Below are 72,089 nucleotides of genomic sequence, written 5' to 3'. Positions count from 1 at the left end.
TTGATAGGGATTGCATTAAATGTGTAAATTATCCACGTTGCATTGACATTTTCACAGTATTAATTCTTCCAATCTATGAGCATGGAATATTTTTCCATCTCATTGTGTCTTCCGCAATTTCTTTCAGAAGTGTTCTGTAGTTTTTAGGGTATAGATCCTTTACCTCTTTGGTAAGGTTTATTTCTAGGTATCTGATGCTTTGGGGTGCAATAGTAAATGGGATTGACTCCTTAATTTCTCTTTATTCAGTCTCATTGTCAGTGTATAGAAATGCCACTGATTTCTGGGCATTGATTTTGTAGCCTGCCATGCTGCCAAATTGCTGTATGAGTTATAGCAATCTTGGCATGGAGTTTTTTGGATTTTCTATATACAGTATTATGTCATCTGCAAAAAGGGAGAGTTTGACTTCTTCTTTGCCAATTTGAATGCCTTTTATTTCATTTTGTTGTCTGATTGCTGAGGCTGAGGACTTCTAGTCCTATGTTGAATAGCAGTAGTGAGAGTGGACATCCCTGTCTTGTTCCTCATCTTAGGGGAAAGGCTCTCAGTATTCCCCCATTGTATGATATTTGCTGTGGGCTTATAATAGATGGCTTTTAGGATGCTGAGGAATGTTCCCTCTATCCCAACAGTCTGAAGAGTCTTGATCAGGAATACATGCTGTATTTTGTCAAATGCTTTCTCTGCATCTATTGAGAGAATATGGTTCTTGTTTTTTCTCTTACTGATATGATCACTCACATTGATTGCTTTACAAGTGTTGAAGCAGCCTTGCATTCTGGGGATAAATGACACTTGGTCATGGTGAAGAGTCTTCTTAATGTACTGTTGGATCTTATTGGCTAGTGCCTTGTTGAAAACTTTTGTATCTGTGTTATCAGGGATATTGGTTTATAATTCTCTTTTCCGGTGGGGTCTTTGGTTTTGGAATGGGGTCTTCATCTGGTTTTGGAATGAAAGTGATGCTGGCCTCATAGAATAAGTTTGGAAGTATCCCATCCCTTTCTATCCTTCAGGACAGCTTTAGTAGAATAGCTATTGTTTCTTCTTTAGACGTTTGATAGAATTTCCCTGGGAAGCCATCTGGCCCTGGACTTTTGTGTCTTGGGAGGTTTTTGATGACTGCTTCAATTTCCTCCCTGGTTATAGGCCTCTTCAGGTTTTCTATTTCTTCTTGTTCCAGTTTTGGTATTTTGTGATTTTCCAGAAATGTGTCCATTTCTTTAGATTGCCTAATTGATTGGTGTATAGTTGCCCATATTATGTTTTTAAAATCATTTGTATTTCCTTGGTATTGGTTGTGATCACTCCTGTTTCGTTCATGATTTTATTAATTAGAGTCTTTTCTCTTTTGTTTTTAATAAGGCTGGCTAATGGTTTATCTGTCTTCTTAATTCTTTCAAAGAACCAACTCCTGGTTGTGTTGATCTGGTCCACAGTTCTGGTCTCTATCTCACTGAGTTCTGCTAGAATCTTTATTAACTCTCTTCTTCTGCTGGGTGTAGTTTTTATTTGCTGTTCTTTCTCCAGTTCCTTTAGGTGCAAGGTTAGCTTGTGTATTTGAGCTTTCTCCAATTTTTTAAGGGATGCTTGTATTACGATGTATTTCCCTCTCAGTACTGCTTTTGCCATATCCCAAAGATTTTGAACGGTTGTATCTTCATTCTCATTAGTTTCCATGAATCTTTTTAATTCTTCTCTAATTTCCTGGTTGATCCTTCCATCTTTTAGCAGGATGCTCTTTCACCTCCACGTGTTTGAGTTTCTTCCAAATTTCTTCTTGCGATTGAGTTCTAGTTTCAAAGCATTATGGCCTGAAGATATGCAGGGGACAATCCCAATCTTTTGGTATTAGTTAAGACCTGATTTGTGACCCAGTATGTGATCTATTCTGGAGAAAGTTCCATGTGCACTTGAGAAGAATGTGTATTTGGTTGTGTTTGGATGTAAAGTTCCATCTGGTCCAGTGTATCATTTAAAGCTCTTGCTTGTTAGAGATGTTGTGCTTAGAAGATCTATCATTTACAGAAAGTGCCATGTTGAAGTCTCCCAGTATTAGTGTATTATCTAAGGATGACGTTTCTTTGGTTATTAATTAATGAATATACTGGCAGCTCCCACATTAGGGGCATAAAATTCATGACTGTTAGTTCCTCTTGTTGGATAGATCCTTTCAGTATGATATACTGCCCCTCTTCATCTCTTACTACAGTCTTTGGGATAAATTTAATTTATCTGATATGAGGATGGCTACCCCTGCTTTCTTATGAGGACCATTTGAATAGTAAATGGTTCTCCAACCTTTTATTTTCATGCTGTAGGTGTCCTTATGTCTAAAATGAGTCATTTGTAGACAGCAAATAGGTGGGTCTTGCTTTTTTATCCAGTCTGAAACCCTATGCCTTTTGATAGGATCAGGAAGCCCATTCACTTTCAGAGTTACTATTGAAAGATATGAATTTAGTGTCATCATAATACGTATTCAGTCCCTGTTTTTGTGGATTGTTTGTTTTGATTTCCTCTTTCTTTTACAGGGTCCCCCTTAATATTTCTTGCAGGGTTGGTTTGGTGGTCACATATTCTTTCAGGTTCTGCCTATCTTGGAAGCCCTTTCTCTCTCCTTCTACCCTGAATGAAAGCCTTGCTGGAAAGAGTATTCTTGGCTGCATGTTCTTCTCATTTAGGACCCTGAATATATCCTGCAGCCCCTTCTGGCCTGCTAGATCTCTGTGGAGAGGTCTGCTCTTAATCTGTTATTTCTCTCTATATAAGTAAAGACTCTCTTGTCTCTCCTTGCTTTAAGGATTTTCTCTTTATCTCTGGAATTTGCAAGTTTCACTATTAAATATCAAGGTGATGAATGGTTTTTATTGGCTTTAGGGGGGACTTCTCAATCTCCTGGATCTGAAAGCCTGTTTCCCTCCCCAAATTAGGGAAGCTCTCAGCTATTATGTTTTCAAATATGCTTTCTGGTCCTCTGTCCATCTCCGCATCCTCTGGAACCCAATTAAATGTAGATTTTTTTTCCTTCTGAAGCTGTCATTTATTTCCCTTAACCTAACCTCATGGTCTGTTAATGGTTTTTCTCTTTTTTCCTCAGCTTCCTTCCTTGCCATCTACTTGTCTTATATGTCACTCACTTGTTCTTCTACCTCATTAACCCTGTCATTAGGACCTCAAGTTTGGATTGCATCTCATTTAATTGAATTTTAATTTCAGTCTGATTAGGTCTAAATGCTGCAGTTTGAAGTCTCTCAAATCCTTTATGCTTTTTTCCAGAGCCACCAGTAGCTTTATGATTGTGCTTCTGAATTGGCTTTCTGCATTGAATTGTAATCTCAATTCTGTAACTCTGTGTCAGAGAGGACTGTTTCTGATTCTTTCTTTTGTAGTGAGTTCTTCTTTCTAGTCATTTTGCTCAGTGCAGAGTGGCTGTATGAGCAGGCTGAGTCAAGAATATCAACCGCGACCTAGTATATTTTACCTTAGATGATTCTGATGAAGTCAGAGACCAGAAATTGGAAACAAAGATCAGAACAAAATAAAACAAAAGGACCACTAAAGTGAAAAACAAATTTTAAAGCAAAGTCGTAAGAAATAAAAGGCCAGGAATCCTAAAGAAGATGAGAAAAACTAGAACGGAAAGAAAAAGAAAAAAGAAAAAAAAGAAGAAGTAGAAAAAAACGGGGACTGGGAGAAGGTGGTGAAGAAGTTGTAATGGAGGGAGAATGTAGTCTACCTGAGGGGTTCTAGAGGGTGATCCTCTTGTTTCTGAGTATATTAACTTCTGTATGTTAGAAGATGCTCTGTCCCAAATTTATACAAACCAGAAATACTTGTAGGGGGCCCAGCCATTGACCACCAAAACATAAGTGAGATAAAAGAGAGGAGCAGAATGGCCATGAGGAATCTCACAGAATGAACCAGCACGGTGTTCCACTTGGTTCTGCGTGCATACTGGTCATGATTTAGAAGGTATTAACTTTTGCCATTGTAGAACAACATGAGGCAGAGAAAACGAAACACACAAAACAAAACAAAAAAATATCTTGTATATCTCCCCAAATTAAGTTGAGTATGTTGAAGGGAATCTGGAAGGGGAAAATATATCTAGGACCTATAATTGTAGAAATATGAAAGTCAAAAAGGAAGAGTCTTAAAAATGAAGAGGTGGTAAAATATTGTAACTAAGAGGGAAAAAAGGGAAAAAAATCGGAAATTTACAGCCTGATATAAAAACGAGTTGTACTGGAAAAGGGAAGGGGAAAAAAAAAAAAAGGAGGGGTACCCTCTGGTTCTTTATACTGTAAATCCCTCGACTTTCCCTGGCGTTTCTCAGCGTTTTTGGGTCAAGGACTTGCTCTTCCCCTGTCCTTCCAGCTGGTCTGCTCCGGGAGGGGCTACTGTGCTGATTCTGAGGTGTGTGCACCTGGGGAGATGCCCCACCTCCTGCCACGTGCACGGCTCAGTGGGAGCTCTTTACCCCATGAGGCCCCTGCTCCCTGGCAGCCACGCTCTGTCCCAGGCACAAGGCGACACCAGGAGGGACAACACCACCGGCGGCGGCCAGCTCTCCAGCCCTGGAGTCACTCCCCCAGTATCACCCACAGCTCCCAGTCCGCACTGGCCTAGGTGCTCCCGGGGCAGGGCGCTGAGCTACACAGCTCGGGGTCCCCCGGGGCAGGAGAATCTCCACCGTCCTGTCCTCTCCCATCCCTCTGGGGTCCCCCGGGTGCGGCTCCCCAAGGAGCAGGGCGCAGTCCCCACGGATCCCCTGGCTCCCCGAGACCCCCGGGCGCTGCAGCCCTTTCCCGAGCTCCCCGGTGGGTGCGCTCTCCCCGGGCCCCTCTGGGCCCGTGACCCCGCGACCCTGGAGGCCCTGCTGCCCACCCCCCCCCAGTCCTGCGGTCCCGGGAGGGCCTTCCCTCTGGGAGGGTCCGGGTGGATTTCTACAGTCCCCGCCCCTCTGGGCCTTCTCCTGTGCCCGCCCCCAGCCCGACCCCTGGGCCCCTCCCCGTGTGGGTCTGTTTCATTTTTCCACCTTCCTACCTGCTGGAAGCGCAAACCCTTGTCCCTTGGCACTCCCGCTGCTCTCCCTGGAGATCTCAGGTCGACTTCATAGGTTTCAGGATGATTTGACAGTTATCTAGGTAAGTTGGGGGGCGGGTGCCCGGGGACCCTACTCCTCTGCCACCTTGCCGGCCTCCCTGTCTGAACTGTTGTTGCACCTCAGGTGCTCCATCGTTCGTTCATTATATTTTACAGCGATGCAGACAGCCAAACTGGCCTGCTTCCAATGGAGCTGGATGGATGGGACTTTACCAACTTTGTTACCCAAAAACTCTAATCCTGGGGTGCCTGGGTGCCTCGGTGGCTGAGCACCTGCCTTTGGGCCATGGTGTGATCCTAGAGACCCGGGGTCGAGTCCCACATCGGGCTCCCTGCAGGGAGCTGTTTCTCCCTCTGCCTGGGCCTCTGCCTCTCTCTCTGTCTGTTATTCTCATGAACAAATAAAATCTTAAAAAAAAAAAAAAAAACGAACAACTCCAATCCCTGGGGAAAAATATATTGCCAGTAATGTCTTTGTACTTATGTATTCATATATTTTTATTTTTAAATGAACATATATTGTTTTAGTAATTTAAAAACAGAAGAACTTTATTTTTGTTTGGATAATGAAGATTTTTTTTTAACCAAATGTAACAGCATAGTCCATCTTGTTAATATTGAGATACTGTTAACATCTTCATTACACTGCCATGTTCTTATTCCTAGCATCAATGTTTTCAACAAATATATAGTCACAGTATAATGCCTTGGAGAGCATCCTGAGGCAGTAGTCTTTTCCCTAAAAAAACATTAATCCTAGCTAAATGAAGGATAAGTGACAAAACGAGTAGAAGTCTGCCTGGCTAAGATGCAGAGACAGAACAATAAGGAAACTTAAAATCTAGAAACATAACTCATTTTTATTATGTGTATATATAAGCCTTTTGTATGTTAGATGATTATTTTCATGCTCTCTTATAAAATATTAGAGAAGTCTACCATTTTGTTCATTTCCAAATGAAAATGAAAAAAGTCAACTCAAAATTTAGGAATCATAATTTCAATCAGAATATTTGAGTTCTTAGAAGAGAAGTCATTGTAGCTTTGAAGATGAAAGAGGGTCACCAGAGAGAAAAATTACCAAAGAAAAGAATAAAATTTTTTCACCATCAGGCCATCCTGTTTACCTGAAGTTTTCATCATTGTTTTCCTAATTCATTTATGCGTATTAATTTCTGATGCTGATAGAAATCTATTCCCCTCAAAGTCTAATTACAATATGTTATCAAAGAAAACATAAGACTAAAGCTCTGAGCATACGAAATGCTCTAGCTCTTTAATGGATAGAATCCTAGTTTTGAAATTGAAAAGCTAATTTAAGTAAATAAATTTATGAACTCAAATATTCTACTCTAACTTTTATATTCTGAATCACAGTCAGTAATAGAGTTCTTAATGTCAGGGAATAGTCAGTGGATATCTAATAAATAATTCACCAAAGGATCATGACAGCCAATATATCCAGCTCTTCTTTATGTGTACTAAAAAAAATGGTGTAATGGAAAAGAACTCTGAATTATACGACTAACAAAAGCAGCATCCTACTAACATAATTTTAACATAAGCAGAATTAGCAAATACAGAAAACACACAAAAATGGCAAAGGAGATAATAATCTTTTTAAAATCACACAACTAGATGTCTATTGATTCCATCAACCTAGAATCCCTTTCCTCCAAGTCTGCTTTCACACTGGAGGATATAAGTTAGAGACGGGCTATGAAAACCGCTATTCGGCTGGAAACTTCCTCTGGAATGAGAGGAGGTCTCATTTAGTAACCAAACTCTGCTGTGAATTCATAAAAATTGCTCCTAAGATGTGACAAAACCTGGGGCTCTGTCACCAATATTTATTTCCATCTTAATTTCTTTGTGTTTTCACCAAATAGGGGGAGAGTGTGGTGAGAATTTAAAAACTCAAATGAGAGAAGTAATGAAGGCATTATTACTGCTGGAAATGCTTCCTACTTTAGGACAATGACCTCAGAAAGGTTGTAGAGTATGTCACTTATCTTTCACTTCTCTACATAAAATATATCTGTTGACCAACTTCCTCATGGCCGTCTTTACTTCTTTATTTCTCAAGGTGTAGATAATGGGATTAAGTAAAGGGAATATCACAGTATGGAACACAGACACAACCTTATCGAGGGAAAACGAGTCAAATGGTCGAGCATAAATGTAGATAGATGGTCCAAACATGAACACCACAATCGTGATGTGGGAATAGCAGGTGGACATGGCCCGACTGGTACTCTCACCTGAGCCTGAGTGTTTCCTCAACATGGCCAGGAGGAAGGCATAGGACATTAGGAGAGCAATGAAGCATACTACAGAGATCAGACCACTGCTAAAAATCATCACTAACTCCTCGGGGAAGGTATTGGCACAGGCAATGCGGACGACCTGCGTGATATCACAGAAGTAACTGTCTAACTCATTGGGCCCGCAGAAGGGAAGTCGGACGATGAGGACCACTTGTATTATAGAATGAATGAAGCCCCCCAACCAGGAGAGAGCCACCAGGATACAGCAGAGACGTCGATTCATGATAGTAGCATAGTGGAGAGGGCGGCAGATAGCAGCATAGCGGTCAAAGGCCATTACTGTGAGCAGGAACATCTCGGAGGCCCCAACGAAGTGCAAAAAGAAGAGCTGTGCAATGCACCCACCGAAAGAAATCCTCTTTCTTTCCACAAAGAAGTCTACGAGCATTTTAGGGGCCGTGATGGAGGAGTACCAAATGTCAAGGAAGGCCAGGTTAGCCAGCAGGAAATACATGGGTGAGGTCAGGTGAGGGTCCAGCCTGATGGTGCAAATAATAAGAACATTTCCTGGGAGGATGAACAGATAGAAGGACAGAAATATAACAAATAGGACTAGTTGTACCTCTCGAGTCTGGGATAAGCCAGTGAGAACAAATTCCGTCACCCTAGTGTAATTTGCAGGTTCCATTTCTTCGCTTGTGTAAAAGAATATGGCTATAAAAAAATAAAGAAATTACAATTATTCCAAATAGCACTTATCTAGATTTATTTTACTGCTGCTGAAATCAGCAGATTGGTCTGTATTATCATTAAGACACTGTATTAGGATACCTTTGAGCGTCCCATTTGAGGTCTGATAAGCCAAGATAGGGAAAGAGTAAGTGGTGACCCGACAATTAGAAACACTGAAACCATATGCAGCGTGGCACGTGTCTGAAACCAAAATCCCGATGTATTAATGTTATTAATTTCTACTTTTTATGAAACTCAGCAGTGCGTTAATCCTGTCCCTGTATATCTACCTTAGCAAGCAATGTGTGCAGCTACTTAGGAGAGAAACCAAATTGTACACGGGGAATGGGAGGAAAAGCAGCCTGTTCTTTCTAGATTTGTTGTTGTTGTTGAGAAATCTAGCCAACTTGGAAACACGTGATTGTGGTCTAATGGCAGTATTTTCATTTTAATCTTTAAAAAAGATGCCGGGGCTTCGAATGGAGTGAGGGGACATTTCCTCCTTCACCGAAGCCTGCACAGCAGACTCCTTGGCAGCACGCAAGCCTCCACACACGAGATGCAACAGTGCAAGGCTGTACGTGAGAACTTTTCAGGCCGTGACCAAATATCATTACCCCCCCCTGGCCTTGCATCTTAGCCACTGTTCCAGGAAGGTGGGGACGAGATACAGTGATTTGACGAGCGGGTGTGCTTGCCGTCCAAGCTGACCCCTCCTGCCACTTCAAGGGGACAGTGGGAATAAGGTTTTTGCGAAACTTTTACTCAAGTCCTATTAATTGAACCTACCCCAGTATTAAATAGAATAAAGCCCATCCAATAAAAATAAGATAATCACCCATTTACCACATGTTTCCTCTGTTAATAGTATAAAACCTGCCCATGAAAATAAGCAGTTCTTACAATCAACAGCCAATATTGAAGAGTTGTTTCAATTCTCCTGATGTGCTATTTTATAATACTGCCTCTCCTGAGAAGGTCAGCATAGAGAAAAACAAAGTTACCATTCTGTAAAGCCAAACAGATGGAACAGCATCCAGGCACTAAAGCTTAGATATACTATTAACTGACGAAAGGAAATCTCTTGTTTCTTCCTGGCAACCTATGACTCAATTTGTGAATAATTTTAACAAATGTAGGCTACTTCCTGATCTAATATGTTATGAATCATTCATAAAGAAGAGATGGTTCCCTACAAACAGACACACTAAGAAAAAAACGGTCCTTGCCAGCAACCTGACACAAAAGGCAAAATATAAAAACACTCAGAAAGCTCAGCATTATGGGACTATTTAGCAAAAGGGTAAATATTCCTATGTCCATGAATAGCCCAGGGTAGGTCTCAGTGATTTAATCAATCATGTTTAGTAAGATAAAGAAATTTAAAATTCTGTTTAAAATTTTAGTCAATAGTCTTTCAAAAAAAAAAAAAGAAAAAAAATTTTAGTCAAGAGAAAGATAATGCTGCCAGTTTTCAATCCTCAACTTTCTTAAAAGCACACTTATCCAGATTGACATATTTCCTAGAAATCCAGAAAGCAATGGTTTTACCTTATTTACCCGAAGAAGGTTCCTAATAGCCTCCATAAAACTTTACACATGACATTGAAAGCTTTATCCCAAAGTATATAGCTTCTGCATCACTTCTATAATATTCATTTATTCAACAACTATTTAGGGAACAGCTACTCTGTGCTAACTGCTAAGAACACAACAATGGACAAAGAAGACAGTTTCTGCCTCACTGAACTTTCATTTTAAAAATATAGACAGACAACAAATTAGTAAACAAACAATAAACAAATGAACTGTAAATAAGCAAAATAAATAATTACCGCTATTAACAAGAGAAAGAGAGGGAAGTAAAGAGGGAATGAAGATAGGTAATACATAGTAGAGGCATGGGGGTAGTGATGAGAAGCATCTTTGAACTGATGACATGTCAATTAACTTTGAAAGCAGGAGAAAAGCATTTTAGGAACAGAGAAGAGCAAATACAAAAGTCCCGTGATAGGGAAAAGTTTCTAGGAACTATAGAAGACCTGCAATTTCCTGAAGCACAAGAACAGAGTAGAGAGAGCTGAGGACCAAGTAATGTGATCTATAAAAACAAAATTAGGTTTTAACAGCTTCTAATATATTTTGGAACATATTGTTATATGGCTTATAATATAGCTTAACAAGACTTGTGACTGAGAAATATCACTGGCCACTTTGCAAATAAATTGAAGTAGGATTACACATAAAGCAACATTTATTAAGAGAAATGTTTTCTTTAGAAAATATTTAGGAGATGCAATTGGCATCTGCTAGATTTACTGCTGAATTGTAGTCATTGCTGTAATTGTACCAAAGCCACTTGGAATTTGAGCACCATAATGGAAAACTATTTAAAAAATGTAACTTATATCTTATGTATCTAAAATGAGGTTCAGGACACCTGGTTAGCTTAGCAGTTGAACCTCTGCCTTTGGCTCAAGTCATGATTCTGGGATCCTGGGATTGAGTCCCACATCAGGCTCCCCACAGGGAGTCTGCTTCTCCCTCTGCCTGTGTCTCTTCCTCTCTCTCTCTTTCTCTCTCTCTGTGTCTCTCATGAATAAATAAATATAATCTTTTAAAAAATAAAGAGTATACAATGGAATATTACTCAGCCATTAGAAATGACAAATACCCACCATTTGCTTCAACGTGGATGGAACTGGAGGGTATTATGCTGAGTGAAGTAAGTCAATCGGCAAAGGACAAACTTTGTATGTTCTCATTCATTTGGGGAATATAAATAATAGTGAAAAGGAATATAAGGGAAGGGAGTAGAAGTGTGTGGGAAATATCAGAAAGGGAGACAGAACATAAAGACTGCTAACTCTGGGAAACGAACTAGGGGTGGTGTAAGGGGAGGAGGGCAGGGGGTGGGGATGAATGGGTGATGGGCACTGAGGGGGGCACTTGACAGGATGAGCACTGGGTGTTATTCTGTATGTTGGTAAATTGAACACCAATAAAAAATAATTTTATTATTAAAAAAAGAAAAATAAATAAAGAGTAAAATTATTTGCAAATGACATATCAGATAAAGGGCTAGTTTCCAAGATCTATAAAGAACTTATTAAACTCAACACCAAAGAAACAAACAATCCAATCATGAAATGGGCAAAAGACATGAACAGAAATCTCACAGAGAAAAAAAAATAAAAAAAAAATAAAAAAAAAAGAAATCTCACAGAGAAAGACATAGAAAAAAATAAAAATAAAAATAAAAATACTTAAAATGAGGTTCATCCAGCACATTCAAACTATTAATAAAATTTGAATGAATCTGCCCTGAATATTTAGAAATGTTTTGTCCATGCTCTAAGAAAAGTTTGGAATTGTGCCAATATAATCTGGAGCAAGGAATTATGTTTGTGGGAAATCTGGGAAACCCTCCATGGATGCTGAGTTAGGGCATTTCCTTCCTAGGCTGCCATCTAGAAGGCATTTGCTATTCCAAGCCAGCACTTACTCTTAGAGCAGCTAGTTGGTCAGGAGGGTTTTACTTTATCCTGCCTATACTACACCTCCCATCTCTTGATACAAGCCTGTTCCTCTTTTTATTCTCTTTAAATAAAAATTGTGTATATTTAAGGTGTACAACACAATAATCTGATACATAAATACATAGTGAAATGAATACTATCACCAAGTTAATTAACAGAATCTCTTCACACAATTACCATTTTTTTTTCAGTGATAACTCCTGAAACCTAGACTCTTAGCAAATTTTTGGTCCTCAATACAGTATAATTAATAATAGTCATTATTCTGTACATTAGATCTCCAGACTTACTCATTCATCCTACATAACTGCAATGTAGTTTTTGATCAACATCTTCTATATCCCCCTTGTCCCTGATAATAAGCATTCTACTTCTCCATGGAAAAAGGAAATATGATATAATAATATAACAATAGTAATATACATATAATTCTGTCTTTAGAAAAAGGGACCCTATCATTTGCAACAACATGGATGAACCTGGAGGATGTTATGCTAAGTGTGAAATAAGCCAGACAAAGATCTCATGTATATGTGAAATCTAAAAAAGCCTGTTCCTCTTTTAACATCTAGTGAATTCCCATTCTGTGCTTAATCTGCAGGGATGTAGTATCTAGAGAATGACTACAGAGATACCCAGAAGGATCAAGGCTCTCCCTACAGGTGAGTGAACTGTGAACTCACCTCAAGGGAACAAGTGCTTTAGGGAAAAGCGAGAATCTGTGCAAAACTTCTTCCTTACCAACAATGCAGTGTTCATCCATGTATCTAGCCAAGCTCTTAGTAATCACATGGAGAACAGTTATCTTGCCAATTTGAGGAATTAGGGAGGCTACCACAGATTCTAAAATAGTAAAAGATTTAAATGACTCAAAAGATACTGAGTTACCCTCATGCAAGAGGCATTTAAAAAATATTAGCTATCATCCATGACCACTACTGATTCTCTTTCCTTAGATGTGAATGAAGAAGCCAGTGTTTCCCAGAGTAAAAGTCATTCATCGTAGCCCCTCCTGGAAACCAAAAACTCACAATGGAAAGAACTTCTTTCAGACCCTGTTTCAATAACATGAGGTAGAAGGAGCAAGCTAAAACTGAGAGGCTGGGAAGATGGAAGAAAAGGAAATGTTGTGCTGATAAGGGGAAGAAAGCTGTAAAAGAAAGAGGCAGTTATTACTCTTGCATTTCTTCTGAGGATGAAAACTGCCCATCTTTATGAGTCTGCCAGTGAAGTATTCATTTACATGAACAGGCAAAATAATTTTATAAGATAAATAAATAAAATATGCATAATTAGATTCAAATGAAGGTTTATTGAAAATTCTTCCCCAGAAAAGAAAAGTACTTCAGCCTTTCAAACCTGCTGATCATGGGACTATGTTAAAGGCTATGTACGTGGTAGAGCTTTAGCCTCCCTGAGCCAGGGGACAGAGCAAAGGAGACCCTAAGAAATTGAGACTACGATCAAGTGAGGAAGGGAACCTAGAGGCAAGCATAGTAGGGAGGTACTAGATTTTTAGAAACCAGAGATATGTGGAGTTTATTTTTAAAGAATACTCTACCTCAATAAGAGACCCATGTTAGAGCAAACCATTCAAAAAAGATATTTTTAGAGCAGTAGGAAAGTTATTTGAAACCTTTTGTTTTATATTTATGACTTTTATATATGTTGCACACAGGAGTGCACATGTAATATCACATATTTCTTTAATTTCTCCAATATTTTTATAAAGAATTGAATTTTAGAAAGTGTAGGGTATTTATGTGACATATACATCTGTTTGAAAGGCAGCTATAAAGAACATTGAACAAGAATTAAGACACTTAGATTCCCATGATAGCTTAGCCACCAAAATCTACGTGTCCTTAGGAAGATCATTCATCTTCCCTCTACAAGTTTCTTCCTGACAGCATAAGGAATTTCAACTAGAATTTTAACGAATAACCTAGCTGTATAATTCTAGAATTCTATGAAGATGAAAGTGGATTGAGAGTGAAGGCCCCAGAAAGGTAGATTAAGAACAATGTGAGTGACAACGCGGAGGGATGGTGACTTAATCATCACTGTGGATATACATAACATGTAAAATAAATATCTTAAATTCACTTTTCCTCTTCCTAAGATATCAAGCTTACCTCTCTTATTCGATAAGATAGTGATGAGGTAGTTTACGAAAGCATCTCACCATATAGAGGGATATGTGCAGACCAGGGATCTTGAGCCTCACAAATAAACCAGCAGTAGAGAATACCAAAATGTAGCAAGTATCTTGATTTCCTATATGCTTTGTGGCTCACAGTAAACTAGGCAAGAAGAAAGCATTAGGATTGGAGAAGGGCTGATTTCAATATGAGAGAATCATTTGCTGCTTGTGCATTTCTCTTAAAATAGACATGGAGTGTGGGTGCTTTGTTTCTAGTCACAGCTGACTAGTTACTAGCTATGTGACCTCGAGAAACTCACCCACTTCTCTCTCTTACTGTGTCCATTAGTGCGGATAGTGGAGATGGTCATAGTACCTACCTCATAGGTACTATTGTAGGGATTAATGAGCTAATACATGTAAAGCTCAGAAAAATACCTCATAGTTCATACTTAAGTTATTATTACTGTTGTCATTAAGATGATAATGATACTTATATTCCCTTTACAAAGAAGCAAGCTCAATAGAGAAACTATTACTCTTATATATGATGTCCAAAATATTTCCCTTTAATGTCTGTTTAGACTTCTCTTATGCCCACTCTATCTCCAGCTACTCATCTTGGATCCAGAAAACTAAATCTAAGAAATTACTTAGAGAAGAGGACCAGAGCATTTGACTTCTAAGTACTACTATCTCCTCCTGCCTTCCCAGACTACAATCCTATGTGACTGTTGATAAATCACTATTGGTGGACCACTAAGAGTCCAACTCTTGGTTCAGCTCAAGTCATGATCTCATAGCTCATGATCTCATGGGTCATGAGATCAAGCCTGGCTTTGGGCTCCCCACTCAGCGAGGAGTCTGCTTTTCTCTCTCCTGCTGCCCCTTCCCCTACTGTGAACACTCTGTCTCTGTCTACAAATAAACAAATATTTTTTAAAATCACTATTGTTAAATCATCCAGCTAGTCTGAGAAGGCCTTTTTTTCCCAAAATGTCTGAAATTTTGTATGAATAATTTCTAACAAACACCAGAGAAATCTGGGCTCTCATAGTAATACTCTGTTCACAACTCAAAAAAACAAACAAAACAAAACAAAAAAAAACTTGACGCATTGCCTTGTAGCTTTTCAGTTTATCTTTTAGCCAAAATATAACTGAAACTCTGAGCCCCGTGAAGACATGAAGCATGTCTCACTTAGATATCTATCTAGTGCCTAAGATAACTTCTGGCACATTATGGTCTTTAATATGTGTTTGTTGGATGGATGGATTTGTAAGTGAACAAACTAGTTGATGACATTATAGGAAAAAATTATCAAATACTTCTAAGATTGTTTTATTATTACATTTAGTGTTTCCTGAGCCTGCTTCATGATTCCTGATTTGTTTCCTGCAGTCGTCTTTTTAAGATGACTATTTTATCTATATTAATTTCAAATAAGAGTCTCTGCTTTTAAGTTTTTTCCTTATTCACTTCCAGAGCTGTTGCTGCTATGAACTCCAGTCCGTTCAAAATGAAACATGACAAGTCCTATCTCCCCCTTCTTCTTCACAGTGGTCATCTTGAGGAACCATATGCACTCCTGACTGACTTCACTTCAGGAGTGACAGGATTCAGGGGGGCCCGGGTGGCTCAGCAGTTGGTGCCACCTTCAGCCCAGGGCCTGATCCCTGGAGACCCAGAATGGAGTCCCGATTGGGCTCCCTGCTTGGAGCCTGCTTCTCCCTCTGCCTCTCTCTCTCTGTGTCTCTCTTATAAATAAATAAATAAATAAATAAATAAATAAATAAATAAATAAATAAAATCTTTTAAAAAAAAAAGGAGTGACAAGATTCAAAATTTTGAAAGATTATTTTAATGATTTGGCACTCTCTGAAGACCCATAAATTAGAAGAACCTTCTCTGATTGAAACTGTTTAAGAATGGTTCATTCTGTAAATATGAGATGACCCAGTTATCTTCTCAATGCCCTGTTCAGCCTTGGGCTCAAAAATGCCTTACCTATTTGTACACTATGGCTAAGGTCTGCTCTATATGATTATGATCATCATGTTTCCCTTATACCTTTCCTTACCAGAAGCCTCTACTTCTTAACACTATTCTTTGAGTATTTTACAGAGTTATTCCCATTTTTACGTCTACCACATTGTCTCAAAAAATAGTTTATGTAAATAATAGAATGCCATTCTTCCACCTACCAGTTGCTGGTGAGAGTTCTGGTATAGTCAGGAACTATAGAGGGGATAGAGGTGCCTCTTTCCCCATCTACAACAGAAAGCTTTGTCTTCTAATTCTGGTATATATCAGTTCCTTCCTTGATGTAACAATGAGCTAACTAGCATCATGGGTTATGACTAAGAATTCCAATTCTCTGGAGTCCATGGCCAGCCAGCTAGGAATCAAAACACTGAGGGAATAATTTAAAAGTTGATGTGTGCATCACCCAAAGAAATGCACCTGAATTTCCCATAACAAATAAGGAAAATGGCTCATTTACCTAGATTAGAAGTAGAAAATGTTATGGTGTATGGTATGCTCTCTAGACTATGATGAGTATTTCCAATTGTGCTGTCTCAAAGGACTATGTCATTTAGAGATGTTGCATCCTTGGAAAAATGGAGATCTATCAAAATCTAATATTACATGAATTGCTTAAACTCTACTGATGTTTGCAATAAAGACCTTAAGTAATAACTCCTTAATATTTCTGACTTTTTTCAGTGTCCTCTACATGTGCTTAATGATTACCTACTATATGTCACACACCCTACACACTGTAGTAGGCACCAGGCATATAATGATGAATAAGAGAGAAACTATCCTTATTTTCCTAAATCAACTGTCCCATCTATGAATCACAAATACTTGTCAATACCTTTCACTTAGAAATGTTCTCTGACAAAGAACCTAAGAGTCTATCTCAATGGTATTTCATCAGCCTGGTCTTCATTTCACATATTTTTGACATTTTTCCTCCTAAAGTTATCTTTATATTATACACTCTGTGAAGAGCAGATAACAGAATTACCTTTAGTAAAGTTGCAGATACAAAATTAATACACAGGGGATGTATGTGTGGCTCAGTGAGTGGTTGAGTGTCTGCCTTTGGTTCAGGGTGCAATCCTCAGGTCCGGGATGGAGTCCTGCATCAGGTTCCTGTGGAGAGCCTACTCTCTCTGCCTATGTTTCTGCCTCTCTCTCTCTCTTTCTCTTTTTCTCTTTCTCTGTCTTTCATGAATAAATAAATAAAATCTTTTAAAAATTAATACACAGAAATTGGTTGCACTTATATACACTAATAACAAATAGAAAGAGAAATTAAGAAAATATCCCATTTGCAATTACATCAAAAAGAATAAAACACCTAGAAATGAACTTAACCAAAGGGGTGAAAGAACTATACTCTGAAAACTATAAAATACTGATGAAAGAAATTTATGACAATGGAAAACAAATGGAAAACTATTCTATACCCATGGGTTGGAAGAACTAATGTGGAAAAGGCCATACTACCCAAAAGACATCTGCAGATGCAATGCTATCAAAATGCCAACAGCATTTTTCACAGAACTAGAACAAAAAAATCCTAAAATGTGTATGGAACCAAAAAAAGGACCCAAAATAGCCAAAGCAATATTAAGAAAAAAGAATAAAGATAGAGGAATCATACAATCCTAGATTCAAAGATATACTAAAGTGGTAGTAATCAAAACATTTGCTGGCACAAAAACAGGTACATAAATAAATGAAACAGGATAGAGAGCCCAGAAATAAACACATGCTTATATGGTCAACTAATCTATGACAAAGGAGGCAAGAATATACAATGGGAAAAAGACTGCCTATTCAATAAATGGTGCTCAGAAGACTGGACAGCTCCTTGGAAAAGAATGAAACTGGACCACTTTCTTATACTATATATAAAATGAACTATTGGGACTTCATCAAGATAAGAAGCTTTTGCACAGCAAAGGATACAGTCAACAAAACTCAAAGACAACCTACAGAATGGGAGAGGATATTTGCAAATGACATATCAGATAAAGGGCTAGTTTCCAAGATCTATAAAGAACTTCTTAAACTCAACACCAAAGAAACAAACAATCCAATCATGAAATGGGCAAAAGACATGAACAGAAATCTCACAGAGGAAGACATAGACATGGCCAAAATGCATATGAGAAAATGCTCTGCATCACTTGCCATCAGGGAAATACAAATCAAAACCACAATGAGATGCCACCTCACACCAGTGAGAATGGGGAAAATTAACAAGGCAGGACACAACAAATGTTGGAGAGGATGCGGAGAAAAGGGAACCCTCTTACACTGTTGGTGGGAATGTGAACTGGTGCAGCCACTCTGGAAAACTGTGTGGAGGTTCCTCAAACAGTTAAAAATAGACCTGCCCTACGACCCAGCAATTGCACTGCTGGGGATTTTCCCCAAAGATACAGATGCAATGAAACGCCAGGACACCTGTACCACGATGTTTCTAGCAGCAATGTCCACAATAGCCAAACTGTGGAAGGAGCCTCAGTGTCCACCGAAAGACGAATGGATAAAGACGATGTGGTGTATGTATACGATGGAATATTCCTCGGCCATTAGAAATGACCAATACCCACCATTTGCCTCGACGTGGATGGAACCGAAGGGTATTATGCTGAGTGAAATAAGTCAATCGGAGAAGGACAAACATTATATGTTCTCATTCATTTGGGGAATATAAATATAGTGAAGGGGAATATAAGGGAAGGGAGAAGAAATGTATGGGAAATATAAGAAAGGGAGACAGAACATAAAGACTCCTAACTTTGGGAAATGAAGTAGGGGTGGTGTAAGGGGAGGAGGGCGGGGGGTGGGGGTGAATGGGTGACGGTCACTGAGGGGGGCACTTGACAGGATGAGCACTGGGTGTTATTCTGTATGTTGGCAAGTTGAAAACCAATAAAAAATAAGTTTATTATAAAAAATAAAATAAAGTAAAAGGAAAAAATAAATAAATAAAAATAAAAATGGGCAAAAGGATCTGAATAGATATTTTTCTATTCAGAAGACAGCTGGCCAACAGATGCATGAAGAGATACTCAAAATTACCAATCATCAGAGAAATGCAAATCAAAATGACAATGAAATATCACCTTACACCTGTCCGAATGTCTAGAATCAAAAAGATAAGAAATAAAAAGTATTGATGAAGATATGAAGAAAAAGGAAATCTTGTGCTGTTGATGGGGATGTTGATGGGAGTGTAAATTGGTAAGCCACTATGTAATACAGCATGGAGGTTTCTCAGAAAATTAAAAGTCGAAATACCATATGATCCAGTAATTCTGCTACTGGCTATCTACCCAAAGAAAATGAAACTACTAATTCAAAAAGATATATGCACCCTTAAGTTTTTTACAGTATTATTTCCAATAGCTAAGATATGGAAGCAACCCAAGTGTCCACTGATAGATGACTGGATTAAAAAAGATGTGGTATATATCTACAATAGAATACTACTCAGCCATAAAAATAATGAGATCTTGCTCTTTGCAACAACATGGATGGACCTGGAGGGTATTATGCTGAGCGGAATAAGTCAGAGAAAGACAAATGCCACATGATTTTACCCACATGTGGAATCTAAAACACATGAATAAATAAAAAGCAGAAACAGACCCATAAATACAGGGGGAAAAGTGACTGTTGCCTGAAGGGAGGAAGTTGGGGGTTTGACAAGATGGATTAAAGAGATTGGGAGACATAGGCTTCCAGTTATGGAATGAATAAGTCACAGGGATAAAAGATAAAGCATAGGGAATATCGTCAATGGCATTGTAATCATGTTGTAAGATGACAGCTGATAGCTGCACTAGTGGTAAGAGTTGCATAATGTATAGACTTATGAAATCTCTATGGTGTACACCTGAAACAAGTGTAACATGTGTCAATTGCATATCAATTAAAAAAAGATAGGGAAATGGAGGAAACTTAAATGCATATCACTAAGGAAAAGAAGCCCATCTGAAAGGGCTACATACTATATGATTCCAACTATATAACATTCAGGAAAAGGCATTGAAAAGATCAGTGGTTGCTAGGGCTTGGGGTGAGGGAGGTGGTGGAGATAGGGAAGGATGAAAAGGCAGAGCACAGAGAATTTTTGGTGCAGGGAAACTACTCTGTATAATAATATAATGATGGATACATGTCATACATATGTCCAAACCTACAAAATATACAACACCAAGAGTAAACCATAAAGTAAATTATGTATGCCGGCTGATTATAGGGTGTCCTAACAGCTATATCACTCTGCTGGGGGACGCTGATGAGGGAAGCTATGATTGTGTGGGGGAAGGCAGTGTATAGGAAATCCTTGTACTTTTCCTTTAATTTTCTGTGAATCTAAGACTGCTTTAAGAAAATTAAGTCTTAATTTAAAAAAATAAGGAAAAAGAAAAATCTATCCTCCTTTTGTTTCCTCTCTCTACTCTCTCCTCCAGTCCCTTCAGACATAATGGTGATAACAGCTCTACTGCTTCTAACCTCTGGTTATAGTACTGCCCCATGTGACTCCTCCATATCTACAGTTTTACAGGGTCCCTCTGTGAATTTCCCTTTGTGAATTATCGTATTTTGTGTGTGTCATCAGTTTTCTGTTAGCGTCCTAAATGATACAATTTTCTATAAATGTATCCTTAAGCCCATCAACTTGTCCATTCTATGCCCTTATAACTAAGATGCTCCATTTTCATCTTAGATAATATAAACTCCCCCTCTTCTCTCTGTTTTCTGAAGTCTCCCTTTCCAGGGCTTCTACCCTCTGCTTTCATCCATTTCTATTGCGCCTATGCCTGCTGTTTAGCTCTCATCTGAAAGTGCTTTAGGCCACACCTACACTGAATTCTTCACCCTCTTTTCCCCTTTTTTGTTTTTGCTGGAACACATTCTCCCATACTTTCAAAGAAAGCGTCCTTATAAATTTTATAAATCTTGGCATGACTGAAAAGATCTTATTCTGCTTTCATACCTGATTGATGGTTTTGTTCTGTACAGTGTTCTAGGCTGAAAACCGGTTTCAGGCACCTTTCTACCATGTGGAATGGTCCAGTGTTGTTATTGAATTCTCTAATGACTTTTGGATTTTGTATACTTTCTGTGGCCTATATTTTCTGTCTCTCTCAATTACTTTAAAATCTTCTCAATCTCTAGGGTAATAAAATTGCACAATAATGTGCCTTACTTACTGTTTTCTCATCACTAGAATGGGTACTTAGTACACGTTTTGTATCTGGAGACTTAAACCTTCCTATGAGCTTCCCTTTCATTGTTCTTTTAAATTCTCCCCTCTGGAAAAAAAATTCTCCCATCTGTCTTCTCTGTTCTCCTGGAACAAATATGAGTTGAATGTTTTAACTCTTGACTTGATTTTTCATATTTTTTTCTATTTTTAATTTCTTCATTTTAAAAAAAATTCTGCTTTCCTGAAGATTTTTGACTCTTTCAACCCTCTATTGATTTGTCTTGATTTTATTCATTATTCTTTCTTTTATTTAGTTCCCCAAAATATTTTTTTTATTTTTCTGAAAATATCATGTTCTCATCTCAGGATTGCCCTCTATTGATTTGACTTAATTTTATTTATTACTCTTTTTATTTAGTTTCCAAAAACGCTTTTTATTGGTTTTTTAAGTATCATGTTTTCATTTCAGGATTGCAAATATTCTCTCTGGTCAATACGGAGATATCAGTGGTTTTCAAAGTGAATTTTTTTCTGCTTTATCTAGGATTCCACCAAATCCCCTTTGGCCTTCCTAAAGTCTCACTTTTTATTTTAACTGCCTTATGTGTATTAAAGAGTTTGGCACCAAATCTTGCCCAAAAGATCTGGATCGATAGACCAGGGCTTACTAATCAGTAGGCTTCTGGTCAGGGTTCTTGCAGAGAGGCAGCCTTTCTATTTGTGATCTCCAAAGGCAGAACATGAAAGACTTTTCTCTAACATAATTTAATTTCTTAATGCAAAGATGTCAATATTTTCTTTGTGAAGAGTATGCCTGTGTGAGCACCTGGGAGTGATGGGAGATTAGAGAAGATGGGAGACTGAACAATTCCTTCCTCTTCATCTTCCTATTACTAGTTCTAAACCCCACCATCTTCCTTATGTGGTGTCCTGGCATCTCAAACACGTCAAGGATTCTGGGAGATAAATCTGTCTATTTCTCTTCAGAATCTACTCTAGTATTAGCTTTTTCTAGTAGACAAATCAGTGACTACACCTTTGCCTTCTCTTTTCCAAATACTTGTTGGAATCCTTTGTCTGTAGAATCTAACTTCTGTCCTCTTGTCTTTGTTACTGTGAATCTAAACTTGTCTCCCTGTTTTTGTTGTTGTTGTCTTATTTAGACCTTAGGAGGAAAAGGGAAAACCGATTTAGCCCACAATTTGAAATATAAAGTCAGCGTATTTTTTTCCAGATAAGTATTTTTAAAGGATAGAATGATTCTTTTTTACAGAGGAAAGGGAGTATGAAAAATAAAAGGAAATGCAACAACATGCCAGGAGTCATCATGTATAGAAGGCCTGAATGCAGAGAAACCATTTTAAACAGTTTTCAAAAGTCTCCCTCAGCAGCTACTGTCTACATTATAGTATCCACTCCCAGTGAAAAAGAGAGACTGGTAAATGTAATATTTCCGTGGGGTCACCATGAATAATGTCACATCTCTGCTAGTAAGAAAAAAAGGAAGGATGGACACTGGGGTAAGAACAAGCAGACTGTCACAAGTATCCATTGTGCATCCAGCTATGTGCCACATACAGGGAGTGGAAAGGAGGTAAAACGCATTATTTATATCCTTAATAAGTTGTAGAAATGACATAAAATCCACTAAGGTAACGAAAACCAGAAAAAAAATAAGTGATACTATTTTATAAACTGTATGGAAGTGTGCTTAAGGCATACAGAAAATGTTGGATGAAAATAATCAGGGCAGAATTCTTGAAAGATATGAGTCATGAAACAAGATCTATAAAGTTCCTTGAGGGCACCTAGCTGGCTGTCAGTGGAGCACGCAACTCTTAATCTCAGAGTTGTGAGACCGAGCCCCACAGAGGGTGTAGAGACTGCTTAAAAATAAAACCTTGGGGTGCTTAGTGATTGTCAAACTCCTGGTTTCAGCTTGGGTATGATTGTAGGGTCATGCAATCAAGCGCACATCATGTTCTATGCTCAGCAGGGATCCTACTTGCAGATTCTCTCCTTCTGCCCATTTTCCATGTACACACACTCACTTGCTCTCTCTCTCCAAAATAAGTGAAATAAAACTTTTAAAAAAATCTTAAAAAGTAAGTAATAAGTAAAAATTTCCTTGGAATAACACAGCATTTTCTGAAGTACACTGCCCAGCTATTTATTCCCTTCTACCCAGCTATCACTGATTTTTAAGTGAAATAGACAGATTTCTCAGAGATATCTTTCTCTCATAACCTCATTCTAAATCATTCATTATAGCTTAAGAAAGCATAATTTGAATTGAAGGGATCTAAAAGAGTTAATGAGTTGACATGTTTACTCTCCTAAAGTGAGACAAGATAGACTTGACATTATGGAAAGGTCTAAGTTTAGTCCACCTCATAAGAGAAAAAGAAAATAGACTCAAATTATTTTATTAGATAATTCTCAGATTTTACAATTCTGATGACCTATCCCTTTTACTTTTCCTTCAAGGAGACCATGTTATTCCATATGCGTTTCATGGCATTCTTTACATCCTCATTCCTCAGAGTGTAGATGAGCGGGTTCAGCATTGGGGTGATGGTAGTATAGAACACAGACACAGCCTTATCCAGGGGGAAAGTAGTGGATGGACGGAGGTAAATAAAGATACAAGGGACAAAGAAGAACGTTACTACAGTGAAATGAGACCCACAGGTAGAAAGAGCCTTGCGCCGGCTCTCTGAAGACCTCTTGCGAAGACTAAAGAGAATGACAGTGTAGGAGGCCAGAAGAATGAGGAAGCACCCTAAAGAGATGAGACCACTGTTGGCAATCACCAACATATTTACCAGGGTTGTATCAGCACAGGCAAGCTTTAGGACTGGGTGGACATCACAGAAGTAGTGGTCAATGACCTGATTATGGCAGAAAGGCAGCTGAAAGGTCAGGAGGGTCTGAACAAAGGAATGACCCAGCGCTCCCAGCCAGGACAGTGATGCCAGCATGATACAAGCATTGGCACTCATGATGGTCGTATAACGGAGAGGCTGGCAGATGGCAGCATAACGGTCAAAAGCCATAACAGTCAAGACAAAAATCTCAGCACAACCAAAAAAGTGGAAGGTAAACATCTGAGTTACACAGCCCCAGTAGGAAATGGTCTTTTTCTCAGAAACAAAGTCTGCAATCATCTTGGGTGCTGTGGCTGAGGAATAGGCAATGTCCACAAAGGACAGGTTACTGAGGAAGAAATACATGGGTGTGTGGAGCCGGGGATCAGAGAAGACCGTAAGTAGAATGAGCAGGTTTCCCACCATGATCACGATGTAGAAGAAGAGGAACAAGGCAAAGAACATCAGCTGCATTCCAGGATCCTGGGAGAGGCCTAGGAATATAAACTCAGTGACATTGTTAGCCACTTCCATGGGGACCCAGGTGATACTGGTTGGATGGCTCTGGTTCTCTGCAAGAATAAATAAATATCGTAAGCCACTGTAAGCACGGTGGGCAGGAGCAGTCTCATGGAAATACTTAAGGGATGCTAAATATAGTAGAGGAAGCTTTTTGCATCTCTTGTACACAGTTAATGGATGTTTTTCTCACCATTAATTATCTTACCACATCATTGACTCACATTGGATTTTCTGTTACACTTTAACTATCATTCTTTTCTCAAGGGTTAAATGTGGGTAAGAATAGTACACACCATTTAAGTGGTATAAGGATCACCTGTGAAGCACTATGCACATGTCACACTATAAGTGAATATATCATTATCATCACCCATCTTCATGACTGGAGAACATGCTGAATGGAAGAAGGGAGAAGTCTGGGAAGGAGTCATCCTAGGACACCAAAATCCTTGCTATGTTCATCTCCTAATTTCCATGTATATGTATTTCCATGTGCTTCATGTTTAGAAAAAGTCTTTTGCACTATTGGTGGGAATGTGAACTGGTGCAGCCACTCTCAAAAATTGTGTGGAGGTTCCTCAAGGAGTTAAAAAAGAACTGTCCTATGACCCAGCAATTGCACTGCTAGGGATTTACCCCAAAGATACAGATGCAGTGAAACGCTGGGACACGTGCATCCCGATGCAATGTCCACAATAGCCACACTGTGGAAGGAGCCTCGGTGTCCATCAACAGATGATGGATAGAGAAGATGTGGTCTATGTATACAGTGGAATATTCCTCAGCCATTAGAAACGACTAATACCCACCATTAGCTTCAACGTGGATGGAACTGGAGGGTATTATCCTGAGTGAAGTAAGTCAATCAGAGAAGGACAATCATTATATGGTCTCATTCATTTGGGGGAATATACAAAATAGTTAAAGGGAATAAAGGGGAAAGGTGAGAAAATGAGTGAAAATATCGGTGAGGGCGACAGACCATGAGAGACTCCTAACTCTGGGAAATGAACAAGGGGTAGTGGAAAGGGAGGTGGGGGGGGTTGGGGTGACTGCGTGACGGGTACTGAGGGGGCACTTGACAGGAGGAGCACTGGGTTGCTATATGTTGGAAAATTCAAATGCAATAATTTTTTTTAAAAAAAAGTATCGAGTGCTGACACCCACATTCTCAAATATGTTCTTGGGCTAGAGTAGTACCAGAAGATAGTCCAGATTTTTGAAAGGCTCACTTTAGGGGTTCCGGCAAGGATACCCAAAGATATTTGGGCAGCTGCTATATTCTTCCTGAATAGTAACAATCTCAACTTTATCTGGGGTCTCCTCGGGAGCCTTTAAAATTAATCCAAGTCTAAGACCCAAGATCTTCTACTATCTTCTCTGGGAGAAAGAGCACAGGACTTAAAGATAGAACAATAAGCCTGACTCAACAGCTCTGACTCTTACAGGCTGTGTCATCCTAACACAAGTTTCCTCACTTCTGTTAACTTCAGAGTCCTCCCCTGGGAAAGAATAATGCCCCCATGTAAGGATCAAATTAATTAATGGACATAAAAGCAACAAGTTACCAGTCAATCTAAGTCATAATCATTTCAGTGAAAGAACTTCAGAAACATCACTATCAAACGTCTGAACACTGTGGGCCAGGGCCTGTATGGGATGGATCATTTCCACAGGTCTGTCCAGGTTCTTTAGGTCAAATTCGGTCTCTCGGATAACACCAAAGAACATATACTAGTGATACTGGTGTTAAAGAAATAAGATTGCTCCCTTATTTGACTCCTTAAGCCCCACTAAATTATTTCAAATAAAACAAATATCAAGACTGAAGCTCCCTGAAATCCTCAGGGAAACAGATTCAGTCTTAATTTCCTCTGTGAGCAACATGCAAGGAGAGGAGAGCAAATACTCTGGATCTCTTTCCTAACAGGAAGTTCCATCCCACAGAAAACTCTTTGTGCCATAGCATCCTTGACGTCAATATTCCTCACAGAGACATTATGACACGTGTACACGTTTTCATGTCTCTGGTTACTTGACATCATTTTATTACCTGTCAACCCTTTGAACTTTTACTTATAGAAACACTTAAAGTCCCAATTTATCCTGTTCCTCTGATTGTCCACAACTGAGGAAATAACTTGCTATTTATGGAACTGAGAGATAAGGAATAATACATTGAGTAGGTAAAGTCTTGAAAAATTCTGCACATGTATAGATGTAACACAACACAGACTATTTAAGGTACCATCTCTATCATCTTCTACATTTCACACAGCACCAATATTTATTTATCCTTTCAACTGATAAAAATTTGTAGAGCACATTCTCCGCATCTGGTATCGTGCTGTGAACATAAAAAGGTAGATCAAACCCAATACCTGACGTAAAAACATTTATTTAGAGAAATACCTTGAAGAGACGTTCTCAAATCCTCTTTAGACTGGGCCATAACTTATACAAAATCCTACACTTATATAAATGAAAATTCCTTCGTGATCACCTGACTTCCTTCCACTCACCTAACCATGGTGAAAGTAGTGCACAGAGGAAACTGAATTACCTAGGCTGCACTGTTCGTGTAAAGCTAGAACTAAATTCCAATGGAAATAATAGTGATACACACTTTAAACTACAGTAAACTATTTCTTAAATTACTTATAATTATTAGAACAGATGTTGTTATGTGGATGAAGACTTTAAACATTCCATTTTTATCCTTGAATATGATTTGAATCAATGAAAGTTGCCCTCACCTGTCTCCCTGGTTGTTAATTGATCATTATAGATGGGAAACTTACTCTGGCCATCTTCTGGAGTGTGGTCCCACGACATGGATTTGGGCAACTGGAGATCTTCCTGGATCAATAAAGCTTTCTGAGATGAAACTGGGATCTCTAGTTATATATTCACGCTAAAAGACCAAAATCTGTATAGTGATGCTTCTCTTATGTGTGTGTCGCATTTCACAGAAGGATTACACCTGGAGCCTGAGAAGGGGTCCTACATTATTTGTTCTCTCTCTCAATCTCTCTCTCTCTCTCTCTCTCTCAGATTCTATGATCTTATAGCTATGCCTCGGCTTCTGATCTGGATTGTAAGGCTCTATTTCTATATCCCTGATGCAAGAGTAACTGTCAGCAATGTGTATGCATCATCCCAGCCCGAGGGAATGGCTAGCCAGGTAGCGATCTGGAGAGGATTGTGAAACAAAGAAAGTGCAAGTGTAATTCCCACTAGGTAACCCCTTTTAAAACTTTATTGAAGGCTACTTGGTAAATTACTAGTTAAAAATATGCAGGCCATTTTTAGAGCTTTACATTATTTACTCAAAGTTGGTATAAAGGAAGGTAGTTGATGCTCAGTATCACTATATTGGACCACTAGCCCAAGTATACTAAGTTTATAAAACTATTAATCTGTTTTCCTTTAAAATTTCATTTTTAATTTGCAGAAGCTCAAGTATACAAGCAAAATATTTAGTTTAGTGGCACAGTAAACATCCTGCTTCAGTCCTATTATGGCACAAACGAGTTTTAAGGGAATTAGGTGTTGAAGCTTGACAGGAGGACACCTGTGTGGCTCAGCGGTTGAGCGTCTGCCTTCAGCTCAAGGCATGATCCCAGGATCTGGGGTCGAGTCCCACATCAGATTCCTTGTGGGGAGCCAGCTTATCACTCTCCTATGTCTCTATGTCTCTTACAAATAAATAATAAAATATTTTTTTAAAAAAAGAGGGCTTGAATTGGTGAATATGCCTTTGCGATGCATTATAACATTTGTTACTAAATTACAGGATGAACTTTCAGGTCATGCCTAAAGTTCTCTGTGTTTGAGTGGCACAAACACAACAACAATAAATGCTCAAATACGATTCATCCCATTTAGGCAAAAAGGATTATCATGTTGCATCACAGAAGTGCCTTTTATTGTTGTTTGCAATAGTTATTGCTTGCCTCTCTAGGTTAAAAATAAAGGAGCTGCCTAGACAAGGAATGGCCAACTGTGAAAGTGTGGTTTTTCCTGAATTCTCCGCTCAAATTCTTTTTGAGATGAAAAACTGTCCATGCCTCTTTCTCTCTCTTCATTAGCTTTCTATTCTTTCCTTCCTTCCTCCCTCCCTTTCCTCTTTCCTAAGTTCCTTTTTTCTTCATTTCCTTCTTTCTTTTCTTCAAAAACACATTTAGTCAGAGAAAGACAAATGTGTGATTTCATTAATATGTGGAATCTAAAAAAGCTGAACTTGTAGAAACAGAGAGTAGAATGGTGGTTATCAGGGGATATGGGTGGGGAAATTCAGGAGGTGTTGTGAAGGGGTGCAAACCTGCAACCAGGAGATGAATAAGTTCTGAGGACCTAAGGCATAGCCTAGTGATTTTAGTCAATGATTACTTCAAAACTGCTAACAGACTAGATCTTAAATGTTCTCACCACACACACACACACAAAAGAAATGATAATTCCATGATATGATAGAAGTGTTAGCCAGTTATGGTGGTAATCACGGTGCAATACATAAGTGCCAAATTAACATCTTTTATACCTTAAACTTACACATTTTTATGTGTCAATTACTTCACAATTTGGAAAAAAAGAAAGAAAGAAAGATTGCTCAAGCAGTTATTCTTGGTTGGACACTGTGCCAGATCCTCCAGATACAAAGGCCATCCAATAATGGGACACCCCTAAAACAAGAGAGAGTTGCAGTAGATATGGTGAGTGTTGTGCTCATTAAAGATAAGCACACTATGTTATGAGATTAATATGAGGACCAATTAATAAAACTCTACAAGGATAGGATCAGAGACAACTTTCAAGAAGGTAAGACTCTTAATCTGAGTACTGAAGGCAAGGAGAAGGTCCATAATTCCAGCAAAGGAAACATCTTCAGAGGCATAGAGATATGAGGAAGCTGCCGACAGTCCAATGGCACAAGACTGGGGCAATGAATTATGATAGCCTCAAAAGTATGATGTTAACAAGAACATTTCTTAAAACACTTAAAATGTGTCTTGAGAATGCACATATCACCTAAACATGAAGTTCTTGTGTCAAGGCTGCTTTCAATATGAATGGAGGAGTTTCTAGGTATTTTACTGTCATGTGGCAGAGGCCTGCAGCCAAAAACCCTAATTCTCCTTTCTGTCCTGTGTTTCTCTAGGATCAAGCAATCATATAGCCTTCTTTCAGCCTTTATCTCCCTTTTTTTTTCTTTATCTCCCTTTTAACATAATATTTAATAATAGTGATAACATAAGCAGTCTCACCTTATGTAGAAATGCTAAGTAGAGCTGTACAAATAGTTTTGTGTAGTTTTTTGTGTAGTGCTGTTACTGTCCTCACCGTATACTCAAAGGAGCATCAAGAGGTTACGTTGCTTGCACGCTCATAAGTGGTGAGCTGAGCATGATGAAGGTGACCTACTCTCTGTGCTACTTCTGACCATATCTTTGCCTTACTCTCCCCAATTATCTGAGCTCACATATTGTCTTAGAATGCTTTTCATGTTCTTCTGGTGTTTGTTGAAAGATTTTATTATTAGATATTCGGGTGATCTGCTGATGCTTGGTGGAACACCCAAATGGCAAGAGGTATACCCCATTTCCAGCCACATAATAGGCACTCAGCAAATGGTTGTTAAATTAATGAATGCATAAGAAATGAAAAATAGGAGGAGGGGCAAGATGGCGGAAGAGTAGGGTCCCCAAATCACCTGTCCCCACCAAATTACCTAGACAACCTTCAAATTATCCTGAAAATCTACGAATTCGGCCTGAGATTTAAAGAGAGAACAGCTGGAATGCTACAATGAGAAGAGTTCACGCTTCTATCAAGGTAGGAAGACGGGAAAAAGAAATAAAGAAACAAAAGGCATCCAAGGGGAAGGGACCCCGCCAGGAGCCGGGCTGAGGCCGGGACAAGTGTCCCCAGGACAGGAAAGCTCCGTCCGGAGAAGCAGGAGCTGCACCAACCTTCCCGGGCGGAAAGGGGCTCGCAGGGAGTTGGAGCAGGACCCAGGAGGGCGGGGGTGCCCTCGGGCTCCCTGGGACAGTAACAGAGGAACTGCGCCCCGGGAGAGTGCGCCGAGCTTCCTAGGGCTGCAGCGCGCACGGCGGGACCCGGAGCAGCTCAGAGGGGCTCGGCGGCGGCTCCGCGGAGGGGGCAGCGGGGCGGGAGCAGCTCGGAGGGGCTCGGGGGAGGCTCCGCGGAGGCTCCGCGGAGGGGGCTGCTGGGCGGGAGCAGCTTGGAGGGGCTCGGGGGCGGCTCCGCGGAGGGGGCTGCGGGGCGGGAGCAGCTCGGAGGGGATCGGGGGCGGCTCCGCGGAGGGGGCAGCGGGGCGGGAGCAGCTCGGAGGGGCTCGGGGGAGGCTCCGCGGAGGGGGCTGCTGGGCGGGAGCAGCTTGGAGGGGCTCGGGGGCGGCTCCGCGGAGGGGGCTGCGGGGCGGGAGCAGCTCGGAGGGGCTCGGGGGCGGCTCCGCGGAGGGGGCTGCGGCCAGGAGTCCGAATCCAACAGCGCAAGCCCCGGAGCACAGGACGCCGGGACACAGCCCGGGATCCGGCCTCCCCCCGGGACAGGTAGAGGCCGGGAGGGCCCAGGACCGCAAGGATGCTCCTGTCCTGAGCTGAGCAGATCAGCGGCCCTGCCCCGGAGCCTCCAGGCCCTGCAGACTGAGAGCTCCGGAGTTACTGCGGGGGCTGAATCCAGGGCACTGGGGTTGTTCCTCCTGGGGCCTTACGGGGTAAACAACCCCCACTGAGCCCTGCACCAGGCAGGGGGCAGAGCAGCTCCCCCAAGTGCTAACACCTGAAAATCAGCACAACAGGCCCCTCCCCCAGAAGACCAGCTAGAGGGACAAGTTCCAGGGGAAGTCAAGGGACTTAAAGTATACAGAATCAGAAGATACTCTCCGGTGGTTTTTTTCTTTCTTTTTCTTTTCTTTTTTTTCTTTTTTTTTCTTTTTTTTTTTCTTTTTGATTTGTTTGCTTCCCCCACCCCTTTTTTCCCTTTCTTTTTCTTTCTTTTTTCCTTTTTCTCTTCCTTTTTTCCTTTTTCTTTTTCTCTTTTCTTTCCTTTTTCTCCTCTCTCTCTTTTTCTCCTTTTCCCAATACAACTTGTTTCTGGCCACTCTGCACTGAGCAAAATGACTAGAAGGAAAACCTCACCTCAAAAGAAAGAATCAGAAACAGTCTTCTCTCCCACAGAGGTACAAAATCTGGATTACAATTCAATGTCAGAAAACCAATTCAGAAGCACTATTATACAGCTACTAGTGGCTCTAGAAAAAAGCATAAAGGATTCAAGAGACTTCATGACTGCAGAATTTAGATCCAATCAGGCAGAAATTAAAAATCAATTGAATGAGATGCAAACCAAACTAGAAGTCCTAACAGCGAGGGTTAATGAGGTGGAAGAACAGTGACATAGAAGACAAGTAGATGGCAAAGAGGGAAACTGAGGAAAAAAGAGACAAACAATTAAAAGACCATGAAGATAGATTAAGGGAAATAAACGACAGCCTGAGGAAGAAAAACCTACTTTTAATTGGGGTTCCCGAGGGCGCCGAAAGGGCCAGAGGGCCATAATATGGATTTGAACAAATCCTAGCTGAAAACTTTCCTAATCTGGGAACGGAAACAGGCATTCAGATCCAGGAAATAGAGAGATCCCCCGCTAAAATCAATAAAAACCGTTCAACACCTCGACATTTAATAGTTAAGCTTGCAAATTCCAAAGATAAAGAGAAGATCCTTAAAGCAGCAAGAGACAAGAAATCCCTGACTTTTATGGGGAGGAGTATTAGTGTAACAGCAGACATCTCCACAGAGACCTGGCAGGCCAGAAAGGGCTGGCAGGATATATTCAGGGTCCTAAATGAGAAGAACATGCAACCAAGAATACTTTATCCAGCAAAGCTCTCATTCAAAATGGAAGGAGAGATAAAGAGCTTCCAAGACAGGCAGGAACTGAAAGAATATGTGACCTCCAAACCAACTCTGCAATAAATTTTAAGGGGGACTCTTAAAATTCCCCTTTAAGAAGAAGTTCAGTGCAACAATCTACAAAAACAGGGACTGAATAGATATCATGATGACACTAAGCTCATATCTGTCAATAGTAACTCTGAATGTGAACGGTTTTAATGACCCCATCAAAAGACGCAGGGTTTCAGACTGGATAAAACAGCAGGACCTATCTATTTGCTGTCTATGAGAGACTCATTTTAGACAGAAGGACACCTACAACCTGAAAATAAAAGGTTGGAGAACCATTTACCATTGAAATGGTCCTCAAAAGAATGCAGGAGTAGCCATCCTTATATCAGATAAATTAAAATTTACCCCGAAGACTGTAGTAAGAGATGAAGAGGGACACTATATCATACTTAAAGGATCTATCCAACAAGAGGACTTAACAATCCTCAATACATATGCCCTGAATGTGGGAACTGCCAAATATTTAAATCAATTAATAACCAAAGTGAAGAAATACTTAGATAATAATACACATATACTTGGTGACTTCAATCTAGCTCTTTCTACCCTCGATAGGTCTTCTAAGCATAACATCTCTAAAGAAACGAGAGCTTTAAATGACACACTGGACCAGATGGATTTCACAGATATCTACAGAACTTTACATCCAAACTCAACTGAATACACATTCTTCTCAAGTGCACATGAAACTTTCTCCCAAATAGACCACATACTGGGTCACAAATCGGGTCTGAACCGATAGCAAAAGATTGGGATCGTCCCCTGCATATTCTCAGACCATAATGCCTTGAAATTAGAACTAAATCACAACAAGAAGTTTGGAAGGACCTCAAACACGTGGAGGTTAAGGACCATCCTGCTAAAAGATGAAAGGGACAACAAGGAAATTAAGGAAGAATTAAAAAGATTCATGGAGGGATCCCTGGGTGGCGCAGCGGTTTGGCGCCTGCCTTTGGCCCAGGGCGCGATCCCGGAGACCCGGGATCGAATCCCACGTCGGGCTTCCGGTGCATGGAGCCTGCTTCTCCCTCTGCCTGTGTCTCTGCCCCTCTCTCTCTCTCTCTCTCTGTGACTATCATAAATAAATAAAAAAAATTAAAAAAAAAAGATTCATGGAAACTAATGAGAATGAAGATACAACCGTTCAAAATCTTTGGGATGCAGCAAAAGCAGTCCTGAGGGGGAAATACATCACAATACAAGCATCCATTCAAAAACTGGAAAGAAGACATGAAGAGAAATCTCACAGAGGAAGACATAGACATGGCCAACATGCACATGAGAAAATGCTCTGCATCACTTGCCATCAGGGAAATACAAATCAAAACCACAATGAGATACCACCTCACACCAGGGAGAATGGGGAAAATTAACAAGGCAGGAAACCACAAACGTTGGAGAGGATGGGGAGAAAAGGGAACCCTCTTACACTGTTGGTGGGAATGTGCACTGGTGCAGCCACTCTGGAAAACTGTGTGGAGGTTCCTCAAAGAGTTAAAAATAGACCTGCCCTACGACCCAGCAATTGCACTGTTGGGGATTTACCCCAAAGATACAGATGCAATGAAACGCCGGGACACTTGCACCCCGATGTTTCTAGCAGCAATGTCCACAATAGCCAAACTGTTGAAGGAGCCTCGGTGTCCAACGAAAGATGAATGTGTAAAGAAGATGTGGTTTATGTATACAATGGAATATTACTCAGCTATTAGAAATGACAAATACCCACCATTTGCTTCAACGTGGATGGAACTGGAGGGTATTATGCTGAGTGAAGTAAGTCAGTCGGAGAAGAACAAACATTATATGTTCTCATTCATTTGGGGAATATAAATAATAGTGAAAGGGAATATAAGGGAAGGGAGAAGAAATGTGTGGGAAATATCAGAAAGGGAGACAGAACGTAAAGACTGCTAACTCTGGGAAACGAACTAGGGGTGGTAGAAGAGGAGGAGGGTGGGGGGTGGGAGTGAATGGGTGACGGGCACGGGGTTATTCTGTATGTTAGTAAATTGAACACCAATAAAAAATAAATTTAAAAAAACTGGAAAGAAGTCAAATACAGAAGCTAACCTTACACATAAAGGAGCTAGGGGAAAAACAGAAAATAGATCCTACACCCAGCAGAAGAAGAGAGTTCATAAAGATTCAAGCAGAACTCAACGAAATCGAGACCAGAAGAACTGTGAAACAGATCAATAGAACCAGGAATTGGTTCTTTGAAAGAATTAATAAGATAGATAAACCATTAGCCAGCCTTATTAAAAAGAAGAGAGAGGAGACTCAAATTAATAAAATCATGAATGAGAAAGGAGAGATCACTACCAACACCAAGGAAATACAAACGATTTTAAAAACATATTATGAACAGGTATTCGCCAATAAATTAGGCAATCTGGAAGAAATGGACGCATTCCTGGAAAGCCACAAACTACCAAAACTGGAACAGGAAGAAATAGAAAACCTGAACAGGCCAATAACCAGGGAGGAAATTGAAGCAGTCATCAAAAACCTCCCAAGACTCAAAAGTCCAGGGCCAGATGGCTTCCCTGGGGAATTCTATCAAACGTTTAAGGAAGAAATCATACCTATTCTACTAAAACTGTTTGGAAAGATAAAAGAGATGTAGTACTTCCAAATTCATTCTATGAGGTCAGCATCATCTTAATTCCAAAACTAGACAAAGACCCCACCAAAAAGGAGAATTACAGACCAATATCCCTGATGAACATGGATGCAAAAATTCTCAACAAGATACTAGCCAATAGGACCGAACAGTACATTAAGAAAATTATTCACCATGACCAAGTAGGATTTATCCCCAGGACACAAGGCTGGTTCAACACGTAAAACAATCAATGTGATTCATCATATCAGCAAGAGAAAAACCAAGAACCATATGATCCTCTCATTAGATGTAGAGAAAGCATTTGACAAAATACAGCAACCATTCCTGATCAAAACTCTTCAGAGTGTAGGGATAGAGGAAATATTACTCAACATCTTAAAAGCCACAGACGAAAAGCCCACAGCAAATATCATTCTCAATGGGGAAGCACTGGGAGCCTTTCCCCTAAGATCAGGCACAAGACTGGGATGTCCACTCTCACCACTGCTATTCAACATGGTACTGGAAGTCTTAGCCTCAGCAATCAGACAACAAAAAGACATTAAAGGCATTCAAATTGGCATAGAAGTCAAACTCTCCCTCTTCGCCGATGACATGATTCTCTACTTAGAAAACCCAGAAGCCTCCACCCCAAGATTGCTAGAACTCATACAGCAATTTGGTAGCGTGGCAGGATACAAAATCAATGCCCAGAAATCAGTGGCATTTCTATACACTAACAATGAGACTGAAGAAAGAGAAATTAAGGAGTCAATCCCATTTACAATTGCACCCAAAAGCATAAGATACCTAGGAATAAACCTAACCAAAGAGGTAAAAGATCTTTACCCTAAAAACTATAGAACACTTCTGAAAGAAATTGAGGAAGACACAAAGAGTTGGAAAAATATTCCATGCTCATGGATTGGCAGAATTAATATTGTGAAAATGTCAATGTTACCCAGGGAAATTTATACATTTAATGCAATCCCTATCAAAATACCATGGACTTTCTTCAGAGAGTTACAACAAATTATTTTAAAATTTGTGTGGAATCAGAAAAGACTCCGAATAGCCAGGGGAATTTTTAAAAAGAAAACCATATCAGGGGGCATGAAATGCCAGATTTCAGGTTGTACTACAAAGCTGTGTTCATCAAGACAGTGTGGTACTGGCACAAAAACAGACACATAGATCAATGGAACAGAATAGAGAACCCAGTAGTGAACCCTGAACTTTATGGTCAACTAATATTCGATAAAGGAGGAAAGACTATCCATTGGAAGAAAGACAGTCTCTTCAATAAATGGTGCTGGGAAAATTGGACATACACATGCAGAAGAATGGAACTAGACCACTCTCTTTCACCATACACAAAGATAAACTCAAAATGCATGAAAGATCTAAATGTGAGACAAGATTCCATCAAAATCCTAGAGGAGATCACAGGCAAAACCTTTTTGAATTCAGCCACAGTAACTTTTTGCAAGATACATGCACGAAGGCAAAAGAAACAAAAGGAAAAATGAACTATTGGGACTTCATCAAGATAAGAAGCTTTTGCACAGCAAAGGATACAGTCAACAAAACTCAAAGACAACCTACAGAATGGGAGAGGATATTTGCAAATGACGTATCCGATAAAGGGCTAGTTTCCAAGATCTATAAAGAACTTCTTAAACTCAACACCAAAGAAACAAACAACCCAATCATGAAATGGGCAAAAGACATGAACAGAAATCTCACAGAGGAAGACATAGACATGGCCAACATGCACATGAGAAAATGCTCTGCATCACTTGCCATCAGGGAAATACAAATCAAAACCCAATGAGATACCACCTCACACCAGGGAGAATGGGGAAAATTAACAAGGCAGGAAACCACAAATGTTGGAGAGGATGGGGAGAAAAGTGAACCCTCTTACACTGTTGGTGGGAATGTGAACTGGTACAGCCACTCTGGAAAACTGTGTGGAGGTTCCTCAAAGAGTTAAAAATAGACCTGTCCTACGACCCAGCAATTGCACTGTTGGGGATTTACCCCAAAGATACAGATGCAATGAAACGCTGGGACACCTGCACCCCGATGTGTCTAGCAGCAATGGCCACGATAGCCAAACTGTGGAAGGAGCCTCGGTGTCCATCAAAAGATGAATGTGTAAAGAAGATGTGAGATTTCTCTTCATGTCTTTTGCCCATTTCATGATTGGATTGTTTGTTTCTTTGGTGTTGAGTTTAATAAGTTCTTTATAGATCTTGGAAACTAGCCCTTTATCTGATATGTCATTTGCAAATATCTTCTCCCATTGTAGGTTGTCTTTTAGTTTTGTTGACTGTATCCTTTGCTGTGCAAAAGCTTCTTTCTTGATGAAGTCCCAATAGTTCATTTTTGCTTTTGTTTCTTTTGCCTTCGTGGATGTATCTTGCAAGAAGTTACTGTGGCCGAGTTCAAAAAGGGTGTTGCCTATGTTCTTCTCTAGGATTTTGATGGAATCTTGTCTCACATTTAGATCTTTCATCCATTTTGAGTTTATCTTTGTGTATGGTGAAAGAGAGTGGTCTAGTTTCATTCTTCTGCATGTGAATGTCCAATTTTCCCAGCACCATTTATTAAAGAGACTGTCTTTCTTCCAATGGATAGTCTTTCCTCCTTTATCGAATATTAGTTGACCATAAAGTTCAGGGTCCACTTCTGGGTTCTCTATTCTGTTCCACTGATCTATGTGTCTGTTTTTGTGCCAGTACCACACTGTCTTGATTACCACAGCTTTGTAGTACAACCTGAAATCTGGCATTGTGATGCCCCCAGATATGGTTTTCTTTTTTAAAATTCCCCTGGCTAAAAAAAAAATAAAATAAAATAAATAAATAAATAAATAAAATTCCCCTGGCTATTCGGGGTCTTTTCTGATTCCACACAAATCTTAAAATAATTTGTTCTAACTCTCTGAAGAAAGTCCATGGTATTTTGATAGGGATTGCATTAAACGTGTATATTGCCCTGGGTAACATTGACATTTTCACAATAGTAATTCTGCCAATCCATGTGCATGGAATATTTTTCCATCTCTTTGTGTCTTCCTCAATTTCTTTCAGAAGTGTTCTATAGTTTTGAGGGTATAGATCCTTTACATCTTTGGTTAGGTTTATTCTTAGGTATCTTATGCTTTTGGGTGCAATTGTAAATGGGATTGACTCCTTAATTTCTCTTTCTTCAGTCTCATTGTTAGTGTATAGAAATGCCACTGATTTCTGGGCATGCATATGAGAAAATGCTCTGCATCACTTGCCATCAGGGAAATACAAATCAAAACCACAATGAGATACCACCTCACACCGGTGAGAATGGGGAAAATTAACAAGGCAGGAAACAACAAATGTTGGAGGGATGCGGAGAAAAGGGAACCCTCTTACACTGTTGGTGGGAATGTGAACTGGTGCAGCCACTCTGGAAAACTGTGTGGAGGTTCCTCAAACAGTTAAAAATAGACCTGCCCTACGACCCAGCAATTGCACTATTGGGGATTTACCCCAAAGATACAGATGCAGTGAAACGCCGGGACACCTGCACCCCGATGTTTCTAGCAGCAATGTCCACAGTAGCCAAACTGTGGAAGGAGCCTCGGTGTCCAACGAAATATGAATGGATAAAGAAGATGTGGTTTATGTATACAATGGAATATTACTCAGCTATTAGAAATGACAAATACCCACCATTTGCTTCAACGTGGATGGAACTGGAGGGTATTATGCTGAGTGAAGTAAGTCAGTCGGAGAAGGACAAACATTATATGTTCTTATTCATTTGGGTAATATAATTAATAGTGAAAGGGAATATAAGGGAAGGGAGAAGAAATGTGTGGGAAATATCAGAAAGGGAGACAGAACGTAAAGACTGCTAACTCTGGGAAACGAACTAGGGGTGGTAGAAGGGGAGGAGGGCGGGGGGTGGGAGTGAATGGGTGACGGGCACTGGGGGTTATTCTGTATGTTAGTAAATTGAACACCAATAAAAAATTAAAAAATAAAAGAAGATGTGGTTTATGTATACAATGGAATATTACTCAGCCATTAGAAATGACAAATACCCACCATTTGCTTCAACGTGGATGGAACTGGAGGGTATATGCTGAGTGAAGTAAGTCAATTAGAAGGACAAACATTATGTGGTCTCATTCATTTGGGGAATTTAAATATAGTGAAGGGGAATATAAGGGAAGGGAGAAGAAATGTGTGGGAAATATCAGAAAGGGAGACAGAACATAAAGACTCCTAACTCTGAGAAAGGAACTAGGGGTGTTGTAAGGGGAGGAGGGTGGGGTGTGGGGGTGAATGGGTGATGGTCACTGAGGCGGGCACTTGACGGGATGAGCACTGGGTGTTATTCTGTATGTTGGTAAATTCAACATCAATAAAAATAAATTTATTAAAAATTTTTTAAAAAAGAAATGAAAAATGAATTAATGGGTGAATGAATATTAAAAGATCAAAAAATCACCAGGAGTTATTTATTAAAGGAACATCTCCAAGGAAATCTTTCCTTTCAATTAAAAGCCAATGTTGTGGTGGCATGCTGACTTCTCTCCAATAAAATTCCTCATTTCTAGGGCTCTTAAAGTAAGAATTTTGGTAATGGGAGGTCAGATTTTCTCACCACATTGGCCCATTCACAACGTGTACTTTGGAGCTAAGTGATAAATGTGCAATCTTATTCTCTGCATATGCTGGAAATATGAAGTCAATTATCCTCCCATGATTTCATGAATCCAACTTGTCTTTGTCTCCTTTCAGTTATTTCAGTAACCCCCAAAGGACCACATGTAGCTGACAAGAAGGGACAGATTTACCCCTAATATTTGTTCGACCCAGAGCAAGATAAAACAGAGCCCATGTAACATATGTCTAAAAGCTTTAAATCACAGTAACAACATTTAAATAAACAAATTTCCACACATAGAGTCAACGTTCTCATGCTCTCATAATCACTACAAGAACAGTTTCATGTTTAAAATCCTTAGGCTCAAGGGGAGAGTATGAGATGTTGGAGCAGTAGGAGACCTGAGTTTTTCTGGTCCAAGGAGTTCAGCTATATAGTTATCAAACTATTTTGAACACCTGCAAGCACAACCAGAGTGTAAGAAAAGAATTTCTCCAATTTTACAAATAGAAAAGCAACCACTTTCTGCAAGAATTACAGGATGGAAAAACTCACCTCAAAAAAGGAAACAAGAAGCAGTGATGCCTGCCAAGGAAGTAAAAGTTGAAATCAAGGAGGCTTTTAATAAGATATGATTTTTAAAAATGGAGGCTCTAACTGCTAGGTAAAAGGAGAAAAAATGAGTGGGAAATGTCAGAGAGTGAGACAGAACATGAGAGACTCCTAGCTCTGGGAAACGAGCTAGGGGTCGTGGAAGGGGAGGTGGGCGGAGGTTGGGGGTGACTGGGTGACAGGCACTGAGGGCGGCACTTGATGGGTTGAGCACTGGGTGTTACGGTATATGTTGGCAAATTGAACACCAATAAAAAATAAATTTATGAAAAAAAGTGGCAAAGGAAAAATTAGTGATAGAGAAGACAAATCAATGGAGATAAAGCAATTGAGAAAAATAAAGATACAGAACTACTGTATTTTGAGGGGAGAATTACAGAGTTAAGTGATACCATAAAGCAAAACGATATTAGAATATTTGGGGTCTCAGAAGAAGAGAAAAGAGAGGGAGGAGTGGAAGGTATGTTGTGGCAAATTATAGCAGAGAACTTTCCTAATCTGGGGAAGGAAACAGCCATTCAAGTCCAGGAGGCATAGATAACCCGTCAAAATCAATTATAAATATGTCAACATCTCAACATATAATAGTGAAGCTTGCAAATCACAGAGACAAAGAGAAAATCCTGAAAGCAGCTTGGAACAAGAGGTCCATAACCTACAAAGGCAGAAACATTAGACTGCCTGCAGAACATCAGCAGAGACCTGGCAGGCCACAACAAAGGACTGGCATCATATATTCAGGGTGTAATATAAGAAAAATATGCAGCCAAGAAAACGTTATCAAGCAAGCTTGTCATTCAAAATAGAAGGAGAAGGGCACCTGGGTGCTTCAGTGGTTGGGCATCTGCCTTTGGCTCAGATTGTGATCCCAGTGTCCGGGTGTCGAGTCTACATTAGGCTCAGCATAGGCAGCCTGCTTCTCTCTCTGCCTGTGACTGCCTCGGTGTGTCTCTCATGAATAAATAAATAAAATCTAAAAAAATAGATGGTGAGATAAAAATCTTCCAAACCAGAAACTAAAAGAATTTGTGATCCCTAAACCAGCTCTGAAAGAAATACTAAAGGGGATCCTTTTACCAAAGAGAGAGCCCAGAAGTAACAGAGATCAGAAAGGAACATAGGCAATATACAGGAAAAGTAGCTTTACAGGTAATACAATGGCAGTAATTCATGTCTTTCAATAGTTACTCTGAATGTGAATGGGCTAAATGCCCCAACCAAAACACAGGGTATCAGTTGGATAATAAACAAGACCCATCAATATGTCTTCTGCAAGAGACTAATTTTAGACCCAAAGACACCTGAAAATTTAAAGTGAGGTGGTGAAAAACCACTTATCATACTAATGGACATCAAAAGAAAGCTGCTGTGGATCCTTATCAGACAAATTAGATTTGAACCAAAGACTGTAGTAAGAGATGAAGAGGGACACTATATCATAATTAAAGGATCTATCCAACAAGAAGATCTAACAATTTTAAATATTTATGCCCCTAACATGGGAGTAGCCAATTATATAAGCCAATTAATAACAATTAAAGAGGGATCCCTGGGTGGCGCAGCGGTTTAGTGCCTGCCTTTGGCCCAGGGCGCGATCCTGGAGACCCGGGATCGAATCCCACGTTGGGCTCCCGGTGCATGGAGCCTGCTTCTCCCTCTGCCTATGTCTCTGCCTCTCTCTCTCTCTCTGTGTGACTATCATAAATAAAATAAAATTAAAAAAAAAACAATTAAAGAAACATATTACTAATAATACAATAATAGTAGGGGATTTTTACACCACACTCACAACAATGAACAGATAATCCAAGCAGATGAACCAGGAGACAAAGGTTTTGAATGACACAATAGACCAGAGAGACTACACAGGTATATACAGAACATTCCATCCTAAAGCAAAAGAATAGAAATTCTTCTCAAGTGCACATGGAACATTCTCCAGAATACATCACATACTGGGTCACAAATCCAGTCTCAACTGGTACCAAAAGACTGGGATTGTTCGGGAAGAGAGGGTCCCAAGTCACCTGTCCCCACCAACCTACCAGGAAGATATAAAGTTACATTTTTAAATAGTTTTCCATTATGGTGCTCAAATTCCAAGTGGCTTTGGTACAATTACAGCAATGACTACAATTCAGCAGTAAATCTAGCAGATGCCAATTGCATCTCCTAAATATTTTCTAAAGAAAACATTTCTCTTAATAAATGTTGCTTTATGTGTAATCCTACTTCAATTTATTTGCAAAGTGGCCAGTGATATTTCTCAGTCACAAGTCTTGTTAAGCTATATTATAAGCCATATAACAATATGTTCCAAAATATATTAGAAGCTGTTAAAACCTAATTTTGTTTTTATAGATCACATTACTTGGTCCTCAGCTCTCTCTACTCTGTTCTTGTGCTTCAGGAAATTGCAGGTCTTCTATAGTTCCTAGAAACTTTTCCCTATCACGGGACTTTTGTATTTGCTCTTCTCTGTTCCTAAAATGCTTTTCTCCTGCTTTCAAAGTTAATTGACATGTCATCAGTTCAAAGATGCTTCTCATCACTACCCCCATGCCTCTACTATGTATTACCTATCTTCATTCCCTCTTTACTTCCCTCTCTTTCTCTTGTTAATAGCGGTAATTATTTATTTTGCTTATTTACAGTTCATTTGTTTATTGTTTGTTTACTAATTTGTTGTCTGTCTATATTTTTAAAATGAAAGTTCAGTGAGGCAGAAACTGTCTTCTTTGTCCATTGTTGTGTTCTTAGCAGTTAGCACAGAGTAGCTGTTCCCTAAATAGTTGTTGAATAAATGAATATTATAGAAGTGATGCAGAAGCTATATACTTTGGGATAAAGCTTTCAATGTCATGTGTAAAGTTTTATGGAGGCTATTAGGAACCTTCTTCGGGTAAATAAGGTAAAACCATTGCTTTCTGGATTTCTAGGAAATATGTCAATCTGGATAAGTGTGCTTTTAAGAAAGTTGAGGATTGAAAACTGGCAGCATTATCTTTCTCTTGACTAAAATTTTTTTTCTTTTTTTTTTTTTGAAAGACTATTGACTAAAATTTTAAACAGAATTTTAAATTTCTTTATCTTACTAAACATGATTGATTAAATCACTGAGACCTACCCTGGGCTATTCATGGACATAGGAATATTTACCCTTTTGCTAAATAGTCCCATAATGCTGAGCTTTCTGAGTGTTTTTATATTTTGCCTTTTGTGTCAGGTTGCTGGCAAGGACCGTTTTTTTCTTAGTGTGTCTGTTTGTAGGGAACCATCTCTTCTTTATGAATGATTCATAACATATTAGATCAGGAAGTAGCCTACATTTGTTAAAATTATTCACAAATTGAGTCATAGGTTGCAAGGAAGAAACAAGAGATTTCCTTTCGTCAGTTAATAGTATATCTAAGCTTTAGTGCCTGGATGCTGTTCCATCTGTTTGGCTTTACAGAATGGTAACTTTGTTTTTCTCTATGCTGACCTTCTCAGGAGAGGCAGTATTATAAAATAGCACATCAGGAGAATTGAAACAACTCTTCAATATTGGCTGTTGATTGTAAGAACTGCTTATTTTCATGGGCAGGTTTTATACTATTAACAGAGGAAACATGTGGTAAATGGGTGATTATCTTATTTTTATTGGATGGGCTTTATTCTATTTAATACTGGGGTAGGTTCAATTAATAGGACTTGAGTAAAAGTTTCGCAAAAACCTTATTCCCACTGTCCCCTTGAAGTGGCAGGAGGGGTCAGCTTGGACGGCAAGCACACCCGCTCGTCAAATCACTGTATCTCGTCCCCACCTTCCTGGAACAGTGGCTAAGATGCAAGGCCAGGGGGGGTAATGATATTTGGTCACGGCCTGAAAAGTTCTCACGTACAGCCTTGCACTGTTGCATCTCGTGTGTGGAGGCTTGCGTGCTGCCAAGGAGTCTGCTGTGCAGGCTTCGGTGAAGGAGGAAATGTCCCCTCACTCCATTCGAAGCCCCGGCATCTTTTTTAAAGATTAAAATGAAAATACTGCCATTAGACCACAATCACGTGTTTCCAAGTTGGCTAGATTTCTCAACAACAACAACAAATCTAGAAAGAACAGGCTGCTTTTCCTCCCATTCCCCGTGTACAATTTGGTTTCTCTCCTAAGTAGCTGCACACATTGCTTGCTAAGGTAGATATACAGGGACAGGATTAACGCACTGCTGAGTTTCATAAAAAGTAGAAATTAATAACACTAATACATCGGGATTTTGGTTTCAGACACGTGCCACGCTGCATATGGTTTCAGTGTTTCTAATTGTCGGGTCACCACTTACTCTTTCCCTATCTTGGCTTATCAGACCTCAAATGGGACGCTCAAAGGTATCCTAATACAGTGTCTTAATGATAATACAGACCAATCTGCTGATTTCAGCAGCAGTAAAATAAATCTAGATAAGTGCTATTTGGAATAATTGTAATTTCTTTATTTTTTTATAGCCATATTCTTTTACACAAGCGAAGAAATGGAACCTGCAAATTACACTAGGGTGACGGAATTTGTTCTCACTGGCTTATCCCAGACTCGAGAGGTACAACTAGTCCTATTTGTTATATTTCTGTCCTTCTATCTGTTCATCCTCCCAGGAAATGTTCTTATTATTTGCACCATCAGGCTGGACCCTCACCTGACCTCACCCATGTATTTCCTGCTGGCTAACCTGGCCTTCCTTGACATTTGGTACTCCTCCATCACGGCCCCTAAAATGCTCGTAGACTTCTTTGTGGAAAGAAAGAGGATTTCTTTCGGTGGGTGCATTGCACAGCTCTTCTTTTTGCACTTCGTTGGGGCCTCCGAGATGTTCCTGCTCACAGTAATGGCCTTTGACCGCTATGCTGCTATCTGCCGCCCTCTCCACTATGCTACTATCATGAATCGACGTCTCTGCTGTATCCTGGTGGCTCTCTCCTGGTTGGGGGGCTTCATTCATTCTATAATACAAGTGGTCCTCATCGTCCGACTTCCCTTCTGCGGGCCCAATGAGTTAGACAGTTACTTCTGTGATATCACGCAGGTCGTCCGCATTGCCTGTGCCAATACCTTCCCCGAGGAGTTAGTGATGATTTTTAGCAGTGGTCTGATCTCTGTAGTATGCTTCATTGCTCTCCTAATGTCCTATGCCTTCCTCCTGGCCATGTTGAGGAAACACTCAGGCTCAGGTGAGAGTACCAGTCGGGCCATGTCCACCTGCTATTCCCACATCACGATTGTGGTGTTCATGTTTGGACCATCTATCTACATTTATGCTCGACCATTTGACTCGTTTTCCCTCGATAAGGTTGTGTCTGTGTTCCATACTGTGATATTCCCTTTACTTAATCCCATTATCTACACCTTGAGAAATAAAGAAGTAAAGACGGCCATGAGGAAGTTGGTCAACAGATATATTTTATGTAGAGAAGTGAAAGATAAGTGACATACTCTACAACCTTTCTGAGGTCATTGTCCTAAAGTAGGAAGCATTTCCAGCAGTAATAATGCCTTCATTACTTCTCTCATTTGAGTTTTTAAATTCTCACCACACTCTCCCCCTATTTGGTGAAAACACAAAGAAATTAAGATGGAAATAAATATTGGTGACAGAGCCCCAGGTTTTGTCACATCTTAGGAGCAATTTTTATGAATTCACAGCAGAGTTTGGTTACTAAATGAGACCTCCTCTCATTCCAGAGGAAGTTTCCAGCCGAATAGCGGTTTTCATAGCCCGTCTCTAACTTATATCCTCCAGTGTGAAAGCAGACTTGGAGGAAAGGGATTCTAGGTTGATGGAATCAATAGACATCTAGTTGTGTGATTTTAAAAAGATTATTATCTCCTTTGCCATTTTTGTGTGTTTTCTGTATTTGCTAATTCTGCTTATGTTAAAATTATGTTAGTAGGATGCTGCTTTTGTTAGTCGTATAATTCAGAGTTCTTTTCCATTACACCATTTTTTTTAGTACACATAAAGAAGAGCTGGATATATTGGCTGTCATGATCCTTTGGTGAATTATTTATTAGATATCCACTGACTATTCCCTGACATTAAGAACTCTATTACTGACTGTGATTCAGAATATAAAAGTTAGAGTAGAATATTTGAGTTCATAAATTTATTTACTTAAATTAGCTTTTCAATTTCAAAACTAGGATTCTATCCATTAAAGAGCTAGAGCATTTCGTATGCTCAGAGCTTTAGTCTTATGTTTTCTTTGATAACATATTGTAATTAGACTTTGAGGGGAATAGATTTCTATCAGCATCAGAAATTAATACGCATAAATGAATTAGGAAAACAATGATGAAAACTTCAGGTAAACAGGATGGCCTGATGGTGAAAAAATTTTATTCTTTTCTTTGGTAATTTTTCTCTCTGATGACCCTCTTTCATCTTCAAAGCTACAATGACTTCTCTTCTAAGAACTCAAATATTCTGATTGAAATTATGATTCCTAAATTTTGAGTTGACTTTTCATTTTCATTTGGAAATGAACAAAATGGTAGACTTCTCTAATATTTTATAAGAGAGCATGAAAATAATCATCTAACATACAAAAGGCTTATATATACACATAATAAAAATGAGTTATGTTTCTAGATTTTAAGTTTCCTTATTGTTCTGTCTCTGCATCTTAGCCAGGCAGACTTCTACTCGTTTTGTCACTTATCCTTCATTTAGCTAGGATTAATGTTTTTTTAGGGAAAAGACTACTGCCTCAGGATGCTCTCCAAGGCATTATACTGTGACTATATATTTGTTGAAAACATTGATGCTAGGAATAAGAACATGGCAGTGTAATGAAGATGTTAACAGTATCTCAATATTAACAAGATGGACTATGCTGTTACATTTGGTTAAAAAAAAATCTTCATTATCCAAACAAAAATAAAGTTCTTCTGTTTTTAAATTACTAAAACAATATATGTTCATTTAAAAATAAAAATATATGAATACATAAGTACAAAGACATTACTGGCAATATATTTTTCCCCAGGGATTGGAGTTGTTCGTTTTTTTTTTTTTTTTTTTTTTAAGATTTTATTTGTTCATGAGAATAACAGACAGAGAGAGAGGCAGAGGCCCAGGCAGAGGGAGAAACAGCTCCCTGCAGGGAGCCCGATGTGGGACTCGACCCCGGGTCTCTAGGATCACACCATGGCCCAAAGGCAGGTGCTCAGCCACCGAGGCACCCAGGCACCCCAGGATTAGAGTTTTTGGGTAACAAAGTTGGTAAAGTCCCATCCATCCAGCTCCATTGGAAGCAGGCCAGTTTGGCTGTCTGCATCGCTGTAAAATATAATGAACGAACGATGGAGCACCTGAGGTGCAACAACAGTTCAGACAGGGAGGCCGGCAAGGTGGCAGAGGAGTAGGGTCCCCGGGCACCCGCCCCCCAACTTACCTAGATAACTGTCAAATCATCCTGAAACCTATGAAGTCGACCTGAGATCTCCAGGGAGAGCAGCGGGAGTGCCAAGGGACAAGGGTTTGCGCTTCCAGCAGGTAGGAAGGTGGAAAAATGAAACAGACCCACACGGGGAGGGGCCCAGGGGTCGGGCTGGGGGCGGGCACAGGAGAAGGCCCAGAGGGGCGGGGACTGTAGAAATCCACCCGGACCCTCCCAGAGGGAAGGCCCTCCCGGGACCGCAGGACTGGGGGGGGGTGGGCAGCAGGGCCTCCAGGGTCGCGGGGTCACGGGCCCAGAGGGGCCCGGGGAGAGCGCACCCACCGGGGAGCTCGGGAAAGGGCTGCAGCGCCCGGGGGTCTCGGGGAGCCAGGGGATCCGTGGGGACTGCGCCCTGCTCCTTGGGGAGCCGCACCCGGGGGACCCCAGAGGGATGGGAGAGGACAGGACGGTGGAGATTCTCCTGCCCCGGGGGACCCCGAGCTGTGTAGCTCAGCGCCCTGCCCCGGGAGCACCTAGGCCAGTGCGGACTGGGAGCTGTGGGTGATACTGGGGGAGTGACTCCAGGGCTGGAGAGCTGGCCGCCGCCGGTGGTGTTGTCCCTCCTGGTGTCGCCTTGTGCCTGGGACAGAGCGTGGCTGCCAGGGAGCAGGGGCCTCATGGGGTAAAGAGCTCCCACTGAGCCGTGCACGTGGCAGGAGGTGGGGCATCTCCCCAGGTGCACACACCTCAGAATCAGCACAGTAGCCCCTCCCGGAGCAGACCAGCTGGAAGGACAGGGGAAGAGCAAGTCCTTGACCCAAAAACGCTGAGAAACGCCAGGGAAAGTCGAGGGATTTACAGTATAAAGAACCAGAGGGTACCCCTCCTTTTTTTTTTTTTTTCCCCTTCCCTTTTCCAGTACAACTCGTTTTTATATCAGGCTGTAAATTTCCGATTTTTTTCCCTTTTTTCCCTCTTAGTTACAATATTTTACCACCTCTTCATTTTTAAGACTCTTCCTTTTTGACTTTCATATTTCTACAATTATAGGTCCTAGATATATTTTCCCCTTCCAGATTCCCTTCAACATACTCAACTTAATTTGGGGAGATATACAAGATATTTTTTTGTTTTGTTTTGTGTGTTTCGTTTTCTCTGCCTCATGTTGTTCTACAATGGCAAAAGTTAATACCTTCTAAATCATGACCAGTATGCACGCAGAACCAAGTGGAACACCGTGCTGGTTCATTCTGTGAGATTCCTCATGGCCATTCTGCTCCTCTCTTTTATCTCACTTATGTTTTGGTGGTCAATGGCTGGGCCCCCTACAAGTATTTCTGGTTTGTATAAATTTGGGACAGAGCATCTTCTAACATACAGAAGTTAATATACTCAGAAACAAGAGGATCACCCTCTAGAACCCCTCAGGTAGACTACATTCTCCCTCCATTACAACTTCTTCACCACCTTCTCCCAGTCCCCGTTTTTTTCTACTTCTTCTTTTTTTTCTTTTTTCTTTTTCTTTCCGTTCTAGTTTTTCTCATCTTCTTTAGGATTCCTGGCCTTTTATTTCTTACGACTTTGCTTTAAAATTTGTTTTTCACTTTAGTGGTCCTTTTGTTTTATTTTGTTCTGATCTTTGTTTCCAATTTCTGGTCTCTGACTTCATCAGAATCATCTAAGGTAAAATATACTAGGTCGCGGTTGATATTCTTGACTCAGCCTGCTCATACAGCCACTCTGCACTGAGCAAAATGACTAGAAAGAAGAACTCACTACAAAAGAAAGAATCAGAAACAGTCCTCTCTGACACAGAGTTACAGAATTGAGATTACAATTCAATGCAGAAAGCCAATTCAGAAGCACAATCATAAAGCTACTGGTGGCTCTGGAAAAAAGCATAAAGGATTTGAGAGACTTCAAACTGCAGCATTTAGACCTAATCAGACTGAAATTAAAATTCAATTAAATGAGATGCAATCCAAACTTGAGGTCCTAATGACAGGGTTAATGAGGTAGAAGAACAAGTGAGTGACATATAAGACAAGTAGATGGCAAGGAAGGAAGCTGAGGAAAAAAGAGAAAAACCATTAACAGACCATGAGGTTAGGTTAAGGGAAATAAATGACAGCTTCAGAAGGAAAAAAAATCTACATTTAATTGGGTTCCAGAGGATGCGGAGATGGACAGAGGACCAGAAAGCATATTTGAAAACATAATAGCTGAGAGCTTCCCTAATTTGGGGAGGGAAACAGGCTTTCAGATCCAGGAGATTGAGAAGTCCCCCCTAAAGCCAATAAAAACCATTCATCACCTTGATATTTAATAGTGAAACTTGCAAATTCCAGAGATAAAGAGAAAATCCTTAAAGCAAGGAGAGACAAGAGAGTCTTTACTTATATAGAGAGAAATAACAGATTAAGAGCAGACCTCTCCACAGAGATCTAGCAGGCCAGAAGGGGCTGCAGGATATATTCAGGGTCCTAAATGAGAAGAACATGCAGCCAAGAATACTCTTTCCAGCAAGGCTTTCATTCAGGGTAGAAGGAGAGAGAAAGGGCTTCCAAGATAGGCAGAACCTGAAAGAATATGTGACCACCAAACCAACCCTGCAAGAAATATTAAGGGGGACCCTGTAAAAGAAAGAGGAAATCAAAACAAACAATCCACAAAAACAGGGACTGAATACGTATTATGATGACACTAAATTCATATCTTTCAATAGTAACTCTGAAAGTGAATGGGCTTCCTGATCCTATCAAAAGGCATAGGGTTTCAGACTGGATAAAAAAGCAAGACCCACCTATTTGCTGTCTACAAATGACTCATTTTAGACATAAGGACACCTACAGCATGAAAATAAAAGGTTGGAGAACCATTTACTATTCAAATGGTCCTCATAAGAAAGCAGGGGTAGCCATCCTCATATCAGATAAATTAAATTTATCCCAAAGACTGTAGTAAGAGATGAAGAGGGGCAGTATATCATACTGAAAGGATCTATCCAACAAGAGGAACTAACAGTCATGAATTTTATGCCCCTAATGTGGGAGCTGCCAGTATATTCATTAATTAATAACCAAAGAAACGTCATCCTTAGATAATACACTAATACTGGGAGACTTCAACATGGCACTTTCTGTAAATGATAGATCTTCTAAGCACAACATCTCTAACAAGCAAGAGCTTTAAATGATACACTGGACCAGATGGAACTTTACATCCAAACACAACCAAATACACATTCTTCTCAAGTGCACATGGAACTTTCTCCAGAATAGATCACATACTGGGTCACAAATCAGGTCTTAACTAATACCAAAAGATTGGGATTGTCCCCTGCATATCTTCAGGCCATAATGCTTTGAAACTAGAACTCAATCGCAAGAAGAAATTTGGAAGAAACTCAAACACGTGGAGGTGAAAGAGCATCCTGCTAAAAGATGGAAGGATCAACCAGGAAATTAGAGAAGAATTAAAAAGATTCATGGAAACTAATGAGAATGAAGATACAACCGTTCAAAATCTTTGGGATATGGCAAAAGCAGTACTGAGAGGGAAATACATCGTAATACAAGCATCCCTTAAAAAATTGGAGAAAGCTCAAATACACAAGCTAACCTTGCACCTAAAGGAACTGGAGAAAGAACAGCAAATAAAAACTACACCCAGCAGAAGAAGAGAGTTAATAAAGATTCTAGCAGAACTCAGTGAGATAGAGACCAGAACTGTGGACCAGATCAACACAACCAGGAGTTGGTTCTTTGAAAGAATTAAGAAGACAGATAAACCATTAGCCAGCCTTATTAAAAACAAAAGAGAAAAGACTCTAATTAATAAAATCATGAACGAAACAGGAGTGATCACAACCAATACCAAGGAAATACAAATGATTTTAAAAACATAATATGGGCAACTATACACCAATCAATTAGGCAATCTAAAGAAATGGACACATTTCTGGAAAATCACAAAATACCAAAACTGGAACAAGAAGAAATAGAAAACCTGAAGAGGCCTATAACCAGGGAGGAAATTGAAGCAGTCATCAAAAACCTCCCAAGACACAAAAGTCCAGGGCCAGATGGCTTCCCAGGGAAATTCTATCAAACGTCTAAAGAAGAAACAATAGCTATTCTACTAAAGCTGTCCTGAAGGATAGAAAGGGATGGGATACTTCCAAACTTATTCTATGAGGCCAGCATCACTTTCATTCCAAAACCAGATGAAGACCCCATTCCAAAACCAAAGACCCCACCGGAAAAGAGAATTATAAACCAATATCCCTGATAACACAGATACAAAAGTTTTCAACAAGGCACTAGCCAATAAGATCCAACAGTACATTAAGAAGACTCTTCACCATGACCAAGTGTCATTTATCCCCAGAATGCAAGGCTGCTTCAACACTTGTAAAGCAATCAATGTGAGTGATCATATCAGTAAGAGAAAAAACAAGAACCATATTCTCTCAATAGATGCAGAGAAAGCATTTGACAAAATACAGCATGTATTCCTGATCAAGACTCTTCAGACTGTTGGGATAGAGGGAACATTCCTCAGCATCCTAAAAGCCATCTATTATAAGCCCACAGCAAATATCATACAATGGGGGAATACTGAGAGCCTTTCCCCTAAGATGAGGAACAAGACAGGGATGTCCACTCTCACTACTGCTATTCAACATAGGACTAGAAGTCCTCAGCCTCAGCAATCAGACAACAAAATGAAATAAAAGGCATTCAAATTGGCAAAGAAGAAGTCAAACTCTCCCTTTTTGCAGATGACATAATACTGTATATAGAAAATCCAAAAAACTCCATGCCAAGATTGCTATAACTCATACAGCAATTTGGCAGCATGGCAGGCTACAAAATCAATGCCCAGAAATCAGTGGCATTTCTATACACTGACAATGAGACTGAATAAAGAGAAATTAAGGAGTCAATCCCATTTACTATTGCACCCCAAAGCATCAGATACCTAGAAATAAACCTTACCAAAGAGGTAAAGGATCTATACCCTAAAAACTACAGAACACTTCTGAAAGAAATTGCGGAAGACACAATGAGATGGAAAAATATTCCATGCTCATAGATTGGAAGAATTAATACTGTGAAAATGTCAATGCAACGTGGATAATTTACACATTTAATGCAATCCCTATCAAAATACCATGGACTTTCTTCAGGGAGTTGGAACAAATCATCTTAACATTTGTGTAGAATTAGAAAAGACCCTGAATAGCCTGGGGAATATTAAAAAAGAAAAGCAGAGCCGGGGCATCATAATGCCGGATTTCAGGTTGTACTACAAAGCTGTGGTCATCAAGACAGTGTGGTCCTGGCAAAAAACAGACACATAGATCAATGGAACAGAATAGAGAATCCAGAAGTGGACCCTCAACTCATGGTCAACTAATATTCAACAAAGCAGGAAAGACAATCTACTGGAAAAAAGACAGTCTCTTCAACAAATGGTATTCAGAAAATTGGTCAGCCACGTGCAGAAGAATGAAACTGAACAATTTCCTCACACCATAAACAAAAATGGGCTCAAGATGGACGAAAGACCTAAACATGAGATAGGAATCCATCCAAATCTTAAGGTAGAACACAGGCAGCAACCATTGTGACTTCGGCCACAGCAATTTCTTGCTAGACATGTCTCCAAAGGCAAGAAAAACAAAGGCAAAAATGAACCATTGCGACTTCATCACGATATAAAGCCTGCATAGCAAAGGAAACGGTGGACAAAACCCAAAAGCAACCTACATAACTGGAGAAGATATTTGCAAATGTCTTATCTGATAAAGGACTACTATCCAAAATGTGTAACTGGGTGTTGGGCATTAAGGAGGGCATATGATGTGATGAGCACTGTGTGTTATACCATATATTGGAAAATTGAATTTAAATTTTAAGAACTTATCAAACTCAACACCCACAAAAACAAAAAATCCAGCCAAGAAATAGAAGAACAAGGTAGAAGACAAGAACAGACATTTCTCAAAGGAAGGCATACAAACGGCCAACAGACACATGACCAAATGTTCCACACCATTTGGCATCAGGGAAACAGAAATGAAAACCACAATGAGATACCACCTCACACTGGTCACAATGGTTAAAATTCACAACTGAGGAAACAACAGATATTGGTGAGGCTGCAGAGAAAGGCGAACCCTCTCATACTGTTGGTGGGAAATCAAACTAGTGCAGCCACTGTGGAGAACAGTAAAGGGGTTCCTCAAAAACTTAAAAATACAGCTATCCTACAAGCCAGCAATTGTGCTATTAAGCATTTACCCCAAAGATACAAACATAGTGATCTCAAGGGACACCTGCACCCCAGTGTTTATAGCAGCAGTGTCCACAAGAGCCAAACTATGGAAAGAGCTCAGATGTCCATTGACAGATGAGTGGATAGAGAAGATATGGTATATATATATATATGAATAATTCCATATATATAATGGAATAATGATCAAAAAAATGAAATCTTGCCTTTTGCAAGGAGATAGGTGGAAATAGAGGAAATTATACCAAGCAAAATAATCAATCAGAGAAAGGCAATTATCATATGGTCTCACTCTTAGGTGAAATTTAAGAAACAAAACAAAGGATCATAGGGGAAGGGAAAAAAAATAAAAACAAGACAAAATCAGAGATGGGGACAAACCATAAGAGACTCCTAACCATAGGAAACAAACTGAAGGCTGCTGGAGGGGAGGAGGGATAGGGGATGGGATAAATGGGTGATGAACATTGAAGAGTGCACGGGATGCAATGAGAACTGGGTCTTACATAAGCCTGATGAATCACTGACCTCTACCTCTGACATAAATAACACATTTTACGTTAATTAATTGAATTTAATTTTTTAAAAAAGAAAATAAAGTTAGATATATGAGTCAAAATTACAAGCCTAGGTAGAGTAAGATTGTTTCCCAAAATATTGTGCGTGATTGGTGTATGGACTGTCCTAACTAAAGGGCTGGAATCTATGAAAGGTGGACAATATCATTGCCCTACCCACCTTGGCTGGTTGTGTCAGACTTTTGCACCTGTTTAGAAACCAATTAATGCAAATGATGAGGAGTGTCTCTCTCTTCCCAGTTTTCTTCAGATAATTCATTTCTGACAACCACATTTTAAAAATATAGAACTATATTTTTCAGTCTCACCATAATATTTCAGTATCTGGCTCAGTGTTTTAGGTACCAATTGAGTTACGGTTCTAGTTAAGATGTGAAATTAGTGGGAAAAAAGTGAAGGCCCAAGTCACTAGCCTTCTAAATCTAAATATAAATCTAAAAATAAAAATCTAAAAATAAATCTAAAAATCTAAAATAAATCTAAAAACAAAATCTAAAAATAAAAATATCTAGAATGACTTCCAAGTTAAACTTGCTTGGGTCTTTTTGAGGAAAATAATGTAAAGTCGGGATATTCTGTATTTTCCCTTTGAAACTTGACTACATCAGAAACCGTCCATCAAATACAGGGTAGAGTGTATTTAAAAGAAAATACAAAGCATTATGTAAATGACATAAATTTTTCAGGTGGGAAAAATGTTGACTTTCTTTCAGTTTACTTTATCAACTTTTTAATGGATCAATTTTAACAACATAAATGCTTTACTTCCAAAACTGTTTACAAAGCTATGAATTAGTCTGGGAAATTATTTTTAAGATTTTATTTATTTATTCATTCATGAGAGACACACAGAGAGAGGCAGAGACACAGGCAGAGAGAGAAGACTCCCTGTGGGGAGCCAGATGGGGGACTCGATCCCAGGACCCCAGGACCACGCCCTGAACCAAAGGCAGATGCTCAACCACTGAGGCACCCAGGCCCCCAGTCTGAGAAATTTTATAAGAGATTTTTCTCTACATGCTTACTGAAGAAGTTTTGGAATACAAGTGAGGTCCGGAGCTAATGACGAAGAAAGAATTCATGGGATGCCTTTGGTGCAAAATGGTGGTTTTATTAAAGCCTGGGGACAGAACCCAAGGGCAGGCAGAGCGGCTGCCCTGGGCTTGCAAGGAGTGGCTGACTATATAGTGGCCAGTGGGGGAGGTAAGGAAAAGGGAGATTTCAGAAGGATTTTCATTAGATAAGGAGGACCTACAAGATACTGGAGACCTAGCCATTCTCCAGTTAAAGAGCACTTTTCCCTCTAGCAGGACATTAACTTTAAGACAATTGGAAACTTCCTAAAGGATGCTGCACAGATCCCACCCCGGGTGGGGGTCATTTGTGGGATATCAGCTTGTGCTTTGTCCTCAGCTAGCCCTGTTCCCTCATCACTCACTATCTCCAAATAATTATCTATTTTAAGAATTTCACTTCAGGGGAACCTGGCTAGAAGAGCTGGTAGGCCATCTTGATCTTGGGTTGTGAGATCCAGCCTCACTCTGGGGGTAGAGATTACTTAAAAGATAAAAAAATATAATAAAATCTTTAAAAAAAAAAAGAACAAAAAATCCTTAGACTCCTTTACTAGCTGTTGTATGCATGTGATGAATCATTAAATTCTACTCCTGAACCCAATATTGCACTGTATGTTAATGACCTAGAATTAAATCTAAAAAGTGAATAAATAAATAAAAGAATGAGTAAATTAATAAATAAATTCCCAGATCTCCTGAATTTCTGCAGCAGACCTGACAGCGTAGAAAGAGCAAGCTCTGGCCCTCAGGCCCCGTCCACCTCTTCCCTTGGGTCTAACCCAGCTGTGACCCCGGGGAGATGGCACAGAGGGAGCACACGGAGCTCCCTAAGGGGGGGCGGGGCGTCCTAGGGGTGACAGGTGTGAGGGCCCGTTCCTGTTGGAGCAGGTGGGGGATGACTGCTCAGGCCCCGCTGGGGGTCAGGTGAGGTCAGCGTCCCGTCTCCCACTGATGATGTGTCCTTGGGCGTCGGCTGCTGGCGCGCAAGGCCCGAGGCGGCGGCGACAAGATGGACGCCTGCCGCCATGTTGTTGGGCCTCTTGATGCCCTTCGGTCTCGCCCGCCCAGCACAATCCAAATGATTCCCAAGACACTTAATTTTGCTAAGAAAGAGGAACGTTAGAGAAAGGGATGTTGCAGCCCACGAATGTACAGAGTGGGAGCTTCCGGTCCCTGCAGGTGCCTGCTGACCCCACTGCCCTCCAGCCCCGACGCCCCCGCCTCCGGCCTGGTCCTCGGGACGCTGCTGTCGGGGAGGGCCTCGTGCAGATGCCACGGAACGAGGGGGGCGCAGCCTTGCCAGGGATGCTACTCCCCTCGCTCACCCTAGTAGGAGCCAGTCAAGCTCTTACGGGACCAGCTTTCGGGATTTTAAGAGTAAATCCTAATATTAGGTGGAGTTTCAGATACTTTTGTCCTGAGTTATTTTTCAGCTGACTACTTTAAAAGGCCTCTCCATTACAACTGATTAGAAAATAAGTGAACGTATATAAAAATGCCACTAAAATCCCATCATTATATAATTACTTACTGAACAGAATTAACACCTGCCCATAGACATAAGAAGTTGCAGAAATCCTTCTGTCAGAAATAGATAACCTTAAATACTAACATTGTGTGCATGCTTTTAGTGATCTCCTAGCCCTGGAGCTCCTCGATAGATAAAGTAGAAAATATGCAATTAGGTCATCTAATTGGGGTAAAGACTTTCTGGAAAGAAAAATATTAGCTTAATTACAAAAAAATTCCTAGCTTTCTGGCTTGATCATATTTTTTTCTGAGTGTTCTTATGAAAATCACTTCAGGAATCAGTTCGGAGTACCTGGGTGGCACAGTGGGTTGAGCAACAGATGCTTGATTTGGATTTGGGTCATGATCTTGGGTCATTGGGTTGATTCCAGTGTCGAGCTTCATGGTAGCTGGGGAGTCTGCCTGTGATGTTCTTTCTGGCTCTCCCTCTGCCCCTCTCTTTGCTTGTTCTCTCTTTCTCTCTCTCTCTCCCTCTCCCAAAAATAAATTTGTCTTAAAAAAAAAAAAAACGAAATCTGAATTCATTTGTAAAAGTGAAGCTGAATAATATTACCCACTTCTTAAAGTACCGTAGAGACTTAGAGTACTCTGAGTACTTTAAACCATAGTTCATTTCTTTATCTTTTTTCTCTTATTGGTCAGACCTCTAAAATATTATGATCAGGTGAAGAGCCAGCTTATACACTTGATCCCGCTGTAACTCCCCTTCAAGCAACTCCAGGGCAAAGAGCTATCTCTTCTAGAGACGCCCCCAGAGCAGGACACTGAGGGTTTCCATCACCCAAAACTCCCAGGCTCCCTTGCCTTCACATGTAAACTTCTCTAAGAGCACTGTTCGCTTAAATGAATTGAATTCAAGTGCATTTCTAAAATTTGGCACAATATATAAAACAGTGTCTAGGTGAACATTCATCTATAGGAAGCTTAGTGCTGTTTTCAGGCTTTCTTAGAGACAGGACAAAAGGGATTCACACTGCTTCAGAGGAGACTCTGATGAACATCAGAAGGAACCTCCTGATACTAGTTGTGACACCAGAGGAGCAGACAAAAAGGAGATTGAATACCTTCTTTCATTTGAAGAGAATTTAAAAGTGAAATGACATAAGTAAATGAAGACTAGTGATAGACAAAGGGTAGAAGAGTTGATCCTTCAAGGTGTCCTCTTGAACCCAGTACTCAATTCCTGGGACAATAAACATTCCTGACCTCCCTGCTTAATATTGAACACCCAACAGAGCCACTATGCCTCAGTAGCAATCAACAGCACACATTATAATTTTTATGCTGCCTTTTATGCCAGAGTCATCAAATTGGTTTTCATGCTCATAGCCATGTACAGGATGAGCGAAGAATGTCCCAAGAAGGTCATGCTTTCTAAATCACCTCTTCCTGTTCATCCTTTACTATGGAAGAAGGATGCCGCATACTTTTTTCTTAGCTTTTTCATGGCTCTCTTCATGTCAGCATTTCTGAGTGTGTAGATAAGCGGGTTCAACATAGGTGTGATCACTGTGTAAAAGACAGAGAATATCTTATCCACAGAGAAGCTGCAGAAAGGTCTCAGGTAGATGAATACACATGGCACAAAGATCAGGCTGACCACTGTTAGGTGAGAGGCACAGGTAGAGAGTGCCTTGCTCCGGCCCTGGTGGAAGCGAGTTCTCAGAGTGGTCAGGATGATGGCGTAAGAGAACAGCAAGACAAAGAAGCAGATGAGAGAGAGAAGACCACTGTTTGAGACCATGAGCACCTCTACTACATATGTATCCATGCACGCGAGCTTGATGACCTGAGGGACGTCACAGTAGAAGTTGTCCAGTTCATTGGGGCCACAGAAGGGCAGCTGGATTACCAGTGTGACCTGTGATATAGAGTGGATGAAACCCCCAAACCAACAGGCAAAAACCAACTGAAAGCACAGCTGGCGGTTCATGACTGTCAGGTAGTGCAAGGGATTACATATGGCCACATACCTATCATAGGCCATGACCGTCAACAGAAATGTCTCATTGGCTCCCAGAAAGTGCAGGAAGTAGATCTGGGTCAAACATCCTGAAAAAGAGATGATCTTGCCTTGTTGTAGAAAATCTCTTAACATCTTGGGCACGGTAACACAGCCTAGGCATAGGTCAATGAAAGACAGATGACCCAAAAAATAGTACATGGGAGATTGGAGCAGGTGAGCATCAGCTCGCACTGTTACCATTATCAACAGGTTTCCCAGAATAACAGTCATGTAAAACAATAAAAATATGAAGAAGAGAAACAGCTGTAGCTCCCAGGAGGATGATAGGCCCAGAAGAACAAATTCTGTCACCTTAGAATCATTGCTTTCTTTCATCAAGTCAAGAATATCAAGTGACCTAAAAAAAGAAAAAAAAAGGACCAAATTGGAAGAAAGATTCAGACAAAAAGCTCTCTCTCCCCACCCCTCATTCTCTCTCTCTCTCTACATATATATATATATGTGTGTGTGTATGTCTGTATGTTTATAGAATCATATTCCAAGATAAAAAAAACTTAAGCAAATTCTGTGAGGTAGGAAATATACATTTCTGTATAAATAGAATGAGGAACATTTTGCATACCTTCCAACTCTTCCTTTCTATAATGCTTTTAAGTTGAATTTACAACAAACTAATGAGGAAGGAGACAAGGAACTGGGCATGGCGTGATGAGAAGATGAAAATCATTCCATTTTTTAAGAGACAAAATTAAAACCTCTAAAGGCAGGAAGACTTCTGGAATGAACTATCTAGATCTAATGCTCAACTCTGTCACTCTCCAGTGCAGTGACTTCAGGCAAGATATCAAACTTGAATTTTAATCTTTGTTTATTCAATTAATATGAAGATAATAATACCTTCCAAGATTGTTTTGAGAATAAAATATAAACTCTTTATGAACAAAATACACTTACATAAAAAAATGACTTAAGTCCCTGAAAGTAATGAGATATTTCTTTTATTTGTTTGTTTTAAAGATTTATTTATTTATTTATTTATTTATTTATTTATTTGAAAGAGAGAGCAAGAGGGGTGGGTGGGCAAGGGAGAAAGAGCATATCAAGCAGATTCCATACTGAGCACAGAGCCCAACACAGGGCTTGATCTCAGGACCCTAAGATCTTGACCTGGGCCCATATCAAGAGTTGGATCCTTAACTAACTTGAGCCACCCAGGCACCTGAAGGCAGTATTTCTGATTCATCTTTGTACTCATGCCACAGTGATTACTATGTGATTATTTATGATGCTGAAAGGAGAATGCTTTATACTATAAATTGCTATACTGTACCACAGTTAGCAGGTATTCTGAATGTACATGTTACGAAGCAAATCACTTAGGAATGAAAGGAACCTCATGTCCTTGTCTTTATTTATTATCCCAGGTTACAGAGGTTAGGGAGTTTGTAGAGACTAGGTAAGAGAAAATAAAATCTTTATCTTTAAAGGAATCGTCAGACTCAAGAGGAGTAGGACAGTAGCTGGAATACACTAATCACCAAAAGAAAAGACCAAGGGCCATGATCCATATCACTGAGCAGGTACAAAAGAGGTTTACCATGACCAATTTCATAGAAGAGGATGATAAAGGAAATTAGAATTCTTTTTTTTTTTGAAATTAGAATTCTTCTGCTTTTGGAATTTTCAACAACCATAGGTTCATTTAAAAGAAATAAAGTTTACACTACAATATTGTTTTATCCATTTTCTCCTGCTCTGCATTTACATTCATTCCCAATATTGGGTGGGAGTATCCCAGATTACAAATTTTTTAAAAAGCAGTGAAAAATTAGTAGATGTTTCTCTGTCTAGATTAGTATATTTTTAATCTAGAACTAGCTCTTGGTAAAATATTAAGTCAGGCAAAATTTGTATTTTTCTGTCCTCAGTCCTAGTTACCTAGTCTATGTTGCACTTGGTTCTCTCAAATCAGTCAGGGAAAGTTATCGGATAGTTATTCAGATATTCCAAAAAGAAAAATTCCTAATACCAAGAAATTTCAGTACATATAGTATTTCAAGATAAGCAAGTGAGAGAGAGATTTGGGGCCCAAGGAAATTTTGGATGTCTTGGTCACACCACATATGTGACCATTTTCTTCACCTGCCTGGAGTCAGGTGCCCAGGTGCATCTAATGCTACAATCTGATTAATAATGGAAGGAACCACCTACCTCCCTCTCTAGCATCATTTGGAAAACAAAGCAAAAAATACAGGAAACCAATTGCTGTCATATGTCCAGCCCTACTTGAGCTCTGATACAATGGAGATTTTCCAATCTTCTTTGGATATACCAAGGATTGTGAATTTCCATATAGAAGTTGCATTCTGATGTTCTTTCCCATGATCCAAGATGTTGAATTCGACAGGTCAAATTCTCATTAAAATTCTTCATCGAGGGGTCCCTGGGTGGCTCAGCGTTTGAGGGTCTGCCTTTGGCTCAGGGTATGATCCCAGGGTCCCAGGATCGATTCCCACATTGGGATCTTTGTATGGATCCTGTTTCTCCCTCTGCCTGTGTCTCTGCCTCTCTCTCTCTCTCTCTCTCTCTCTGTCATGAATAAATAAACAAAATCTTTAAAAAAAATGTCCTGCATCTAACTTCAAGCCTCATCTTTGGAAAACTAGGAAGAGCCTGAGAAAGACCAAGCTTTTTTGTTTGTTTTTTTTTGTGTTTGTTTGTTTTTTAATTAAAAAGAGGCTTCTGAAAACAAGGGGAGAGAAAACAAGTGGAAAAGTAGAATCTAAAGCATTCCTGTAATTTATGACTGAGAAACAATGTGATTATTTCCTACTGTGAAAACATAATAGGAGAAGGGTGATATCAAAATCCTTACATTTCATGAGACAAACATAGAAAACCATATATTTGAGTTGTAATAAATTCCAGTTATTCTTAAATTTTTTTATTGACTCGGGGAATATTCTGCCTTCAGATAATGTGAAAACATAACGCCAACTATTATGGAAAGCTCACTCTCAGTGTTGATAAACTGCCACACTTGGCAAAAATACATCCAGCTTCTACATTTCTGAAGACTCTGATCACAGTAAGAAATGTGACCACAACAATGACAGAAAAAAGATTGCTACTTGAAGCTTAAATGCCATGTGAATTTGTTTTGAGGGTATCTGATGTAATTCTAATTTTTCTTGAAACTCCAAGAAATGGACACCATTCGTTGAAGGTGATACCCATGAAGGTATTTCTTACTGAGAAGGGCATCATCTTTCTGCTTTAATCTTTGTTTGAAACACTGCACCTTAAATTTCTTTTGGGAGAAGTGAAGAACTTATCAAGAAGTAACTGAAATAAAGAAATGGAAGATAGTATCTAGGAGGTCCTGAGACAATACTGCCATGAATCCAGTGCTTTCTGCTATATTACGTTGATCCTATCTTATCCATACCTTGTAATTCCCTTCCTATACCACCGGCCCCAGTTCCCTGATGCTATGAGAGTGTCATTGCTCTGTGAGTGTTTCCAAATGTATAAACCTGGAACAACAAAACTCAAATGATTTCTTAAATTTAAAGATTACGACTGTCAGAGAAGTATAAAAATGGCTTCAAAGACAGAAAGACCAGCAAGGGAGGGAAGTGGAGCTTTGAATAAAGACATCTGAGAAACTTACATGACTGCATGTCAGGAGCTATGTGAGTTCGAGGAAATACTATGTTACCCTACTGTTCATCGCACAGATTCCGTCAGAGTTTCAGTCCAACAAAATTAGAAGTTCTCAGATGACCATCATAGTTGCCCAAGTCTGTACCCTAACTGCTTCCTTATAAGTCAAGCCCTAGTTGAGAGCTGGCTGTACAAGGGGAAAGATCACTTGTCCCCAGGGCTCCGGATGTGTCTGAGGCTTTATGGTCCTCATACTACTGCTCAGCCTAATGAGCCTTGGGATTTCCCTAGACTGCTGTTGTCTGAATCTCAGGTCTTTCCGAAAAGCTGAACTCAGACCTGCAGGCTCTGGAACAGTCAGACCTATTGCATAACACAGCTCACCCCTTTTACTTACTTTGGATTGATTAATTTGGCACTTGATATGCTGACACTTTTCCATGTGTCAGTCTGTACCTGAGAAAAAGGATTGCCACTGCTTTCTGTCTCACCACGACCCTGAAGTAGGCAAGGCTGAACGATTACATACCAGTTACCACTGGAAGCTATAGAAGCAGAAACTCTCCCTTCAAGGCGTTTCAGAGCCATCATACGACACCTGAGTCTCTTGATGATGCCTCAAGCATCTTATCTAATCGGTGTCTATGTATGGATCTTATACAGAAAACACAGCTGCTGTCATTAGTAATTGAATATTTTTATAAATTGTTGCTGTCAAAGTATAATTTTTTGAATGTTATAAACAAATTTCTCAAATAGATGAAAATGTCATAAATTGTATTTAACTCTTTAATTATTTAAATTTAATTTATAATGTTATAAATATTATTTATTATAATATAAAAATTATATTTAACTCCCTAGTAATGTTCCAGGGGTGCCTGGGTGGCTCAGTCAGTTAAGCATTTGCCTTCTCTTCAGATCATTATCCCAGGGTCCTGGGGACAAGTCCTGGGATGGAGCCCCACATTGGGCTCTCTGCTCAGTGGAGAGTCTGCTTCTCCCTCTTCCCCCTTCCCCTCCCCCTGCTCACATGCTCTCTCTCTGTCTCTCAAATAAATAAATAAAATCTTTTAAAAACATAAAAGAATTCTTTTTTTAAATGTGGTTTCATATAGAATATAAAAAAAACATTGAAATAAACTTTCTAAGTGATATGTGAACTGGTTAATGTCCTAAAGGGCAGTACAGCATTAACCTTTGGGATTACCTTTTCTACCATGGTTAAAAAAATAATAATAACACAATTTAGCCATTTTTTATTACAGCTATCTTCCCATCATTCAAAACTGTGAGAAATAAATATGTTTATATGCCACCCAATCTATGATACTTTTGTTCTATCAACCCAAAAAGAATAAGTCAGTAACTAAAGTCTATTTCCTCACCAGCCTAGAGAAAAATAAGAGTCGATACTTGACAATATCTTTGCAAACAAGCAGCTCAACAGATCAGCAATACATATATATTTTATAAATGCCTATAGTCACACACATCCCTTTTTATATTTCTTAAAGGATGAAAATAAAGATGCCTTAACATAGTCTAAAGGTAGCCAAATGCCCTATCAAACTGTTAGCTGGCAACTATTTGACGATATATAAAAAGAGGAAGCAAATTAAAATTGTGCTTCATAATCAATGTTGTTGATTGTTGTTGTTGTCCTATTTTATTAAGTGTTGTCTAGGTATCCAAAGATTTTTCATTAATTATTGCTTTAGTGTCATGTCAGTCCAAAGTCTTAAAGTTAACAAAGAATATTGCAAATTATGTATTAGATAACATTCCAGAGAAACACAATTACTATTGATAACAAAAACATTTATTAGAAATAAAATTCAATTTGGTTGAACACATAATTTTACATTTTTAAGAATGCTAGACATGTAAAAGTAATGCTAGCTCATCTGATCAGGGAAATGAGTAGATGAAGTATATTCAATTCAGATTAAGCAGTTTCTCTATGTGAAAACAAAGTGGCCTCACAAAAAACAAAATGCACATCTGTGTTATATCCTAATCTGTTATAAAATGATGAAGACAAACACAGCTCTTTTAAACCAAACTAGCCAAACCAATCTGATTTGTTCAAAGAATCATTCTGAATACCTGAACTTGGATTCTTGCATACAAATGATCCTAAGCTAGCAGTTTCTGTTAGAAGTTGTTCATTTCTTTCCTCTTCAAAGGCTATCAGATTTAAATTACTAGAAATTCCATTTCTTTCTTCCCCAGAGATTCTTTCTCTTGTTTAAAATTTATGAAAGCACTTATTATTCTTTTTAACCTACTAGAATTACAGCTCCATTAAATTGAAGAAACTTGAAAAGCTGATATATGGACTTCTTCTGGGAATAAGAAAATATTTAGTACTCATACAAGGAGGACAAAATATTTTATCATTTACAGATACACGGAGAACTTTTAGCTATAGTTAACAAATCCAGCCATAGGTGAAAAGCAAATATGGACACACTTAACATGTAAAAACTCCTAAAAAAGAAAGAATATGTATTTTCATTCAACAAGTATTCTGAGTTGCAAATATATGCTAAACATTGTGCTAATAACTGAAGTGATTATGATTCTTTTTTTTCCTTTGGCTTCTTCGCTTGAATATTTTGTTTTCTTTTTTTTAATAATAAATTTATTTTTTATTGGTGTTCAATTTGCCAACATACAGAATAGCACCCAGTGCTCATCCCGTCAAGTGCCCCCCTCAGTGCCCGTCACCCATTCACCCTCAACCCCCATCCTCCTCCCCTTCCACCACCCCTAGGTCGTTTCCCAGAGTTAGGAGTCTTCCATGTTCTGTCTCCCTTTCTGATATTTCCTACCCATTTCTTCTCCCTTCCCTTCTATTCCCTTTCACTATTATTTATATTCCGCAAATGAATGAGACCATATAATGTTTGTCCTCCGATTGACTTATTTCACTCAGCATAATACCCTCCAGTTCCATCCACGTTAGAGCAAATGGAGTGATTATGATTCTAAACAGGCTAGAAGAGACTATCCTTCACAGAGTAAGCATTCTAATATGGAAGACAAGGTACAAAATAATTGTAGATTTTGATAACTACCATAAACAAATAAAGCAATGTGATAAAGAGCAAGTAAGAGGTGCCAGATTTAGATAGCACGGTGACTGTAATACAGTGAACAAGGGAGGAGTATGAGAGGAGTTTGAACAGGTAGCCAAAAGTCAGAATCTACAGAGTCCTGTAGGTCATGGGAAGGAGTTTTGGCTTTATTCTAAAAAGAGTGGAAAAAATTTGAAAGAATTTCTTTAAAGTAACTGAAATTATTTCATAAATGTTTTTAGAATATCACTCTAGAAGGATCAGATAGGGGAAAATGGGAGACCAGGTAAATGGCTGCCTTCCAGAAAAGAACCAATAATAGTTACACTAGGATATATTGGCAATGGAAATAGGCCATAAATGGATAGATTCAGTGTTTTTAAGAGATAAGACATTTTAAAACATGGATTAATGTGAAAGCAGTAAAAGCAAAGAGAAATGGACAAATTAAGTTTTTTTAGAAGTAGAAATGACCGGAATTGCCTTAATTACTAGTAACGGAAAACTAAATTGTTTAGACTTACTTCCCACAGATTAAAGAAATTTGATAAAATGTATCGAAATATAAGAAGATAGAAAAGAACAACAGCAGTGGTTTTTGGTGATTCAGAACCCAGAGAGATAAACACTAAAACACCAAACCTTCTTCTCCTCTGAGAGTGTTCCCAATTGTGGCAAATTTTGGGATGCATTTCAGAGGTTTTGCAGAAAGAAGCTAAGACCCAGAATCTTCCCTAGATGGGGAGCCTTATAGGAAATACTCTTCATCTTAAGATGGGACACAAAGAGTTACATCTTTAGGATAAGTGGAAAACAGAGCTACTGGGTATTGACTCCCAAAAGAACAAAGACACCAATCAAAAAGATAATGCACTCTAGTTTATTGGAGCATTATTTGCAATAGCCAAGAAATGGAAGCAACCTAAGTGTCCATTGGACTAATGGATAAGGAAGATGTGGTATGTATTCATGTATATATAATGTGTGTGTATGTGTATAATGGAATATTAATCATAAAAAGAACAAGATATTGCCATTTGCAACAACATAGATGGACCTAGAGAGCATTATGCTAAGAAAAATAAGTCAGACTGAGAAGGACACATACCATATGATTTCATTCATATGTGGAATCTCCAAGGCAAAACAAATGAATAAACAAAAAGAATCAGATATATAAATACAGAGAACAAACTGATGGCTGAGACATAGGAGGGAAATCGGGAGATGGGCAAAATGCGTGAAGGGGAGGAGGAGACACAGGCTTCCAGTTGTGGAATGAGTAAGTCAGGGGAATAGAAGGCACGGCATAGGAAATATCTTCAATGCTCTGTGACAGCTCTGTATGGTGACAGATGGTAGCTACTCTGGTGGTGATCACAGCCTAACATGGAGACTTGTCAAACCACTCTGCATTACGCCTGAAAATAATGTCACATTGCGTGTCAACTACACCCAAATAAAGACAATTTTAAAAATAAAAATGAAACAGAACTAAGTGTGCTTCTGAACCCAATTTAAAAGACTTTAAAGGAAGTGAGGAAGTGAGTAAGGTTGCCTTGATAATGCGTATGATGGGCCAGGGAGGAGAGAAAGATCTTTAAGAAGCTTGGACCCCAGAGAGGCCCTGACAAGGGTAGGAGCCTAGTGTGTGTGTGTATAGAGATGAAAACCCAGACCTTGCCTTTGCTTAACAATAGCCCCAACAATAGGTCCTCGGGTGCCTGGCAGACACAAACCCAAAGTCTCCGGGAAGTAAGGTGTTTTCCTCCTAGTCCTTAGAGAATCCCCACGTATAACTTTTCAAGGGCAGTGAGCGGACAGAGACAAAATTAACTGTAGGACTTTTCTATTGGCAACGTAACATAAAAATTCCCACAAATTGGTAGCTTAAACAAATTTATCATGTTCTGAAGGTTAGCGTTTTGACAAGACGTCTCTGGGCTAAAAATCAAGGTGTAGGTAGGGATACATTCCCTCCTGTAGGCTCTAGGCGACGATCTCTGTCCTTCCTTCCTTAGGTTGTAAAGGGTTCCCACTTTTCCTGGCCTGCAGCTCCCTTCTTCCACCTTCCAAGACAGCAAGGCTGAGTGAAATCCTTCTCATACCACCCCATGTCACTTCACGCAGGCAGGGGCCTACCTGGAGAACTGAGGACACCCCCTACTCCTTAATCCTAATCCCATCTGCAAAATCCTTCTCGCCACATGACGCAGCTGGTTGACAGGGCTGAGTATGTTTTTCTGAGGGTTTCAGCCATGAACAGCTTTGGAGACCCTCATGTTGCCTACTTCAATATGTAATGAAATGAGGTGCTGTGCTCAAAAGCCAATGCCTCACTCAGACAGAAGAAACAGACCACTCAGGGGTCACATGCAGGGCTTAGCACACCTCATCTATAAAAGAATTCCTAGAGATAGATTTTTTAAGCAATTATGCCTAAAGAAGGAAAAGACAAAATTTGCCTGTTATCACAGTTAAGAAGGGCATATTTTCCATCTTCTCCACATGCTTCTATTTATCATGAGATAAATATTCTTCACAGGTATTGTTCCTGCTGCTACAATCCTAGAAGGCAGTTTCCCTCCCGTTCCCACAACATTCAAGATGTAATTCCTTGCCATCTGGTTTTCACCATAACTGCTCAGAAATCCACTTTCTGCTTAATGTTGTTTCTGGAAAGGTGATCTATTTTTCTCTTCTTCCTTCTCAGCTATTATTGGTTTTTGAAGATTTATTCATTTATTTTAGACAGAGAAAGAACATACACATACACACATACCTGTGAGCAGGGGTAGGGGCGGAGGGAGTCGCTGAGAGAATCTCAAGCAGACCCCCTGCTGAGCTTGGAGCCTGCCATGGGGCTCCCCGCCAGGACCCAGATCATGGCCTGAGCTGAAGCCAGGAGTCCAACACTTAACAAACTGAGCCACACAGGAGCCCCTGAGCCCCTATTTTTGTCCTTAGTTTCCATTGTTTATAATTTGCATGGTGCAAATTTTTAATTTTATACTGTTAGAATGTGTTGGGCTTCCTCTTTGAGGTTACATATTTTTGTGTTTGACTAAATCTATAGGTATTATCTCTTTAAATATCACCGGACTCTTCCTTTCTTCACAATTGCCAATTAAACTATTAGACATCCACATTTAACTTTTCTTCCATTTTTCTTTTTTTGTCTATTCACAATGCATTAATATACAGTCTTCTGATGTAGTTGCTAGTTAATTTATTCTCCTGTGTGCTCTCCCATCTACTATTAAACCAGTCCATTGAATTTATAATTTTCATTATTACATGTATTTATGGGTAGTTATATTTTCTCCAAAAAAAACATTCCATATCCATTAACCAGTGTGTTGTCACATCTATGTGGTACTGGTGGATGAAGGTGTTACACCATAGAGAAGTTTAAATCAGTTGCTGTGATGGAAGATGCTCTCAGTACCTTCACCAGGAAAAGTTAGTAAGAAAACTGATGTCTAGTCTTTTAAAAAATAAGTTAAGATTCTTACCTCTCTCTGCTTTGTTAGGGTTCGGAGGGATGGATGTTAAAAAAAAAAATGCTGACCTTAACTGTTATGGAGAAGAAATCCCTGCTGGCTGTTAACTCCAGTGGTAAAGAACAGTAGCTTCCCCCAAGTGGCAAAAAAGGGAATGTGTCAGCAAAAAATGAGTCTAAATACCATAGAAAACAAATCTATATGCCTAATATTACTGTCCACTAAGGCTTATTAAATTCCAGTGAATTTCCAATTTGTGAAATAGAAGGGACGAGGTCTTTGCAAACTTGATCCTAATAAAAGCGTTCTCATTACAATAGAAAGCTCCCTGCCATGTTGTACACAAAATTTGGAATCTTTCTTCAAATTACAATGGGAACATATTTCCATTTGGGATAGTACAAAAGCCAATAGGTGGCAACCTGCGGTGTGCCTACCACAGATGGCATTAAGATAGAAAGAACTGATCCTAGACAGGACTATTATTAGTGAAATGCATCTTGGCTCCTGTTCACTCTACCTTTTGTACCTCAATTCCCAATCGCCATATACGTATTGTGGTTCTGCTCCCTGAAACTGACCGTTGATGCACAAAGATCCCCACATTACATGATAATGACCTATAAATGCTTTATATTTCAAATATTTTTTTTGCTAAAATGCAAAATAAGAATGGGCATTTTGTTACTGTCTTACTATGCCTGCCTCCAGAAATTCCCTAAAAAGTCATTCAGATGGTAAGACCTTAAACAAATATGCAGGAAACACATAAGAGGATATATTTTTGTAATGGATTATATGGGCTCCTTATACTCACCAGAAAATAATACTTCTCTAAAAAAATACATGCACACACTAAAGCTTAGAAGAACGCTGGAAATATTTGTAAGAATCTTAGGAGAACTCATCATGCTAGAACAGTACAAAGCTAATACAGTTAGGGGTGCCCGGGGGGCTCAGCCGACTGAGCCTCTGCCTTTGACTCAGGTCATGATTGTAGGCCCCTGACATGATCCTAGCTCAGTGGGGAGCCTGCTTCTCCCTCTCCCTGTGCCCATACTCCCTGCTTATGCTCTCTCTCTCTCAAATACCTTTAAATTTTTTAAGCTAATTAAATTAAACCTTTGTGAAGAAAACCAAAAATATGCCAAAATGGATTTACTTCATGCATTAAGAACAAAGATGTTATAGTCTTTAAATTGTCTAGTTTTAGTTTCTCACAGCCAGAAATTTTCTTCTACATCTCTCTGGGGACTGTATATATGGCTATCTTCTTTCCCGAGAGGAACTTTGGTTTACCGAATAAAGGACAATTCATAATTAGCTTTGAGTTCAGGAGACACAACCACATAGTCGTTTCACACAACTACTTATTTGTCCTAGTTACTCCCCTGAAGGCACCAAAGCGCAGAAGGCCAAGGTAGATGCTGGCCTGAGAGACTAGCCTGCCCAAAGGACTACTGAAGTGAGGAGTGACTTTTTTTTTTAATACACGAGGGATCGATCTCTGGAAATACATACCAAAAAAACCTGAAGAACAGAGTTCCTTCCAGCACTTCATTTCTAGTTTAAACATTTTATACAGGTGTTACTTGAAACCTTTCTTCCAAATTAAAAATTGGAAAAAAAAAAACCTTCTAATATCTCACATGCATCTTCTCTGGGCATCTCCCCTAACAAGATTCTGGTGGGCCCTGGGCAGTTAATTGTACAAAAGGGGTTTTGTTTTTTAGTAAAAGTCCTGGAATCAACACTTTTGAGACTGAGTCTGAGACTGAGAAGAAAGGACAAAGCTGACCCATTCCTCCCAGGCAGAGCTCTCAGGTATGCAGAAATTACATCATATCCTCATCCTTTTTTTTTCTCTCTAGAGAAATAATCCTAATTTTAATTTTATGTTGTTGTTCTTGATGAAAGATCTGGAGGACAAAATCCAAATAGTTTCAATTCCTGGAAAAATTGTGGTGTTACTGTTGTAGGTATAGATGAATCTGTTTTCTAAAACATTAAATTTTTCTAGCTTTTTCACAACTCCAAGTAAGTAACTGTATGCTTTTTTGAAAATAAGGGTCCAGTTATGACTATGACCCCATAGAATATAAGTTACCCAGCACCCCCCTTAAAGTAAGTAAAAATAAGGAAAAAGAGAAAGGAAAGAATTCAGAAGACATGGGCAAAAAGCGAAAGAGAGAAGGAAAGGAGGAAAAAAAACAACAGATACCTCAGGTTGGGAGAAGAGCATGCCATTTGGTGGAAGGGCAACTGTTCTTTGCTTATTGGGCATAGAACTCAAAGGAGCACAGGTAAACTAAGTAGATAAAGGTCAGATCATAAGGACCTTGTCTGTTCTGCTTTGTTGTTAGGATTTGGTCTCATGGTGATGCCTCCATTGCAGCGCAGCTTACAGCCTCAATGAACATGTCTGGATCAGGATCTTCTTCTGAGTCAGTAAGGGAATTCATTCTTCTGGGTTTTCCCTGCAGCAAGGAGATTCAAGTTGTTGTTCTCAATCACCTATCCTGACTCTCATGGGAAATGGAGCTATTATTGGTGCTGTGTGTTGGGACCAGCATCTCCACACTCCCATGTACATCCTGCTGGGGAATTTTGCATTCCTGGAGATCTGGTTTGTCAATCCCACTGTTTGAAACACACTACAAGTATTTCTGGTTTATATAAATT

General features: G+C 39.6%; 4 protein-coding genes across 4 annotated transcripts; 1 reads left to right on the top strand and 3 right to left on the bottom strand.

Annotated features, from left to right (window-relative positions):
* Positions 1 to 5,857: 5,857 nt before the first annotated feature.
* Positions 5,858 to 8,067, bottom strand: LOC112642223 (olfactory receptor 4M1). The gene has a single exon (XM_025419662.3). It carries the CDS (start codon positions 8,065 to 8,067, stop codon positions 7,117 to 7,119), a length of 951 nt encoding a protein of 316 aa, XP_025275447.3. The 3' UTR covers positions 5,858 to 7,116.
* A 15,431-nt stretch (positions 8,068 to 23,498) lies between these two features.
* On the bottom strand, positions 23,499 to 24,437 carry LOC112642240 (olfactory receptor 4S2-like). The gene is given in 1 exon segment (XM_049094053.1): positions 23,499 to 24,437. A coding segment is annotated over 1 exon segment (939 nt).
* A 20,149-nt stretch (positions 24,438 to 44,586) lies between these two features.
* On the top strand, positions 44,587 to 47,160 carry LOC118350851 (olfactory receptor 734). Its single transcript, XM_049094054.1, has 2 exons — positions 44,587 to 44,869; positions 44,953 to 47,160. The coding sequence occupies exon 2, from the start codon at positions 44,978 to 44,980 to the stop codon at positions 45,752 to 45,754; it is 777 nt and encodes a 258-aa protein (XP_048950011.1). The 5' UTR covers positions 44,587 to 44,869; positions 44,953 to 44,977; the 3' UTR covers positions 45,755 to 47,160.
* Positions 47,161 to 57,768: 10,608 nt separating this feature from the next.
* LOC112642658 (olfactory receptor 4Q3-like) lies at positions 57,769 to 59,548 on the bottom strand. Its single transcript, XM_025420478.2, has one exon. The coding sequence runs from the start codon at positions 59,528 to 59,530 to the stop codon at positions 58,583 to 58,585; it is 948 nt and encodes a 315-aa protein (XP_025276263.1). The 5' UTR covers positions 59,531 to 59,548; the 3' UTR covers positions 57,769 to 58,582.
* Positions 59,549 to 72,089: the final 12,541 nt, after the last annotated feature.

This window comes from Canis lupus, chromosome 15, assembly GCF_003254725.2.
Source record: "Canis lupus dingo isolate Sandy chromosome 15, ASM325472v2, whole genome shotgun sequence".
NCBI lineage: Eukaryota > Metazoa > Chordata > Mammalia > Carnivora > Canidae > Canis > Canis lupus.
This window is presented reverse-complemented; position numbering and strand designations above follow the sequence as displayed.

Bases quoted from the DNA above. Each gene is read 5' to 3' on its own strand.
- LOC112642223 (XM_025419662.3), bottom strand. From the start codon at position 8,067: ATGGAACCTGCAAATTACACTAGGGTGACGGAATTTGTTCTCACTGGC.
- LOC112642658 (XM_025420478.2), bottom strand. From the start codon at position 59,530: ATGAAAGAAAGCAATGATTCTAAGGTGACAGAATTTGTTCTTCTGGGC.
- LOC118350851 (XM_049094054.1), top strand. From the start codon at position 44,978: ATGTATTTCCTGCTGGCTAACCTGGCCTTCCTTGACATTTGGTACTCC.